The 60,948-nt window shown below is 40.9% G+C and overlaps 1 protein-coding gene across 6 annotated transcripts; it reads right to left on the bottom strand.

The window, feature by feature from the left end:
• Positions 1-721: 721 nt before the first annotated feature.
• Positions 722-54,445, bottom strand: SERAC1 (serine active site containing 1). Of its 6 annotated transcripts, none has more exons than XM_046670412.1 (19): positions 54,335-54,445; positions 46,494-51,692; positions 46,301-46,393; positions 43,612-43,703; positions 42,262-42,298; positions 39,870-40,006; positions 38,575-38,664; positions 37,114-37,245; positions 34,701-34,822; positions 33,148-33,276; positions 20,453-20,566; positions 18,223-18,385; positions 10,586-10,736; positions 9,197-9,341; positions 8,096-8,190; positions 6,699-6,796; positions 5,320-5,502; positions 3,664-3,807; positions 722-2,007 (listed from the first exon to the last, which is right to left on the bottom strand). In XM_046670412.1, the coding sequence occupies exons 2-19, from the start codon at positions 46,511-46,513 to the stop codon at positions 1,871-1,873; spliced, it is 2,082 nt and encodes a 693-aa protein (XP_046526368.1). In that variant the 5' UTR covers positions 46,514-51,692; positions 54,335-54,445; the 3' UTR covers positions 722-1,870. The 6 variants fall into 6 exon arrangements, with proteins under 6 accessions (XP_046526368.1, XP_046526367.1, XP_046526369.1 ...); XM_046670411.1 differs by lacking the exon at positions 54,335-54,445 and adding an exon at positions 53,997-54,324; XM_046670413.1 differs by lacking the exon at positions 54,335-54,445 and adding an exon at positions 53,997-54,324 and having other exon boundaries at positions 37,183-37,245.
• Between the last annotated feature and the right edge of the window lie 6,503 nt (positions 54,446-60,948).

Here is a 60,948-nt window from a genome sequence, read left to right as displayed (position 1 = left end):
CATTTCAGAAAGAGAATAAAAAGAAATGTTAAGTGACTTGCCTGAAAAATTGTAGTAATTTAGTAATACACTGGCTCTCTCCCAGACCTGATTTTCAAAGCACAGCTATGATGGCTACATTGAGATTTTAAGCAATGGAGTTTCATTCCATTTACTCTAAGTTAATGAAGAGTTGTTTCAACCATGGGCATTGCCATGGTTCAGGGAAAACAGACAAACCTACCCCTTCTCCCCATGCCATCCTATTAGCTAGTACTTACTGTTGTGCTAAAAGTCACATTTGCTGAGTCTACAGAATAAAACAAGTGGTTAAGTCAGTTGTTATGTTGTTGCATGATTAAACAATCAGAAGTTGACAATTTACTGATGACCCCAGTTTACCTTCAGATGCTGTCCTCCGGTGTTCGCTTTGGCTATCCCATTCTACAAATGTCCTTTATCTTCAAAATGGTAAACAGAAGCTTAACGTGACCCAGCAATTTCATTCCTAGTACATACCCAAGAGATGGAAAACACATGGCCACACAAAAACTTGTACATGAATGTTCACAGCAGCATTATTCACAATAGCCCAAAAAACGGAAATAACCTAAATGTCCAACAACTGATGAATGCATAAGCAAATGCGGTATATCCATACAATGGGATATTATTTGGCCCTAAAAAGGAACAAAGTACTGATACATGCTACATCATGGATGAGCCTTGAAAACATCATGCAAAGAGAAAGAAGCCAGACACAGAAGGCCACGTATTGTATAATTCCATTTATATGAAATGTCCATAACTGGCAAATCCACAGAGACAGAATAGACTAGTGTATGCCAGGGGCTGAGGGCAAAGGAGGTGAGGAGTGAAGTCTAATGGGTGTGGGGTTATTTTTTGGGATGATGAAATGTTCTGAAATTAGATAGTGGTGATGGTTGCACAACTCTGTAAATATATTAAAAATCAAGGAACTGTAGATGTTAAAGGGTGAATTTTATATAGCTCAATAATGCTGTTATTAAAAAAAGCAAAAGTCATCAATGTTATTTCCTGTTTCTCACATGCTGGAGGTCAGTTAATGCCAATTTCAAATGAGCAGGAAAGAAAGGAATACTTTATTAGTTAAAAAGAATGTGAGAATCTCAATACTAAGTATTCACTAATATATATAATAGCTTAGAACACTTTTATTTCACACTCTGATCAATAATGGATTAGCTACTTTATCTGGGAAAAAATAAACGTACAGGTAGCAACAGTTTGGAAAGAATTACTAGAGAGTTTTTTTAAAAAGAGGAATATTTGTTCTCAGCAATACGAAAATAAAAACTTACAAGGAACTGCTCCATGGATGACAACAGGTCCAACAAAGTTAACACGTTAGACAAAGGCTTACACTGACATGTTTTAAAAAATTTGCAGCACACGGAAACCCAGAACAAAGCAGTCTTTTATGCTCTAGTTCATTCTAGGTACTCTCCAAATGGGGTTTTTATGGCATTGGTGATGGCTCTCCCTTCAGAAGCCATTGGTGCTCCTCCTAGCACGAGCTGGAAACAGCCACAGGTAACAAAAGGCATTCTCCATCCACAGCAGCTTGCTCCTTGTCACCAGGACAACAATGCCAAGCATCAACTGGCACACGTGGAACTGCTTGTAAATCAAAAGAATCCAGTCTAGCCTTCATTCTCTGGTCGCCACTTCCATGTTTGTGCTTTACAGCGCGTGAACTGAGAACAATATTCTGTTGCCTGCGAGATACCCCAGACCACTACAGTGGATGCCATAGTGACTATGTCTGCATGATTGCTTAGAGCTGAAAGAGAAAGACAACACCAAGTTTCTTGCACTGTGTTCACATATGAAAAATGGAAGATAAGAGTCAGTTTTCAAGGTCTTTGGCTAAAGTTTCACGGATGAATTGTAAGGTACGCTGGTACAAAAAAGCATCCTTTTGCTTTGGCTTACAAATGTTCAAATGGTTAACATCCACAGGAATTAGATCTCCAATGCCTAAATCTGGAGAAAACAAAAATGTCAATAAAATCTAAGGAAAAATATAAGCTTCCCCCCATCAATATTGAAAGAGGCCAAATGGGTAACTCTAAATGTGGATTTGGTTCTGATGAGGGAGTCTTAGAGATAAAGGGACCTGAAGTTTGACTGTAGGTAAACTACATGTGACCAATTGAGCAAGAATGGATCCTCAGTAGATATAATTATATTTTTATGCCTTTCATAAATTCTTCGCATGTGTCCTGGTCACTGCCTAATTTGACAGTGAATTCGTAAAGCCTGAGCACTGTCGTCTTCAAAGCCTTTACACACTCGCAGGTGGTTACTCCACGCTGCTTGTAACGACTTCTTTTTCTAGAGTTTGTTACGACACTTCACGATGAAAAGAACAGGAACATCTCACGTGGGAGCCATTCCACACCCAAAGCCCAGGGTCACTCCCCTGGGGGAGGGTGACAGTGCTTGAGAGATTTGGAAGCGTTTCTGATGTTTGAGTCTAACAAAGTCCCCCGAGACAGAAGCGACAAGAGATGCTGGTGAGGCCGGCTCGGGGAGGGAGGCAGTGGCGGTTAGGGAGGAAGGCAAGGCTCCTGGCGGCACGGCAGAAGGGCAGACAGAGTAGGACAAGGCTTCGCCACCACAAGCAGCTCGTCCACAATATGGACTCTGCTTTTGCCTCCAGCTTCCAAAGTCCCTTTTAAACAAATACAAATACAAACCACCTGGCAGCTGTTCTTTGAACTCTTCAGTTCTTCGACTGAACACTGGCTCCTCCCCCTGCGGCACATTCCTTTGAGGGGAAGCCTCTTTGGGCTTCAATACAGAGCGGTAAGCCTTTCTCCTTTTACTTAGATAACACATAACGAAGTTAGGACAAAACTTGTTAGACAGACGGAAGAACCATCCAGCAGGCCCCCCAGATACACACTGCCCCTGGCTGCAAGGAGCTCTCATATGGCCGAGTGCCAACAGGACACACCTAACCCAGCCTCAGAGGGGATCAGAAAAGCAAGCGGAGCAGTCAGGCAGTGAGGGAAAAGCATTTCAGGGAGTGAAATGCATGGGTTATCTACTGTGTGCAGAGTAATAGAGGAGGCTCTAAGGAGAAGTAGGATTTGGGCCCTGCCCTCCAAGAGCCTGGAATACATTACAATACCCTATAGCAGGGATTGGGCATTTTTCTCAACCCCAGGATGATGAAGAAATTTACTTTCCACAAGCCTTTTCCACTGGACTTTGTTGTGTGAATATTCCCCACGTATCTTCCATTTGTTTGCTAAAGTTTCCACGCCTTTAGTTGATTTTTTCAGGATTCTGCCCGAAGCTGTAAATCCATTAAGTGAAACGCCCCTTTCAATCCAGCTGACAGAGGGCTTCGTATTCTTAACGCCAGAGTCACTCCTGATGGCTGACTCACACTTACCCAATAAACCTTTGCCATCTAGTCAGTTAAATGAAGTGGGGGATAATGCCAAGGTTATATGTTGGCAGGGAAATTTTAATCTATGGCTGAAAAGAATAATAGAATTCGAATCTAGATCTTCATAAAACTGTCTGCTAAAAGTGAGAAACTGAATACACAAGTTGATGTTTATGATTAAATGTTCAGTACCACCAACTAGGCCTCTAATGGCCAACCAATTTCGAATGAGTGAGTACCTGCTGATTCCACGGGCACCACGTGGAGTTTGATCATGCTGCCAATGTAGGTGGGCAGTGTTTCTACAAAATTCAGCACCTGGAAGTTCTTGTCTTTAGCAAACTCCAGAAAGTCATCCTGTAGTGTTTTAAGTGCAGGAGAATCTGTAAAATTATAGAGAACAAGATCATGACAAGTTCTGTTTACCTGAATCAGAATAAAATGCATTAAGCTTCCAAATTTAGGGGGGAAAGTAAGGTTCTGATTCCAGATGGTGGCTGAGTTATTTCCTCTCCTTCCTAAGATGCTATTAAGATGAGAGTAAAGGGCTAGAACCAACCAGACTGAGAGGCCAGCGTCCGAGGGACGCGTTTCTCACGTTACTGGCTGACAGGAGGCTGCATCCCAGGGCAGTATGGTGTGTGGGACTCAGGGGTCCCCCAGTGTGCTGGCCGGCACCCCTACCCCAAAGCGCAGCCTCCATCAACAAAGCCTCTCTAACCACAAAGAGCCCGTCCCTTCCGGGCCCCTGGCCTCACATATGAAGGGCAATCACGAAGCACCAGACCTCAGCAGAAAGCCCACAACCTCAGAGAGACAGAGCTGGCGAGCAAACAGAAAACCCGAGGAGAGAAGAAGCTCAATGAAGAAACAGAAAGAACCACCTCGAATTAGTGTCTTTAGACTGATTTCAAAACACAATAGATCAGAGAACAAGAAACAGCTCATGGAAAATATAATTTGACTGCAAAAAAATAAAATTCAACAGAAACTTTAGAAAATAAAGTCAAGAAACTCTCCATAAAGAAGAACAAAGAGAACACAAGCAAAAAGACAACCGGCACGTTCAGGCTTACGCCGGGGCCCACTCCGATTAACAGGTGTTCCTGGGAGAGAGCAGCTGCTTGTTAATCCAAATACAGTGCTTTATAATTCATATGATGAAAATCTTGAAAGCTCGTGTATATTTTAAGAGTTGATTTTCCAAACTCATGGAAAAAAGCAGTTCATTGCTAATTTGGAATAATACTTAAACTAATACTTAAAGCAAAACATTATATAACTTAAAAAGTTTTTAATATTTAAGACAGTATTAAAATTGTCATATTTGAGCAAACAATGGCTTAAGAACAAAAAAGGGGAGAGTGACGTCAGCATCAGGGCAGCATGAAGTGCTCCCTTTGTCTTTCCCCTTCAATCTACAACCAGTAAAACATCCGTAACTCAACAAATGTTCCTCAGCCCAATACGCTAGGATGCTGGAGAGATCATACGTCTGCGCATCTGAAGGTGGGTGGATGGGAAGACACAGGAGGCGGAACGCAGGAACAGTGAGGCCATGTCCATGATCCCGGCCCCCTGGCCACAGCAGCTGAGCCTGGAGCCCCAGGGAACCTGACAGCAGCAGCAGAAACAGTGCATACAACTCTGGCCTCCCAGCAAAAGTCAAATTATAATGTACACATGAGACTTCTCAAAAAAAAAAAAAAGAACAAAAAGGGAGGATAGCAAAGAAAAATTAAGCCCAAACTAAAAATTTTCCATGATGGTCTAAACACAATTCACATACAAATAATAAAATGAGATAACATAGTCAAGTTAGAAAAGTTTTTCTCCTTCTCCTGTATAACTGATGTTAATACAACCCAAATTCCCTTCACGGCAGGAAGTATTACCCTTGCTGAGTTCTTTGACTTCCAGTGAGGGAAAGAGAAGATAGCGAATATTAACAGAGTACTCAGCCAGATGGGACCCATGATGAGGGACGCTATAAAAAACGATTCCTCTAGTATTGTTTATAACAGTATTCATTTCTGGCTTCTTAGAGGCCTCCAACAGCATCTTTTTGACAAGAAGACCTAGCCATAAAGAAGAAAGAAAAACAATGCATAAGTTACTTTCTTTCCCTCCATTATTTTTTTTTAAAAGGCAAAAGAAATACATAAAGAGATGCTTTCTTTAAAAAAAGTTTAAGCAATAATTGTCTGTAGTCCAATAAACAGGGCCTTAAAATACTCACAGGGTAATACTCTTGATCCTGTAGAATATATAGTACAAGCCTACAAACAGGTTAAGATTCTAGAAACCCGTTTGTAAGGCAGATCTTATATCACAGAAGGCACTGTCCCATAGAAGGAATGTTAAGCATTGCTGTGTTGGGTGTCCATCAATGAAATGAACATGCAGCAGCCAGTCTCCCCAGCCTGCTCACAGCAGCCCAATAATGACCACACCACTACGACAGTACTAATATTCAGAAAACACATAGTACCATAAAGCTTATCCACCATGGAAAACAAAGCTGCAATGGGAAAATGCAGCTAGGAAGGCACCTTCTGTCTCCCCAGCCTGGGCTTAGAGCCGACAGTGAAACACAAAGGTCAGGCAGATGGTGACAGTGGATCTTGGAGGACACAAAGGACTCCATCCACCTTTCTCTCGGCAGGAATCCCTGACTCAGAGGCAGCAACTTTGAGCATTTCATCAGATAAACTAGGCCAGGGCCTGCAGGAAGGCCCTCTGCAAGGTGGATGGTGAAAATTTAGAAGTGGACTGGGGAGTGGGCCGGGAGGAGCAGGCCATGTGGCTTAGCAAGCCAGCACTGGGACCCCCAGAGTGGACAGCTGTGATCACACCTCCACGTCAGCAGGCTCAGGGCAAAGGGTGAGCAGGCAGGAGCGGGCTGGGCTGTGGGAGCAATAGTGGACTCTGCGATGGGGGGTCCAGGGACCAGCCAGGATGCTGAGGGATAGTTAAGTCAGGCTTCTATAAGCCACCGACTGCTTCTGATGTTTATTCATTATTGCTACGTGAAAGCATTAAGCTGACAAACGCATATTCCTTTTATATGGTTTGTTACTAGCTGTCCCCTCTAGAAAAACAAATATCATGGAAGGAGAGTAGTGATTTTAGAACTCCTAGCCATAGCCAAAAACATTAATTTAGGGGGGAAAAGGGCCGCTATTAAGTAACACAGACAGCTACAGTAACTTCGGTGAGCCCCGATGGCTGACAACCTCCCAATGCTCGCGTGGCAAAAGTGAAACACACTCACCTCCCATGCTATGTGACACCCAAATCAACGGCCTGTCCCCAACACCAGCAGCTCTGAGCTTCCTAAGAAGTTCGTTGCTCCTGAATGCAATGGACTTTCTGAACAAAATGAAAACAGCAAGCGTGACAGGAGGCGACCAATCCCACCGGTCCCCCCTGCCCCGCCAACATTTTGCTATCCAACTTTTTAAGGCAAGACTTTTGTTTATTGGACCAATGCCACATGCTACAGTTTGGAGTCAGGAATAGCCCTATCCTCTCTGCTCGATTTCTGCAACTGCTCCTTCACCATTTCTCACTTAGTCACACTGGCATAACTGGGACTATCTAAGCCCAGAACGAGCTGTTCATTTACTGAACAAGCACTGTTTGAGCATCTACTATGTGTATGGCAATTTTTACAGGCCACACTGGGGTCTCACACCAACCGCCCCCCACACACACACTTAGGACGCACGTCCTTTCTCATGAGGTGGCCTGACAATAAGATCATGTTGTCTCTTGTGAGTTCGCCTATCTGAAGTCAGCTGTCATTGCTATTTAGTTCTACTTGTATTTATGCTGAAAACATTAAGCTTTCATCATTTTGGTTTCTTATTTAGAAATACTAGAAAACTATCAAAATCAGAGAATTCAAAGTAAGTAATTTTCAAACTAAAAGGGAACTTCAAACCTATCTGGTCCGGTAGTTTCAAACTGTTTATAGTTTCAAACATAGAATCCTTTCTTCGAAATAAAAGTTTGTCAGAGCTTCTCTGGGTGACATGGGGAAGGAGCCCTGGGCCCTGCCCACTGGCCCTCAGCCCCCTTCCTCTGGCAGCTACGTGGGGGCCGTTCAGAGAGAAAACTCATTCAGACCAACTCTCTCTATCTGTAGACCAAGCTTCCCAGATGAGTTAAACGACATCTAATATTGCACAGTGAGTCAAAGGTGGAATTGGCTACAGTCTGGGTCCTGGAGCCCAGAAGTCCCACGTTCCTTCCTCTAGGTACAATTGGCACATGTGACAGAAATGACGTAGGGAGCCCACATTGCTCAGCATCTTTTTCTTTGCTTCATTTAGCCAGTATGCTTGTGAAAAGAAAAGCAAAAAGCCTCATGTTTACGTCCAAGAGTGAAGGGGACTGCTATAGAATCCATAGCCCTCCCTATTAGAATAGTTGTAAGTGAACCACGTTAGCAGCCTGACACCAACACTGTATCTGAGTCTTATCCTATTTCCTTGTTAATTTATCGCTAACTCCTTCTAGAAGGAAGAAAAACATGGTTAGGTTAGTTTGTTCATACGAAAATCCTGTCTGTGGCATCAAAAGATAAAACTCCCCTCCATTGCAGCGGGTCCACTTACGGCCTGGACCCTTGCCCCTCCTCCCAGTCCAAAGCTGCCCGTCTGTTACCTTTCCATCGGGCACCTCGCTCTCCAGTCACTGAGGCTGGTGTCATACTCCACAGATATAATTCGGAGAGCAGGACAGTCTCTCGCTAACCACGTCTGTGTAAAATACCAGGTACAAAGGAACACACATGACTCTCCACTGCCCCAGTTATTTCCTAGTAATTGAAATTCCTAACTAAAGGTCTCTTGCAATATTTACAACTAGCTAAAGATCACTTTGGAATAAAGTTTAAAGGTGTCTAGAAAAATAATTCCAGCATTTTATCTTTTTATATCCTGATCCCAAGATGGTATCAATATTTATAGCATGAGGCTAATGTAGGTTTCAAGAGAATATTCTCGATTTTAAACTGCTATAGCCACAAGCAAGGCCTGATTTGGAGTCTAGATCAAATTGGCTTTTGAAAGCATTTAATAGAAAGTTAAGATCTCAGGACAGAAAGTATAGTCTGATGATTAGAGATTCGCCCTGAGAACTCAGAGATACTAATGGCAGTCACAGCTCTGTCCCTGAGGACCCAGGGTCCATTGTCATCTCCATACTGTAGTGTCACCACAAAGTGCAAACCAATCTTTCTGCTTGACAAGCCTTTGTGAAGGTGAACAAGCAAGAGTGGGCAAAGCCCTGGAAAGTACACAGATATGCCACATCGATTTTCACTGAGCTCTAGACAAATTCCATTCAATGAATTCTTCCAGAATTAAGGCTCTTTGGAAGAAATATCAAGGAAATCCAAAGTGGAATTACTTCTTCAAAATCTTTCTATTTTTATAATTATTAAAATCATAGAACTAGCCAACTGTTATGAATAGATTATTTGCTATATTATATTTCTAATGGGAATGAACTAATACTGGTCCCTGCCCCTGTTTTTTACTTAACGGAATATTCTTTTAGAACCACAGACTGCACCCAAACCAGAAATTACACAACGCGGGGGTCTAGCCCAGCTGTTCATGCAGCACTCTACAAGTGTCCCTAAGGGACAGAAGAAAATCCCAGCAAAAGGAGAATAAGCAAGCCGCAATGAGGCTCCCACGGCCAGAGGCGCCGCAGCGTGTGGTGATACGGGTGGCCTACCCGAGCCAGCCGCTCCCTTACCTTGGGCCAACATGTCGTATGCCTGGCTTCGTCCTCTGAAGCCTCGTCAGTTGGACCCTGCTGCTCAGCGTCCTGCTGGCGCCATGTTTTGAACGCTGCTCCCATCAGGCCATGAATAAAAAGGACATCTGCTTTAATGGGCTGACTGACAGGGGAGAGAGTTTTAAAAGAAGCAGAATAAACGCATTATTGCTTTGGTAAGAATCCACACAGCACTCTCTGTGGATGGTGCTTAGCAGGTTTACATGACACGAGATAAAAATGAAGGCAAGCTTTCTAAGGGCGGGTGTACTGAGGAACCCCATAAGGAGTTTTGCAAAGACACCTACAAGCGTGCCCACTGCTCTCTCTGTAAAAATGGAGACATAATCTAGCCGGGTGGACCGACCAAAATCAACCGTAATGAGTTTAGCGATCAATGAAGTGACAGACGTGAGAGATCACCCTCCAGGAAATTCCATGAGAACATTCCACAAATCCACAGAAGTATTTAAGAAATTAAATAAGAACGTGAGTTTCAAAGTCAGTATGCATGAATGAGATTTTTTAAAATTGATCAAGAAAAATAATGTTTATAAGAAATAAGGCAAATAAGATTTTAAAGTAGCATATTCTTTCTTTGGATCTGACGTATTTTTAAAAATTGTAGATAGTATATTATTTGCAAGCTATTTATAGTACACACACAATTATGTAACACATATAAAATGCATTAGTATATTATTTTATTTACAAGTTGGAATTAACCACACAATCCATTTTCCAAATTAAAAAAAGTGTTTGCTATTTTCTGAGTTATTGTTTTAAAGTGCCTGACAAAAATCCAAGAAATCTGTCATTTTTTCATGTGCTCCTTTCTATATTTATTGTCTCAGCAATGATACAACTGGAAATACTGACCAGAAATAACCTGAAGAAGGGGCACGAGTCAAATAAGTGCGCGATTTATCCCTGGCATAAACTTGCTCCAGCCCCTTCAGCTGTAGGCCCAGGCCAGTTGGGTGCCTGCATATGACAATGTCCTCTCGCCTTCCCATCCGGAACGACCTCTACAATCCCAATCAGCATCAGCTCAGATCCACCTCAAAAGTGTAGTGAAGACGTATGCATTACCAAGTTCACGTGGGACACGGACGGGGTAAAAGCTGAATGCAACCTTGCTGAAGGCGAGCCTTGGTGAAAAATGACCCCGATAATCCAGGTAGTTCCATACTTTCAGGACAGCCTACAATTCTTCTGAGGTTATTAGGGACAAATTGTTTCAGTAACTAGGTATTTGACTTATTTGTAAGGTATTTAACTTATCTAAATTATGCAGAAATCAAGGGAAATGTTAAGCCCTCTAGGCTTTCTGTCCCCACAGGGAACAAAGTGCCGTCCTGTCCTCACCTCGTGCGGTACTGGGGGTGGAGCACGTACACGCCGTCCTGGTATTTCTCTCTCACGGTGTCTCGGTCTAGATTAGCCAGGCTCCTGGCGGCGTGTGAGGCCTCCATGATGTGGGGAGACTTCATGGCTTCGGCCAGCAGGGAGACCCAGCCTGGTGAGAAGAACAGAGCCCTGAATACCGACTCTACCGCGCCTCAGACGGGTGAGCGGTTTCAGATGGAAAACGACGGGAGAAAGACAAACCTCGGCGTCTGTCCACGCGGAAAAGCCCACCCACTCCAAGTCAGCTCCTCCCTAAGGTCCTCTGGGTCCTACGGCACAAGGCCACGAGGTCCCCAGCCAGGTACCCCTTAGGAGTCTCAAAGAAGTAGGAGGGGTTCAAGAGCCATTTTCTTTATTTAGAAAATCTAACAAAAGTTGCCATCACTAGAGGTGAGGTCATAAATGGTAAGAAAATATCATGATATTTTGCTTTTAGCAAGAATTACTAAACTCAGTGAGTTAATACTATTTATTTCATCCTGATTGGCAGTCATATTAGCAGACTTTAATAGACACGAGGAAATTATTTCTTCAAAATGAGCTTGCTGATAGACAAAAGTCTTGTAAAACCTGGGGTTCACAAGGGAAGACTATTTTTTAAAGGGAGACAAAGCAATACTATGTGCAGTACGATTTCATTTATTTTTTGTGTTTTTTGTTGTTTAAAACAATGTATTACTTTATAGGCACACTTGTGTTACTTTATTCCACACACAGATCTGGAAAGAGACACTAAGCTAACAAATAGCCATTACCTCTTAGACAGGGTTGGGGTTGGGGAGTGCTCTGTAAAAAGGTGTTCAATCTTTTTGCTGTATCTATGTTCTCTGAAGTACTTACAATGAGAATCTATTCATGTATTATTTATAAAATTTAAAATAAAACAGAACACGGGCCTTGAAACTGGGCTCAAATTTCTGTCCCCTACTTACTAGCTGTGGAACCTCAGTCAAGTTCCTTGGCTTCTCTGAGCTGGAGGAAGCTTCTAATAAATTAACTTATACAAAAACTGCCTTTTACCAAGCCCAGCAGGCACTCAACAGATAGCAGCTGTCCTACATCCTCCTCCCACTCTTTACAGCAAACGCGTCGAGAATCATTGTGATGACAGGAGGCCCGTATTTAACAATACAAAACAAGTTCCAGGCTCAATAATTCTTTAACAACGTTCAAAGTTGTAAAATCAGAAAATTCCTCTTCAAAATTTGTTAAAGAATGCTTTATAATAACAAAATAAGAATGTTTTAAAAATCTACCCATAGAGATAAACACGTATATTAATGGCATGTACAAAAATATGGCTCTATTTTTAATGTAGTCACAAGAAAGGAAACACAGAGAAACCATGGCACAACCCATTTCTATGGCATTTTTTCAGTTGAAAATGTATTTTCACAACGCATGAGATGCTTCACCTTTTACAAAACATCAAGGGCCCCTTCAAAAACATGTGTCTTTCTGTAATATTTAGTGTTTTAAAATTATATAACATCTAAATACATGTTAACTGTAAAAACAAATAAATAAATTAAATAATGAAGGGCCCACTTTAACACTCCCATCATTTCTCAGTTCCATTTATATCCTCAGAAGTAACCAAAGTTAAAAGTTTGGTGGATACTCTTCCAAACCTTTTAAAAAATTGTCATATGCCTATAATTTATACAGACACCCTGTGGCTCCATAGATTTTTTTTTTTAGCTAAATGGAATCATACTATTCCTACTGGTCTGTGACTTGATTTTTACTTCAGCAATGTGTCTTGGAGTGCTTCCATATACATCAACTTCATTCTTTTTAACTAGAGCATTACACACTTTGAGTATACCATTGTTTTTATTTAACCATTATTCCCATTGGCAGACATTTAGGTTGTTTCCAGTTTTTCCATACTGTAAACAACATGCCAGTACCTACTTCATACACAAACCTTTAAGAACACCCATGAGTATTTAGGTAGAAGAGATTCCCAGAGTATTAATACTAGGTCAAATGGTATATACATTCTTTTAATAGATACTACTGAGTGCCCATGAAAACACTCACTCAGTCTACATTCCCCGCAACAGTGCATGAGAGGGCCAGTTTTCACACACCTGCACCAACAGTAGATATTATCAGTATCATTTTAGCTTTTGTAAATCTGAATAGCAAAAAGTTACAGACATGATGCTATTAAGATTGGTATCTATACCTTATGTATATGTGTGTGTATATATATATATGCAGGTAAGGATAGAGAATGCCTAAGGAAAAAAAGTAAAACAAAATAAGCGAGCAGAATTCAAATTGGAGTATTGAGAATTAATGGGGGTTGAGCAAAAAGAAAGCATAAATAGGGGGCTGGCCCCGTGGCCGAGTGGTTAAGTTCGCGTGCTCCGCTGCTGGCGGCCCAGTGTTTCGTTAGTTTGAATCCTGGGCGCGGACATGGCACTGCTCATCAGACCACGCTGAGGCAGCGTCCCACATGCCACAACTAGAAGAACCCACAACGAAGAATACACAACTATGTACCGGGGGGCATTGGGGAGAAAAAGGAAAAAATAAAATCTTTAAAAAAAAAAAAAAAAAAGAAAGCATAAATAACTCTTTCAACAGTTTAGCTATAAAAGGAGCAGAGAAAGAGAGGGTAGAAATTGGGGGGATGTGGAGTCAGGACTTTAGGTTTTTGTTTTTCCTATCTTCCCCCATTTGTGTTGATCAGAAGGGCCCAGCTGAGGGAGAGCAGCTGACCAGACCACGTAGACAAGAAAACAGTGGCAATTCCTCAGACAGTGAAAACAGACAGGACCCAGGTATAGTTGGAGGTCTCATAGGAGGTGTCCCTTTTCCTGTGATCAAGAGGAGAAAAGAAGAGGACAGGTTTGTTTTCTGGTAGTGAGAAATTAAGGAAAATTCCTTCTAGGGTTTTAGTTGTCTCACTGGAGTAGGAGTCGTCTGCTGAGAGGGAGGGACTATGTGGAAGGTGTGAGGAATGTGGAGAGGGTTTAAAATCGTCACTGCTAAGAATGTGAAGGAATGTTGACGGTGAGAGATCCTTTAACTTGTGGATCTTATAAGCATAGTGACACCCAATCTGCAATGACTCTGTGCTTAGCCACAGAAGAAGCAGAGAGTAGGTTTCCTCTAGTGTTGGGGTCTTGACAAGGGTGTGCTAAAAGGAGAGAGGGGAAGGGAGTTCTAGGGCCCCAGCAAGAACGTTACTGAAATGATGGACCATCGAACATATGCTAAATCAGGAGGGACGTGAAGAATAAAGACGAATGAGGAATTGAGAGAGAATGAAGGGTCAGCAGATAGAAGATTCCAGTAGAGAAGAAAACCAGTCCTTGTGGGAGCAGGCGTAAAAACAAGCTGAACGAGAGGAGGATGTGCTCAGGGAGGTGAATTACTGATTTTTAGGCGAAGTGTTTCGGGCAATGACTAAGCCCAAGGTATGGCATCGGGGTGGAGTATTAGGCAACTCAGGAGCAGAGAGGGAAGTCAACGAAGATGAGAAGGTCAAAGAGGTGAGAGGCCAAGGTGTTCAGTGGGCTATCACCCAGGAGGACTGAAGACTTCGGTAGAGATAGGTTTCAATTACGGGAAGGGTGATTTCTTCTTTTTTAATAAAACATTGACTTGATCAAGTCTCTGTTCTGCTTTGAATCCTTTAGTCTCTATCCCCTTAATGAACTTGAAAATAGGTCAACAGACATCATCCAAAGTGAAGAAAAAAATTTTGAAAAGAAATAAGCAGTCTCAATGACCTGGGGAACAGAATCAAGAGATCTAATATACCTAATTGAAGTCCCAAAAGGAGAGAAGAGAGATAAAGGGACAGAAAACAAATTTGAAGATATTACTGGCTGGAAAGGTTCCAAAAGTGATAAAAAAAAAAAACCCATCAACCTACAGATTCAGCCAGCTCAGTAGACCCTGAGCAGGACAAATACAAAAAAAGACACCCAGGCACCTCACTGCCAAACTGCCGAGCACCAAACATAAAAATCTTAAAAGCAGCCAGAGGAAAAAAGACAAATTACATAAAAGAGAACAAAAGTGGGAAGAAGAGACTTACCAGACCACAGATACTGGGAGAGGGTGGGAGGACACGTGGAAAGTGCTGACAGAAAAAATCACACATTGTCAACAAAGAATTCTTTATCCCTAGAAAATATCTTTCCCTGGATACAAAATGAAAGTGAAGTAAAGGCACTTTCAGAAAATGAGAGGTGAGAGAATTTGTTGCCAGCAGACCCAAAATACAAGAAATACTCAGAAGCTCCTCAGGCTGAAGGGAAAGATATCGGACATGAATTCAGAGATACAGAAATGAAGGAAGAGCACTGGATATTATAAATACGTATATAAATGTAAAAGACTTTCTTTTTTCTTATATTCTTTAAATATCACTTGACTGTTAAAACAAAAATAACAATGCTGTATCACAAAGTCTATTCCATGTAGGAGTATTTCAAAATATATTATGACAATACCACAAAGGATGCAGGGGTGTAAGCTGAGTCATACTGTTGTATGGATCTCACACCATATATGAGGTAGAGCATTCATTCAAGATAGATTGTGATAAGTCAAGGATACAAGCATTAAAAAATAGACAAAAAAAGTCTATAAAAAGCTAAAAGAAGACAAAGAATGGAATGTAAAAAATGCTCAAATCACCCCAAAAAAGGCAGGAGAGGAGAAAAAAGGAGACAAACAATAGGGGACAAACAGAAAGCAAGCAAAGACAACAGCCACAATCCAACAATGTCAATAACCATGTGAGAGGCAACGAGACAAAACACTCCAGTTAATAGAGGTTATCAAATTGGATTTTTTTTTAAAAGATGCAACTATATGGTGTCTGTAAAAGATGTACTTATTTTTAAAGTCACAAAGAATGACAGCAAAAGAAGGGAAAAAGAAAAGATATACAATGCAAACAGCAAGTCAGAAAAAGCCACTGTGGCTATTTCAACACCAGACAAAGCACACTTAAAGAAAAGGAGTATTACCAGTGACCAAGACATTACTTAATAATAAAAAATGAACAAAAGGCCAGCCCCAGGGGCCTAGTGGCTAAGATCAGCACGCTCCACTTTGGTGGCCTGGGTTTGGTTCCCAGGCTCAGACCTACACCACTCGTCTGTCAGTAGCCATGCTGTGGCAGCAACTCACATACAAAAAGAGAAAGATTGGCAGTGGATGTTAGCTCAGGGCAAATCTTCCTCAGCAAAAAAAAAAAGAAGGAAAGAAAGAAAGAAAAGAACAATTCACCAGGAAGAAAAATCTGACAGAACCAAAGGGAAAACAGACAAATCCACAATCACAGTCGAAGAATTTTAACATATCTCAGTAATTCATAGAACGAGGCAAAACTCAGTAAAGACCTAGAGAAGATTTGAGCAATACTATCAATCAATTTGGTTTAATTGTTAGATATAGAATACTTCACCCAACAACTATGGAACACTCATTCTTTCCAAGTGCACATAGAATATTCACCAACATAGACCATAAACTAGAGCATCAAATAAGTCTCATCAAATTTCCAAAGACTAAAAACTTATAGAGTATGTTCTCTGAATGCATGGAGTATTAAATTAGAATCAGACATATGACATCTAGAAAACCCCTAATATTTGTAAATTACGCAGCACGCTTTTAAGTAATCCATGAGACAAAGAAGAAGTCACAAAGGAAATTAGAAAATATTTCGAACTGAATAATGATGAAAATAGAATATATCCAAAATTTGAGGGATGCATCTAAAGTTGTGTAGCAGAAATTTACAGCTTTAGATACCTATATTAGAAAACCATTGTTGTGATTTTAAAACATGTCTTCGAATTCTTTGACACTATTCTCATGCAGAAGTCCTCTTGAATAAATTACTTCCATTGCGTGATTATAAAAACCAAAGGAGCTTAAACTAGGCTCTCTTTGCCCTTGGAACCCAGCCATCAGGCTTTAAGGAAGCCCAAGCAGCACAGAGAGGGGCATAGAAAGGAGGCAGTGCCCTCAGTCCCTCCACCCCTGGCACCCTACTCCCCACCCCACTGAGCTCCCAGCTGATAGCCAGCGCCAATTTACAAGCCATGTGAGCAAGCAAACTTGAAAATTTATCCTCTACCCAACAGCTGAGCTGCCCCAGCTGCTGCTGGATAGAACAGACATAAGCCTTCCCTAGTGAATCTAGCCCAATTTCAGATTCATGAGCAAAACAGATGACTGCTGTCTTAACTGATGAGTTTCAGGGAGCTTTAATACACAGCAATAGATAACTGAAACGAAGAAAGCGTAAAATCAGCAATCTAAGTTTCCACCTTAAGAAGCTATAAAAAGAGGAAGAAATAAAACCCACAGTAAGTAGGAGGAAGGAAATAATAAAGAGTAGAATAGTTTTTATATTTTCAAATAATTATTTAAAACAATAGAAGAATATGTAACATAGGTTATATTTAGCCTGCAAATCCTAACATATTTACGACCTGGTCCTTTACGGAAAAAGTCTGCTGATCCCCGAACTAAACTTCATTAAAATTAAAAACTTCTGCCACTCAAAAGACACTCAAGTGTAAAGTCATAGCTTCTAATACATGTATATGTATGAACATATTCATGTATATGTGCACATATGTATGTACATTTACTTGAATGTATGTGTATATATATTTGTATATATTACTATCTTTTTTCATCAAAAGAGCCAAGAAGCAAAGACACCCCAGAAGCAATAAGCACGCCTAGCACCCAGCTCTTAGTCTCTAATAATCATTCCCCACTAAAAAGAAATAGGGTTCCTTAGAGAAATGAGCCTGGAACATCTTGTTATACCAGAATGCAAGGAATGCCCGCCAAAATGACGTGAGCAAATCACAAGGACATAGGAGCCAGTCTGTCACACTCCCACTAGCCAAAGCTGGGACAATATGGCATCAAATTATTAAATACACTAACAAATTATAAACCATTAAAAACAGGAATCCATGTGCCCATGCTGATAGGAAAAGAGAGAGAGGGAGAGAGAAAGGGAGAGAAGAAGGGAGGACGGAAGAAGAGAGCAGGAAGGAAGGAGGGCAGGAGAGAGAAGGGTGGGCTTTGCTTACAGTAAAATGTCAAATGCTGAAATGCAAGCAGGGAGGGCATGCTGCAGATGGCAAACCATCATCTTGCAACCATCACTGTAAAGACTGAATCAGGCAGGAACTTTCAGCAGATGAGGAGCAGGATACGTGCATGGTCTTAATCATCTCCCTACAGATGGCTTATCAGTTGCAAGGAGGAAAATCACTAATTATACAATGGTCCTCTTTTCAGCATCACCATGCCTCTTAGTTAACAAAATCATATTGAAGGTGATATAAACAATTAGAAGGTCGTCACGGCACAAACTGCGTTCCTGTGACTGTCCACACACTGATTACCTTAGGTGTGAACTACCCATATGCCTTAAGCAGTTCCTTGTCCCTATTAAAATGACATGCTCTAAGGACCCATAACTAACGCCAAGCAAAGTTTAAGTCTGCTGAACGATGAACGTATCATGACGGGTGGAGGTGAGAGAACAAAGGACTGGATCCCAAATCCTCAGTATAGAAAGCTGTTACCTGAGCGAACGATAGGAGAATGAAGATGCTCATTCAAGGCCATATTTCCAATGATGCGCATTATGTTTCTCTGTATTTTAGGGCAGTCCTTGTGAAGTCGGTACAGCCTCTGAAGTAGCTGCAAGCCTCCGTTTGCTTCAATTTGATCACAGTGTGTAGGCATCTAACAATAAATTAATGACAGCTCACTTTATACTACATAAATTTACTAACCAGGTGACAGCATGCTGATGGGGCAGCCCGGTGGCTCCTGCTCAAGGACAGAGACCACACAGGACTCCCTCTTCAGCTCAATTAATATACAAATCTCTATCGACATGGGAATGCTTCAAAATCACTGAGAAAATTAAGGCATAGCTCACTAAGACTTCTGCAATCTTTATTTTTTTTAAAGTTGTTCTGCCTAGCTCTTGGTTGGATGGAACCTGACAATGTCATTATCACAGAACTGTTTCAACTTATAGTGATACTTTGATTGGCTTGAAACTGCCTTAACATGGTTCTCTAGCTTTGAGAAACCTGCCACCTGATAACAGGAAATAATCGTCTGTGCAAACAGCACCTTCTGCTTCTGCATACAAGACGCCCAGAGGGAGATAAGCCACATCTGCGGCCCCACACACTAACCCACACAGCCCACAGCCATGGGGCTGGCCTGAAACTCAGGAGTTGGAACATTTTTTAAAGAGAAAGATCATGTAAAAATAAAAAAGTAAGAAAAAGGGATGTGAATTTTTAATGGAGAAAAGAGATCAAAGAAAGTCAAAGGAAATATGTATATTAAGGTAAGGTGACAGAACTGACCAAGTCATCAGTCTCCCAAGGTCACAGGCAGGCCTCGCCTCTTCCCATCATTAGCTTTCCTCACTGACATGACACCACGTCATGTATATGCAACACGTTTTATTCTGTAAATTTCCATTAAATTTTGTCACATCAACTGCATTTAAAAGTAGGCCTTTTAGACAGATACCAAGTGAGATATGTAATAACTTGAGAGGTTTCTGGAAAGGTAACTGTTACATTCATGCACTGTACTTCCTACTGAAGATGCATCTCCTGCTTCAGTCACCAGTCCCAAGTCATGAGCACTCCAGCTGGTTTCCCCTCATCCCCTTTGCAGTAGGACACTCCTGCCTCTGCTCCACGCTCGAGTCCTAATCCCACCAGTGGGAGCCACAGACGATGAGAAAGCACCACGCTTCTGCGCTATGCCTGATGGTTCCCAAATCTAAACATAGAGAGTTTAGAATCCCCAGGATGGGGTTTCTCATGACGAGGGCTGAGGCACGTGCACCTCCCTCACCAGGGATGCCTGTTACAAATGCAAATTCGACTCCACCCACATCTACTAAATTAAAACTGCTGGAGGAGAGAGGAGATGGGCATTTTTAACCCGCTTCCTGGGTGATTTCTAGGTACTAATGTTTGAGCACCGCAAAGTCTGTGCTTCTTTCTTTTTAAAATCAAACTATAATCATGACAGAAAACTTGCCATAATGCCAAAAAGTTTAAAAACCATTGATATAGGCTACAATTAAAATTCAAGAGTATGGTCATCCAAATATTTTTTTTTTTTCTATCTTGCCACATCTTTGTGGGCTTTTTGTTTGTTTGTTTGTTTTTGAGGAAGATGAGCCCTGAGCTAACATCTGCTGCCAATCCTCCTCTTTTCTGCTGAGGAAGACTGGCCCTGAGCTAACATCCGTGCCCCTCTTCCTCCACTTTATATGCGGGATGCCTACCACAGCGTGGCTTGCCAAGTGGTGCCATGTCCACACCCGGGATCTGAACCGGGGAACCCTGGGTTGCTGAAGCGGAGTGTGCGAACTTAACCACTGCGCCACCAGGCCAGCCCATCTTTGGCAGATGTTTTAATGGAACTTAGCTACCTGATAATATTACTTGTACAAGGGATCTGAGAAAGGCAATGAAAGACAGCAAAACTCAAAGGTAAATGCCATATTAATACAACGGGTAGTTTTCTTTACATGAAAATAAAATTAAATCTATTTTTAGAAATATTTAGCAAAAATGAAATTCATGTATTGGTGCTAAATCATGATTATCAATTCTAACAAGGAAATGGGGAAAAAAGCAGAAATTTAAAAATAAGCAAAAAGGTTTTCTTTTACAAAAAGTGAGGATTATATCCCTTGAATGAACCAATATGTGTAATTTTTTCAATGTGATCATAAAAAGCAAACCACATTTTGAAAATGTAAGTTACCTCAGAATGTTTTATTAAAGCTTCTAAACAGAACATTTCCACTGTAGCTGAAGGAACTTCTCCAAAGCTTTCAGCGTAAGGAAGTCCATTTCCTCCAAAACACCACAGGCCACCCTGAAAGTAAGATAATTAAATTTTTACTGAAAACAGTGACTAATATTTTTTTTGACAAAAAGAAAATCTCTGTACTATATATAGTATTAGAAAGAACTAATATGTAGGACTCAAAATATTTTGGAAACTTAAAGGGAACTTTATTTATGCCAACCGTTGCTTACTAGAATAGAAAACATATGGAATCATTCCTAGAGGAGAGCAATCTCGGGGTCTTTCTCCATCCTTTCCTCTGTGTCCTCTTCTCTGAAAGTACAAAGACTAACACACAATTCTTTGTCAAGCAGGAAAAGCCCAGGGTTGATGACAACGTTCTGGTGTCAGATTATGCTGGTAGAGTCTACTTAAAGTCTATTAATCACAATAATGAGAAAGAGAAGAGGCATTATGGAAAAATTTAAAATAAAGGCCATGATGATGACCACAGAGCTTTTAATTCTTCATAAATTCAAATTCAAGTTCATATGGAAGAAAAAAAGAAGGGTTAGGAAAATTATGAAACAGAAGAGTAGTGGGGACTAGTCCTAACGGATAGCAAAACATCCTATAAGAATAAACTGGGAAAAGAAAATGCCAACTCTTACCACAGATAAAGGGCTAATGTCGCTAATATACAATAATCTCCTACAAAGCACTGGTAAAATACCAACAATGCTATGGAAAGATGAGGAACAGTCATAAACAGAAAGTTCTCGGGAAAAGAAATATCATGCCTCTTCGGTATATGAAGTGATGCCCCACAGTGCTCACAATGAGAAGCATGCATGGAGAAACTACACTGAGAAAGGACTTTTTTTTGAAGAAGAAGAAGATCAGCCCTGAGCTAACATCAGCCACCAATCCTCCTCTTTTTGCTGAGGAAGACTGGCCCTGAGCTAACATCTGTGCCCATCTTCCTTTACTTCATATGTGGGACGCCGCCACAGAATGGCTTGCCAAGCAGTGCATAGGTCCACGCCTGGGATCCAAACCTGTGAACCCTGGGCCGCCCAAGTGGACTGTGTAAACTTAACTGCTATGCCACTGGGCTGGCCCAGAGCAAGGACATTTTTTATCTGTCAGATGGGTGGGGAAACAGGCATTCTTACCACCCTGCTGCTGGTAGTATCAATGGGGCTGTTTCTATGGAGGACAACTTAGCGACAGCTGTCAAAAGTACAAGTGCTCAGGCCCTTCAACAATTGATCCTAAAGAGACACCCACACACGGCAAAGTGATACCGGTACAAGTCGGCCCACTGCAGCACTGTTTGTAAGAACAAAAGACCGAAACTACCTGATGGCCATCATAGGCGGTTGGTTAAATCAATGATGGTACCATACATCACATACAATGGAATGCTATGTGAGTATAAAACACGTTGAGTCTCTTCATATATTGATACGTACCAATCTCCAAAATAAACCCTTAAGGGAGAAAAAGAAAGGGCAGAAGAGGGTGTATCATATGTTATTACCGTTTGTGTAGAAAGGTATGCACAACTACGTGTGCCTGTTGGGGTAGGGGAGATGGAAGGAGGACTTATTACTGCCTCTCCTTTTGAAGAGCTTCGTACTGAACTGGGGGTCATAACCGTGTGCATACAGATAACTCATTTGCTGGCAAAAGAAGACAACTATGGGGCTGGCCCCGTGGCCGAGGGGTTAAGTTCGCGTGCTCCGCTTCAGCGGCCCAGGTTTTCGCCACTTTGAATCCTGCACGCGGACATGGCACCGCTCATCAAGCCATGCTGAGGCGGCATCCCACATGCCACAACTAGAAGGACCCACAACTAAAAGTACACAACTATGTACCAGAGGGCTTTGGGGAGAAAAAGGAAAAATAAAATCTTTAAAAAAAGAAAAAAGGACAACTATGTACAAGGTAATGTCTTTCAAAAACATATATATAAAGCCCTGTGTTTCTTAGAGGAAATATAAACCATAAGTTTCTGCATTTTTAGTTAATTTATAGAGTTCACGGTTCAGTAAACCTAGTAAATATTCAAAGTGTTTGGCCACTCTATAATTCTTACTCATGCCTTCCTCTCAGATATAATATTCTGTTTTCCAAGTTTAAACTTGCTTGGATCTCAAAGATTCACGCTATTTATAAGGAGGATTGGGAAGGGACTAACTCACTGGAAGTCAGGGATAAGGGTAAACAGTGGACTGGTGGGCTCCGGGGGATGGGAAATTTTTCTTAAAGATCTCCCACCACAACCTGCCTCCCCCAAGTCCCTTTCCCCACCTGATACCCTCAAAGCATCTGACCTCCTTCTAACCTAAATGCTCCAAGGAAGAAGGAAGAGAAAAATGATCTAGGATTTTCATTCTTCTTGATCATTCCTGAAGTGGATATAAGTGTGCAGTTCCAATTCCATCCTTGTTGGTGAAGCTTATAAGTTATTTATAAACTGGCAGATGGTGTGGCAGTAAGAAGCACGAACAAAAGGAATGAATAAAAAGTTATAAACTCATGGTGTGGTCGTATGGATTATATTCTATTTCCTAACATGAAAATAAATATATATAGGGTACTGTCACTTTATCACTGGATTAGGTTAAATAAATTCACAAAGATTTAAGAAATGCCACATATCAAATTCCATAAGTGCAATTAAAAAACAATTTCTTAAGTATCAAAGAAATGTATAGGAAAAGGTGGAGAGAGTCACAATGTTAAGGCTTAAAAATTAAAAGGCAACAATAACAATAAAGCATAAGAGGAGATGCTAACTAACCAAGTAAGTTACTAAAGAATTTACATCCACATTATATAGTGTTAATTACAGGTATGTAACAAAGCATTTTTATGAATAATTTACTATGATTCTCAAATTTAGACACAACATTACTATGAGTTAACATGGTATTTTTCAAATGCATTTCAACAAGTTTATAACAGCCGAATGATTTAATACAAAATGGATATTTTCTTACCATCTAATCTACATTCCAATTAAACACAACCCTTGGAGGTTCCTCTATTTTTGTCTTTGTCATGCAAAATACTTTGACTCATAATAGAAATATGCCTGTTGTTATCTAAGTATAGAGCAGTCTGTGCACAGCCCAGCTCTTTGAGCAATGTCATGATTCACCCATTCATTATTCAATAAATATTTATTGGGAGTATATTGCATATGAGGTACTGTGTTTGGGCCTGGGGAAATTATAGACTACTGGAAGAGAATAAGAGAATTAAATAAATAAGCAAGAAAATAAATATATAAAATAATTACAGAATGGGATAAATACTATGAAGGGCAATAAATGCAATAAACAGGTGAGATAAGGAGGAAGGTCTCTCTGAGGAGCTGACAAGCTGAGATCTGAAGGACAAGAAGGAGGCAGCCATGTGACAGGCTGGTGGCAGAGCATTCCAGGCAGAGGCAACACAAGCAGATACACACTTAGCAAATTCAAGGAACGGAGAGGAAAAGCCAGTGTGGCTGGAGCATAAGGGAGGGGAGAAAGAAAGGGGACAGTTACAAAGGCAGTGAAGAAACAGATTCAGCAAGCTGAAGCCAAAGCTGGCTATGAGACGTGACATCTGAAAATAATTACCTGTTCTCCTGGAAAACATTTTGAACTGAGCTGGGTTTGCTTTGTCCCTGTTACTTACATGTGACAAGCAGATTTACCCATAACCAAAGTCGGGAGGAGGGAAAGTGCAAGGAGTTTGCAGATGACAATGATGGGTTCATTCCAACAGAATGTACCTCCTGGGGAACTTGCACGACCTAAGGCTGTCCATCCATCTGAAAGCAAGCTGCACAGTCTCCTGTTTTGTGTAACCATCTCTGTAGCTTTCCAAATCCTCAGGCATTATAGAAACCTCCCATCTTTAAACCGTGTCTGTCGGCATCTTTCTCTCAATCACAACACATTGCTATACTTAGGGAGATGAATGCAGAAGTGTCAGGATGCAAGGACTTCAGACTCTAATAGCTGAGATGATTTCAGAGAGACTTCGGGAATTTACAGGGGAAGATGATAATACTGGAATTGCAAGATTTTAGTTGGATTGTCCTTAAGCCAAGGTCACAAAAGCTTTATGATGGAAAATCATTTCAATGCACCATATCCACTGTTCTCTTGACTGCAGGTGGTTTGCCATATTAGATCAAAGAGACATCACGATCCAGAATGTCCAACCTTCTGCATCTCTGGTTGCTTCCTTAGGCTCTAGATCACAGGCACCTGAGGTCCCCTAAGAGGGGCTGAAACTGGAGACAAGCTGATTGACTGCAAGTGTCCAGATGGTAACAAAAACAAAACAAGACTGAAAACTGGATTGTGACATCAAAGAAGGAACGATATATATATTTTTTTTTTTGTGAGGAAGCTTAGCCCTGAGTTAACATCTGCTGCCAATCCTCCTCTTTTGGCTGAGGAAGGCTGGCCCTGAGCTAACATCCGTGCCCATCTTCCTTTACTTTATATGTGGGACACCTACCACAGCATGGCTTGCCAAGCGGTGCCATGTCCGCACCCGGGATCTGAACCTGCGAACCCCGGGCCACCAAAGCGGAACGTGCGAACTTAACTGCTGTGCCACTAGGTCAGCCCCAGAAGGAGCGATCTTGACGGTAACATCTGGGCTAGTAGGAGGCCCGAGGACCACCTCACCCTGTCCCCCAGCCGCCTACAGAATCGTAGTCAGCAAATCCCAGGCAGATGCTGGAAAGCTGCCAGGGAGGAGGTGACAGTAAAACTGAGAAGCGCTTTCGCTCTCCCCGCCCCAGTTCTCCCGAGGAACAGAGCAGAGGGACAACCGGCAGGAAGGCAGGTCATCGCCGGGGCGGGGGAGCAGGGGGCAGGTGGTTTGACACTGCCTCTAACTGTGGGTCCCTTTGTTATACTATGCAGAAGAGCTAATCTCTGGTGTTTCTTTGTAAAAAGTTACAAGTTTACAGCTCTGAAACTTGTGCAAACTAACTGGGCTTCAAGACAATGTTCATTCTAAAGCACGAGTTTTTAACCCTGGGTCATCCTTAAGGGTCTGGGGTAGATAGAATTCAGGTAGGGTGGAGGGGCAAAAATTACACCTTTATCTTCCTAACCTCTAACTGAAACTTTGCATCGTATTCAATCACAAACGTGGACGATAAACCAGAGTGACAGTTGTGGTCTGTGTGACAGTCAGCAAGAGAAAGTGCAGATATCTTCATATCACATCTTACTTGTTGCAGCCATCTGGAAATAATGTTACGCTCACTGTTCCTTTGGACGCCAACTGCACATTCTCAGACTGGCAACCCAGAATCAACATTGCATGCAGTGAACTATTTGAGATCCATTCATGGAGATACTAGTCCTCAGTTTAACGTTCTTATTCAGTTAAGCAACAACAGCATTCACACTGATACATCTTTTTTTTTTTTTTTTGGAGGAAGATTAGCCCTCAGCTAACTACTGCCAGTCCTCCACTTTTTGTTGAGGAAGCCTGGCTCTGAGCTAACATCCGTGCCCATCTTCCTCTAGTTTATACGTGGGACGCCTACCACAGCATGGCTGCCAAGCATTGCCATGTCCGCACCCGGGATCCGAACCAGCGAACCCCGGGCCGCCGAGAAGCGGAACATGCGAACTTAACCGCTGCGCCACCGGGCCGGCCCCCACACTGATACATCTTTAAAAAATAAAATTTACACACTGAATTAAACCACAAGAAACAGCTGTTTTCCCCAACTATATCCACCGAAAGGGTTTAAACAGTACCAATGAGCTTCCTTAGCCCCAGAACTCGGTTTCTAAAAACCATCAGCCCTAGAACAAACCAGAACTTCTTCAAGAATCATCTGATTCTATGGCCGGAGCAGAGAAAGTTTAAGATGAGCTGGAACATTTTCTAATGCCAGAAAACACAGCAGTGCTCAAAAAATAAAGGAGACATTTCCAAAAGACGTGGGAGCCATAGCCAAATCTGGGGCAACCTGAGCACCAATATGAATAATAACAGTAATGGTTTATAATCTAGTGAATAAAATAACAATCCATGAGCCCATGGACCCATGGACCAGGAAAAAAGGAAGTGGGGCGGGGAGGAGAAGGAGGAGGGAAAGCTTTTCCTTACAGTAGATTACTGACAAGTAAAGAGAGAATGATGGAGATGGGGATGGGGCGTGGGAATCACCATTCTGCAACATTCCAATAATAACTGCTTTTCAGGCAAGATTCATTCAAAAGACACTAAAATCATTGGCTGAAAGTTTGAAGAGAAACTGGGTAGTCTAATAGTCTCAAAATTATCTCCTCTCCCCACAGATCCTGTATTCATTACAAACAAACATGTTAACATTAAAGCAGAGAACCTGGAAAGGTAACATCAACAATAAAGGGACCAACTGGCAACATGTGCTTCTGGATGTGATGCCCTGGGAAGGGCACAAAATCACGGACACTGTGTCCCTGTGATAAAAGCACAACCTGAATCCAATCACGATGAACTGAGGGCATTCTCCAAACCGCTACTTTGTGCTCTTCAAAAACATGAACGATACGAAGACAGAGAAAAGCTGAAGCGTTTTCCCAGATAAAAGGAGACAAAACAGACATGACCATCAAATGCAATGCTTCATCCTAGACTAGATCCTGGATCAGATTTACAAAAGAAAAAACCTGTCATGAAAGAATTACTGAGACAGCTGGCAAAGTTCAACTATGCAGTCTACACTGGATAACAGTATTATCCACTGTTGACTTTCTGAGCTTGTAGCTACACTGTGGTGATGTCAGGGAACGTCCTCGTTGTTAGGAAATACACGCTTAAGCGTTCAGAGGTGATGGGCATCGTTTCTGCAGCTAAGTCTCAAATGCTTCAGGGAGGAAAACAGTAAACGTGTGTGAACAGACATATATATCTATAGAGAGGGAAAGTAAATGGGGGGTGATAAAACAAATGGGATAAAATGTTCATAACTGGTGAATCTTAGTGACGTGCAGTTTTTACAACTCTTTGAGTCTGAAATTATTTCAAAGTAAAAGTTAAAATATTTTTAAATAAACTTCAACTTTCCTGTTTTAAATGTATTTTCTTAATGCATTAATAATAAGCACATTTATTAATTATATCACAAATTTGTTTTTTATTTTGGTCACAATATTTCAATATAATTAGTTTCCTTTGTAATCCTATGTACTGTATCTGATAAATCTAGAAATGAGTTCATAGACTTTACCCAATCACCAAAAGGATCCATGGTGTACAAAGACGAAGAATCCTTGCTCTAAAACCAAAAACAACTGTGGAGGCTTTCTGCTGAGGCTTCGAGTGACCTCTCCACATGAGCAGTTTTGCAGAGAAGCAGCATACTGCCCCTTGAAGGGTGCTTGGGGACTGTCACAGGGCAAGTGTGTCATAAACTGGTCAGATAGATCACTAAAAACCAGATGGACACCTCTCCTATCCCTTTGCCCCCAACTTCTTGGCATGGAAAAAATGCACGAAGCCTGACTAAACTGGGGTGAGGATGGGGAGAAACAAGAATAAGTGAATGGAGTTGCTTACTGGTCTGATGAGATGGAACCTCAGAAGTGAAACTAAATATTTTTTAAAATATTAAATTAAAGATGTGCTGCTTCTTATTTTAAAAAAAACATGTTCAGAGGACAGGGACCCAAATCAAAGCGAAAGCAGCATCTTCCAAGTGGAAAACCAGAAGTACTTCATTAAACACAAAGCACTCAGTGGGTTTTTTTTTTAAAAGTACCAAAAACAATTTCTTTCTGAAATTTCTACTTAAAGGATAGATCTATGTGTGCATGTGATTTGCCCAAATAGAATGGAATTTTTTTTTTTGAGGAAGATTACATCTGCCACCAATTTTTTTGCTGAGGAAGACTGGCCCTGAGCTAACATCCACGCCCATCTTCCACTACTTTATATTTGGGATGCCTGCCACAGCATGGCTTGATAAGTGGTGTGTAGGTCCACACCTGGGATCCGATCCAGTGAATCCCAGGCCGCCAAAGTGGAACATGTGCATTTAACTGTATGCCACCAGGCTGGCCCCAGATGGAAATGTTTTAAGAATCAGTTTCATTATTTCCACTGTGATCTATGATTCCTAAATATACTGAATTGTAAGAGTGTCAAGATAATGCAATTGAAAGGTCCTATGAATTACTTTCTCAGGCATCACTTTGTCTAGGGGAAGATCTCGTTTAGAACGGGCCAGTGAGACAGGTGGGGGAGGGGCAGTGGGGAAGGTGGCAGGAAACCCACATCCTCTCCAAGGTGGTAAATGTTAACACACACATATGATATGTTAATTATGCACACACAGGGTCAGCTGAAACTACGAAACTCTTTAAACTGCTGGCTGAGGCCATGACTCCTGGGTAGACAAAGAAGTAGCAGAGTGTTGTAAACCACTTTCTCTCTCTTCACTTAGCAAAAGGTAATTAAATGCTATAGAAGTGACAGAACACCCTAGAAGGTAGAGGGATGTTGACTAAATAGGAATGAGCAGAAGGAAATCTTTCAGGCTGAAAAAGAACATCAGGCCAGGCAGCTGGAGCTGTGGCGCGAGAACAAGGGAGAAGTGAGTGGCAGCAGTGGGAGATGGAAGCGGGTGGGACACCCTGGCAGAGAGCAGCGAGGCATCCCGTGCCCACCCTGACTGTGCCCACTGACCCTGTCCATCCATGGCCTGGTCCTGGCCAAGCTGAAACTATCAGAAGTTAGACAAGACCTGCTGAAATTGAGGCTGTGTTCCCTGGCTCCCAGATGACAAAGGGAGCCTGAGAACAGAGAAGGGAAGGCAATGGAAAATGGAAGAAATCACTCACAATGATAGGCCCACGGTCTCGTAGATATGACACCAGAAGCACAGCGACAAAAAGAACAAAACGCATAAATTGGACTACATCAAAATTAAAAATGTTGGTGTGCAAAAGACACTATCAAGAAAGTGAAAAAACCCACAAAATGGGAGAAATATTTGCAAACAATATATCCGATAGGGGATTTATATCTAAAATATATGAAGAATTCTCACAACAATAAAAAGACACGTAACCCAATTAAAAAATGGACAAAGGATTTGAATAGACATTTCTCCAAAGAAGATACATAAATGGTCAATAAGCACATGAAAAGATGCTCCATATCATTAATCATTAAGCAAATGCAAACCAAAACCAGAATGAAGATTCCACAACACGTCCCAGCAATTCCACTCCTGGGTACATACCCAAGAGAATTAAAAACATACGCCCACAGAAAAACTTGTACACAAATGTTCACAGCAGCATGATTCATAATAGGCAAAAAGTGGAAAGCACCTAAATATCCATCAACTGGTGGACGTATGAACAAAATGGTATACCCACACAATGGAATATTACTGGCCATAAAAATGAATGAAGTACTGATACACGTTACAACGTGGCTGAACCTTGAAAACATTATACTAAGTTAAAGAAGTCAGAAACAAAAGGCAACATACTAGATGACACTATTTCCATGATACCATTGATATCCATACCACTGGATGATACATCTGGAAATGTCCAGAACATGCAAATCCATAGAGAGAGGGAGTAGATTAGTGGTTGCCAGGGGCTGGGGAGTAGGAGGGGGGTTGGGGGAATGAAGAGTGACTGCTAATGGGTTCAGGCTTCTTTTGGGGATGATGAAATCGTCCTGGAATTAGCCAGTGGTGATGGTTGTACAACTCTACGAGTATACTAAAACCCAATGAATTATATATTTTTAAACTGGAAATATCATCATGAATTTAAGGCCTATTAAGAAACAGGTAATTGTTCTGCTCTGTCACTTAGGTAGCTAGGACCCTTGGGTCCACCTCCTCTACCTCCATGTAGAACAATTCAGTATGTACCCTAGTGCCTGTGTTTTGGACTCTAATACTATTCTCCACTAAGAAGAACCAGATCTCCTTGAAGGAGCAGCCGATTCATGCTGTACGGCAGGAAGAATCAAGAAGAGCCAGGGACATCTTATTGTCAGGAAACAAAGGTGCTTTCACAGCCAACTTGAGGATGGCATTAAAAAGAATAATGGGGTCAGCCTAAAGAAAGGGCTCTAGTGGCCAGGCAGCCGCACCCTGAACACCAAAAAGGAAACAATAATTACAATTCACTGGAGCAATTCCAAGACACAGCCCAAAGGGAAAATTATAAAGTATACTAGAGAAGTCATATCTACTGATGTGTCACTAATTTCTCATGAAAAGGGAAATGAGAAAAAGACAAATCATTCAATTGGTAAAGAATATAGAATACTATGATTGATTTTACTGATAAAATACTTTCTTCCCATTGAGTAGATTATATAGTTATTGTGGTAATAGTGGTGGTAACATGTTTTCATTTCTCCTGGAGATATGAGACATTTTATGGAGACAAACTTGCTGAGATGATAGCACAAGAATACTGGAATTCAGTAATCGCCCTTGGGTGGGCCTAGAGTTGGAGTCTCTTTAGGATGCTACGTCTAGGACACTGTCCTTTGATCCCCCAGAAGAAGCCCTCTGCTATGTATTAGAGCAGTTTTCTACCAGTTATTTGCACCTAGTGAACCGGCCCACAGCTAAACAGTAGGGTTTGGGTATGCAGGAAGACAGAATGTAAAAATCCCTCTCGAAAAGACTTTTCAAGTCCAAAGGCAGTCTTCCTCCAAAGGACAGGAGCACGGCTGTGGAGCACTCTGAGAGCTGTGAGGAGGCTGCACCTCAGCCAGAGCATGCCGCGCCCTGCTGACCAATGCTACGGTCTCCTTCAGTTTTTGTACCATTTGCCACAAACTTTACATCTATAACTGTGCCTACTGGTGCCCTCCTGCCAATCTCATCACCATTCCTGGGGGCAGCCACACTGGTAAACAAGGGCCAGTCCATGCTTTGATCACAAAAAGTAAAGGGCTCGGACTTAACATGTAATGGGAAGCCATTTGGAGAGCTTTAAGCAGGAGCGTGACAGAATCTAATTCATGCTTTTAAAAAAACCACTCTGGGGGACGGTCCGGTGGTGCAGCGGTTAAGTTCGCAAGTTCCACTTAGGTGGCCCGAGGTTCGGATCCCGGGTGTGGACAAGGCACCACTTGCCAAAGCCATGCTGTGCCACGCTACTATAAAGTAGAGGAAGATGGGTACGGATGTTAGCTCAGGGCTAATCTTCCTAAAAAAAAAAAAGAAAAAAAAAAGAAGAAAAAAGAAAAAACCACTCTGACTGGTGTGAGGACACGCGACTGGAAAGACAAGTGAGGAGCGTCCAGCTGAGAAGTGATGGAGATGTGATGAGGAAGACTTCTGGATCCAGCAAGGTGGTGAGCTAGGCTTCTAGTGAACCCCTCCCATGAGAAACATGTAGAAAGGTTTGATAAAATACAATAAAAGCTATTTTAAAACATAGCCAAGCTCTAAAGAAAAGAAGAAGAAATAAAGGGGAGGCCTGGGGTGCTGGAACTGAAAACAGACTGTCCAGCAGAAGTGGTAAGCACACGGGGGATGGTGTAAAATGCCTGCAGCCCCCGTGGGATGGGCTGTTGACACTCTCGTTCAGGGCAGCAGATGTGGTTCTGGGTCTCACACTCCATGAGGGTTACCTCCTCTCTACAAGACGCTCTAGAAGAACTCTGCCCACCAGCCCGTGAAAGCAACAGGAAAGCCTGTTTCTGCTTGGGGCTTTGGGTGAGAAAGCACAATCCTAAGACCATGCCATGTACAGATGTATCTGAATTTACACTCCCTATGTGCTACAGAAATACCAAACTAAGGAGTTAATATAAAAAACTAGTCCAGTAACAGTGAAACTCCTGGAGTATCCAACAAAACTGCTCTGTGGGTACAGATGTATGATCCAGGATGCTGGGAACTCCCATAGCAAACAATCAGTCCAGCTAAAGGGGCGCTCACAGGAGAAATGCATAACCCATGCTAATCCACAATCTAACATAAGGGCGAGTCAATGCCATCATAAACAGGAATTGACACCCCAGGAAACTGAAATAATAGAAGACTGCAGGAGACTTTACAATTATTTTTTAAATGGAAGAATAGAAGCCAAGATGCAAGAAGATCACTATGAAAAAGAGGCGGTGGTGGCCAGGAGGAGACGGCTACAGTGAAGATGGTGAGACAAGTGGATTCAAGGACAGCTCACAGGAAGTGGTGACTATTTGGACATGGAAGAAAGGAACAAAGAATTCTTAGCCTTTAGCTTAAGCAGCTAGGTGGACACTCTGCCACTCACTGAGATGAAAAGACTAAAGGAGGAAGAGCTTCGCGGAGGGAGGGTGGGTTCCACGTTAGGTTGGGGGCACCCATTATACCTCCAAATAGAGACATCACACAGGAGGTCGACTATTCAAATGTAGAGCTGAGGTTAGAACACGGGGCTAGAGATATCAGTTCAGGCATCGGCAGCATACAGGTGCTATCTAAAACCTTGTACTACACCACCTATTCATTCTTCAAGATGCAACTTCACAGTGACCTCCCGGGAAGCCTCACGTGACTCTTAAGCAGAGGGAAGGGCTCCTGGAGGAATGACTAGTCAACATCCCCTGGCACAATACCCTGGGAAGACTGGGCGCTCAAACATATTTACTGAATGAATAGAGGAGCTAACCTTCTGAGCGGCTAGGCTTTGACTGCTTTCGCTCAGAGCCAGAGATGTAAAATACTGGATACACTCATCTAGCTCCGTTTGAGGTAAAGAAGCCAGCAACTGTCTGAGCTCTTCTTCAATGGAATAATCCTGAAACAAAAGGAAAAGAAAACCAGCAGATAAATTAGTGCTTTTAGTCTTGAAAACAGTGACTCACCCAGGGAAAGAGAGAATCATTTAATTTTGAATTCTGTACTTTCATGTCTGCTACCTTGATCTGAAAGACCAACTGCAAACTACAGTGTAGATTTGCACCTTACGGGCTACTCCACATCCTGACTCAAAATGGATTATCACCCTCTTTCTAACTAAAGCTGGCTTTGAAAATCCAGAACTCATTAATATCTGATTTTCTCTAACAACTTACATCTAGTATATTCATTTTTCTATTTTTCAAAAACTGCAAGTTTTCAGGTTTTTTTTTTTTTTAAAGATTGGCACCTGAGCTAACAACTGTTGCCAATCTTCTTTTTTCTCCTGCTTTTTCTCCCCAAATACCCCCAGTACATAGTTGTATATTTTAGCTGTGGGTCCTTCTAGTTGTGGCATGTGGGACGCTGCCTCAACATGGCCTGATGAGTAGTGCCATGTCCGCGCCCAGGAGCCGAACCAGCGAAACCCTGGGCCGCCAAAGCAGAGCACAAGAACTTAACCACTTGGCCACGGGGCTGGCCCCCCCTTTTTTTTCCGAAAGATTTTATTTTTTCTTTTTCTCCCCAAAGCCCCCTGGTACACAGTTGTGTATTTTTTTTAGTCGTGGGTCCTTCTAGTTGTGGCATGTGGGACACCGCCTCAACGTGGCCTCATGAGCAGTGCCATGTCCACGTGCAGGATCCAAACCAGTGAAACCCTGGGCCTCGGAAGCAGAGTGCGTGAACTTAACCACTCGGCCACGGGGCAGCCCCAAGTTTTCAGATTTTCATTTTCTAGGAAAAGCGCTCAAGAAATATGCTCTAATATCTACATGAGTGGTTAATAACTAATATATATGTATAGTAATACATTAATATCTATACATAGTAGTTCTCCAGGGGCTGTTTTATACCCTAGCAAACATTCAGCAATATCTGGAGACATTTTTGGTTGTTACAGCTCCGGAGGTGCTCCTGGCATCTAACAAGCAGAGGCCAGGGATGCTGCTAAACACCCTGAAAGGTACAGATCAGCCTCCAGCAACACAATTATTTGGCCCAACAGGTCAATAGTGTTGAGGTTGCGAAAAACTGATCTGTAGCAACCTCAGGACAATGGGTCAGTTCATGGCTGCTGATACACTGTGAAGTTACCCTCTGGTGTACCGAGACTCCAACCCCAAAGGAGAAAATAACATAAGAGAGAGCAACATCTCCTGGGGAATCAAGAAACCTTTGTACAGAAACTATAATTTCAGGTTTATATCCTAGTTTACCTGCTTGTGAAAAATAGCCAACAAACTGCTTTTTGAATGTTTACTTTGCACCCAAAGTAAAGATGACATGTTAAGCTATTTTTCACTCACCGGTTTATTTACTTACTTCTGTTAAAGATGGCAAACGAGGTGGTGGGAGAAAAAAGCGAAGATCACTCTCTTTGCTTCGTGCCAAACCAATAAGAGTCCTCGGATCACAGGCTTGAGCGATTATCCTGTACTGGTAATCTATTGTAAGAGTACATCATTAGCACCCAAAGTAGCTTACAGTTGTTTCAAGGATTAAGTGAACAATTTAATTTAATGGTAAACTACAAGTTTGTAATTCAAAATTTCCCAAGGTTTTTTCACAACTACAACTGCATTTACAATACCAATAAGCTAAATAGCCAATATTTCCATGACTGATCTCACAATTCTCCTTAACATATTTTTAGGTCTACCAGTCTAACTAACCTTTTTAAAAAAAATGAACCTCAAATGTGAAAATGGATAGCTCAGAATCAATTTAACATCTTCTCCCTTTCCTTTTTTTTAAAAATAATTCTAGTGTTCAAAAGCTGTTTTGATCACTCCTCAAAAACCCGAGGCTGCGTTTTGATCTCTTGTCACTGGTAACAGTCCAGTGCTTGGCACTCATTCCACGATGTCCATGAACAACCTGAGGTTCCAGGTGGTGGCACTTGGTTTTGGCCTTCATGGTGTGACCATTCCATTCTTTATGTATTGCCACAGAATGAATGTTTGTGTCCCCCAAATTCACATGCTGAAACCTGATCCCCAATGTCATGGTATTCGGAGGTGGGACCTTTGGGAGGTGACTAGGTCATGATGGTGCAGCGCTCACAACTGGGAACAGGGCCCTTATAAAAAAAAGACCTCAGAGAGATCCCTTGTCCCTTCTGCCATGTGAGGACGCAGTGAAAAGACAGCCATCTATGAACCAGAAAGCAGGTCCTCACCAGACACCAAGTCTGCCAGCACCCCGATCCTGTATTTCCCAGCCTCCAGCACCAGGAGAAATAAACTTCTCTTGTTTATAAGCCACCCAGTCTATGGTATATTGTTACAGCAGCCCAAATGGACTAAGACATGAATCAAAACAAAACTGCAACCACTGAGGCAGACGTTATTTGTAATAATGGCAGCTCATAACCTGGGTGAGGTCTTCAGAATCAAGTGGGAAACTCTTCCAAAAGCTACATGCCAGGGCTCCAACTCTGATTTTTCTCATATAGTAAGTCTGAAAAGGAGTCCTCGAAGGCACATTTTGAAAAAGATTTTTATTCTAAGTCTCCACTAACATTAAGTAAGCTTGTATTTACATTATAAATTATTACAATTACAGCTACCAATCAATCAACTAATTAACTTGTATGGAGGCAGCGATCTTATTCTGCGACTTGACTTTTCTTTGAAAACATTATTCTTTTTAATTTGTTTACCCATTTTTTTTTTTAAAGATTTTATTTTTTTTTCCTTTTTCTTCCCAAAGCCCCCCGGTACATAGTTGTATATTCTTCATTGTGGGTCCTTCTAGTTGTGGCATGTGGGACGCTGCCTCAGCGTGGTCTGATGGGCAGTGCCATGTCTGTGTCCAGGATTCGAACCAGTGAAACACTGGGCCGCCTGCAGTGGAGCGCGTGAACTTAACCACTCAGCCACGGGGCCAGCCCCGAATTTGTTTACCCACTTTTATAAGATGATTCTATGAACAAAATGTACTTTGGTTCCTGCACTATAATAAGAGCAGATCTGAGGTCTCACTCGTGCACTTTCACTGCAGAACTTGAGATTAAATACAATTACATATTTTAAATATTTTAAATCTTCCTTAGAAAATAATATACACAAATCAGGTACAGGTGATTGATTATTAGTATTAGCACCAAGTCGATTGTCAAAGTGAAAGCAAATACAACCATATAGTGCAGCAAGCAATTAAAATGTATTTCACTAAAGAGGAACCAAAAGAAAATGCAAATACAACATTAGGCTATAACTATCAGAATCAAGAGTTTCTTTCAAGAGTTTCTCTGATCAAGTAAAACTTTGTTCTGGTAGAAAGTCAGACAAATATATCTACTTCAGTTTTTTGTTTGTTTGTTTTTGGTGAGGAAGATTGGCCCTGAGCTAACATCTATACTGATATTCCTCTATTTTGTAAGTGGGATGCGGCCACAGCATGGCTTGATGAGTGCTGTGTAGGTCTATGTCCAGGATCTGAACCCGAGAACCCTGGGCTGCCAAATTGGAGCATGTGAACTTAACCACTGCACCACCAGGCCAGCCCCTCTACCTCTGTTTTGACGCTGTTCTTAACAAATACATCTGGCTAACAGGCAGTAGGTTTTCCACTTTATCACTGAAGTTTCTTTTTAAAAATTTTGAGAATATTTTTTATATATTTTAAGATTGCCTAAATTATTTTCCTTCCTTAATATCTCATTCCCTTCTCTTCTATATGAGAAATCAGGAGCTGGCTGATGGTGTGCCATGTGTTCAGATGGTCTCATTACCATGCCAGTGGTGGGTCTCTGACATTTCCTGCACAGCCTGCAATCGTGCTGTCCTGTCATCCAACTTACTCTTCCTCAGGAGCAGCCACACAGCACATTCATGATCTTCTACGTCAACTGTACTAAAAGGGTCTTCGGAAAAAGGGAAAAATAACAAGACAAAGTGAACATTGTGAACAGCGAGAAGAACAGTTTTATCCTCACATTTATTTAAGATGGTCCTTATAAATAAATATATAAAATCTATACTAGGAGAGTTAAATTCATTTCCAGTATTGATCACGACTCACAGGCTTGTTCTCTGATGTGTCGTATTATTGTGTTACATTTATTACGTATACTATGTATGTGCTTTTGTTTTATATACTATGTTGCTTTCACAATGCAGTCTTTTTTTTTTTGGCTCTTTCTCCCTAAAAAGTTTTTTATTATGAAAAATATCTTACATGTGGAAGAATTAAAAGAATAATACATTAACATCCATACGCTTACCAAAACTAGATTTAATAAATGTTATCATTTTGCCATATTTGCTTATTTTACATGCATGAGTGTAGTTTTTTTCTAAACCATGTGAAAGGAAGCTGTAGACATGATGACATTTTACCCTTTCACAGCTCAACCTGCATCTCCAAGAGTAAGTTTGCATTCTCTTATATAATGATGACACCACTATAACTGCCAAGAACACTAACAAAAATCTTCCAAAATCATGTAAAATCCACTCTAACATCATATTCAAATTTCTCCAATTGTCCCAGAAATCTTTGGAGCTGTTTTTTAAAACCAAGATTTGATTAAGTCTCTGCAGTCTTTTAATTCTAGAAGATTTTCCCATCTTTTCTTTTTCATGATGCCAACTTTGTAAAGAGGTCAGGTCAGCTGTTTTATAGCTGGCTCCACATTGTAGATTTGCCTGATTGCAATCTGCGTTTTTGATGCAATTCTCACTACGAGAAAGCATGGGAGGTATTTTCTAACAAACTCTAAATTCTGAAACACTCGAGGGTATATTTAGTCTCAATATTTATTTAAAACTATCTAACAACAATACATCCACAAAGATGGGAGGAAGAAAACTGTTTAAGGCATCAAGTCCTTAAAATTAAATATAGCCCAAGAGAATAACGTTATTCAATTTTCCATAGCTATAATAAATGTTAGTATAAGAAACGGAGAAAAAAAATCTCAGGTTGATCATCAAATGACTTTCAGATTACTGAGAAGGATTCCAAGTTAAATACAGTCATGTGTCGCTTAACGATGGGGATATGTTCTGATTAATGTGTCATTAGGCGTCATTGTGTGGTCATCATAGAGTGTACTTACACAAACCTAGATGATGTAGCACATTACACACCTAAGCTATATGGTGCTAGTCTTATGGGACCACCATCACGTATGCAGTCTGCCACTGACTGAAACGTTGTCATGCGGTGCATGACTGTATTTGATACTTACCAGCAAATGGACCCCTTAATATCTTTGCCGATGTTGCCAATACTTTTCTTACTGCTTTGTGAAGCTCTTTTCTTGCCTGGTAGGTGATTCCTAAAATGATAACAAATTTAAACAAAATCACGTGTGTACTCTAAACACTACGCTCCAATACTTCAAAGAGAAATATAAACTAAACTCCAAATTTGTTCCAAAAGAAAATATAAAATAGCATATTTTTCCTTTTTTTTGGTCATTATCAAAGCAACTAAAACCACTATGGGAACACAGAGCTCTAGATCCCAAAATAAGATTGCTCTCCAAGTCAGGGAAAAAGTAAAAACAAACCAAAAATACTATCTAACTAAAGATAACAAAAATCCTTATGAACAACACAGGATTAGCTACATTCAGGAAAATGTTCCTTAAAAATAGCCCCTCTCAAACCGAAATTTGGAGATACCTTACTAACGAGATTGAGCGTCACTATATAGGTAAATTATAAGCTATAAAAATTCTGCGTCATTGAAATTGTTAACACACCATAACAGCACGTTGAACTACAGGAAGGCCAAATAATGACGACACAAACAGGACAGAGTGGCGCCACTGCAGCTCGGAGAACCTGCCGCACTCAGGGAACGTGATGTGCTGCCAGGCGTGGCGGTTCCGGCTGACAACGCAGGGACAGACAGCTGGACGCCAAGTGTGGAGACTCACCGGGCTACCCACATCTCGATGAAAGGATACTGCTCTGCTCTAAAATTTCACGTTCACCAAGCGATCGCCTGATTACTAATTAGGTTTCCACGTGAGCTAAACATGGAGAAGGGGAATGTTCCGACTAGTAGAGAGAGGTTTTCTAGCCTTTATGACAGATGTTTTCCCTCTGTAAATAAGTAGGTTGATATTCATATTTATGAATCCATCTCCTGAGTTTAGTGTGCATGAATAAATAAATCCCTTAAAGCAGAAATATCTCTGAGCTACGGGACAGAATCATGTTTCTGTGGTTGCCAAACCGAGGGCCAGCCTGTGAACTGACGGCCCTGTAAACTGTGGAACTCCAAGTTTAGACTGAAACAACCAGCTCGTCTTCACTTCACCTAGCTATAGGAGAATTTCAAACTTGGGTTAGCATGGAAGTCCAAAACGTGGTCTTGAATTAACTCTTCAGGAACTCGGTTCTCACAGGGTTTGGTGATTCTTAGAGTAAGCTCTACCCATCTTATTACTATTGTATTTTAAATATTCATTCTTAAATTCAGTAACTGGCTTCCATTTTTTACAAAGATGGGATTACTTTACCATAAACTTACCATGATTTTCTCTTTTATCTAAAGAAACTGTGTGCACATATATATATGACTTCATTTTTTCTCTTTCTACCACTTGAGTATCTAATGTCAAAGACTTCTTCAGCGCCAGGACTTCATATGTAAGAAATAAAGAACCTCTTAAAAAGAAACAAAAAATTCATCATAAATACATGATCCAAATGTAACACAAGAGCCACTCTTTTCTGGGTTTTTTGGCTGAGGAAGACTGGCCCTGAGCTAACATCTGTTGCCCATCTTCCTCCTTTTGCTTGAGGAAGATTTGCCCAGAGCTAACATCTGTGCCCATCTTCCTCTATTTTGTATGTGGGTTGCCACCACAGTGTGACTGCCATGGTGTAGGTCTGTGTCCGGGAACCAAACCCGGGCCAGCGAAGCAGAGCACGCCACTTAACCACTGGGCCATGGGGCCAGCCCAAGAGCCACTCCTTTTTATTAAGCTTTTTGTAGTGAACTTTTTCTTTCTTTTTTATTGAGAAACATAATATATATACAGTAATGTGCATATAACATATTTATAGATACTTACAAAATATTTGTATAAATGTATACACACACATTTCAGTTTAACAAATAATAATAAATAGCTCCATTACCATATCCAGGCAGAAACAGAACATTAAAAGTACCCCAGAAGCCCACAACGTGTCCCTCCCTTATGCTGACCTGCCCTCTTATCTCTATAGCTAATTATCAGTATGACTTTTATTATAGTAACACCTTTGCTTTTGTATATAGTATACCACTATGTGCACATCCTTCAACAACACAGCTTAGTTTCGTCTGTGTGTGAACGGCATGGGAACGGAATCGCACTGCACATCTTCCTTTGTTCAGCCTTCCGTTTGTGAGAATCATCCACGTGGCTGCACGTATCTGGAGCTCAGGCACTTATGTTTTCATGTGGTCTGTGATTCATCCATTGTATGGGTATACCACAACTTATTCACCCATTCTACCACAGATGGGCATTGAGGGGATTCCTAGTTTGAGTCTATTACAAACAACACTGTTACACATCTTACACGTCTCCTCTGTACTCGTGTATATGTTCCTCTAGGGTACGTATCTAGAAGCAGAATTACAGACTTTCTGGCAATATGTATATGTTGTTCAACTTTACTACATAATGCCTTTTCAAACTGTTTTCAAAAACATTAGCTAATTTGTACTCCCATCACCGGCATATGCAAGTTTCTCCTCTCCCAAGAGTTACAACTAAAGTCAAGTTTTGAATGTGAAATACTATGTTGTTTACTGTGTACCCTAAAATGAAGGTTTTTTCCCCTAATCAGACTGATGTACACACACCCTAAATCCAGACACAAAGGCTGCAGTCTGTCTGGATTCAGAGCTGAGTAACCTCAGTTACAGTAAGTCTCTCCTGAGCTTCCCACCCTAAAGCAAAAGCAGGCAAGACAGGAAGGCCAGACACTGGCCAGCACAGAGGAACAGAGCAGACGTGTTCACTATTTTGATCATGCTTGCCATGAAAGACAGCACTCTACAAAAAATTGTGATTAATTTTCACTATACTTCTGAATATAATTGTGATATAAACAAAGAAACTGCATTACAGAAAAGAGCATACATGTCTCTTTTGCCTGGAATGAGCCAGAGGGAAAAATCATCTAAATACGTTTTGCTCTACTTTACAGTGTCAGAGAGAAATGTACGTATTTGGATAAAATGCCAAATCTCTCTCTTTTACCATTTTAGCATCTAAGCCTTGATTTTATATTTACACTAGTGAAAAAGAGCATTATTAACAAAAACACTAGAGTAGTATTTGACATACATTTAAGATATATAACCCTCCCTCAAAAAAAGGAAAGAAAAGAGAATGAAAAATAATTTTGGAAAGGAGAGTCACTCCCTTCATTAAGCATTAACCTCTGAAACAGAATGAGATGGGTGATGTCAATCTATTGGTTTTCTCCCTCAGGCTCAATTTCTTTTCATAAGAGCTTGATGGTGATTTAAAGGATTTTCAAAAATAATTTGACTCTAGTAGATTTTTACCTTCTTCATCCACTTTAGAACGTAACACAAGAAGAGACGAGACTGCGTGCGAGCTAAGTGGAGAGTGCAGGCTCTGTAGGGGTCTCAAGTGCTCTCCTCAGAGCAAGACAGCCAGGTGGGTGGATCCCCATCATACACTTGGACCCAAGAGAAAACACTCCTCAGAAAGTAAAGTAGCTGAATCCAGACAACACTGAAGTGGCAGAACCAGTGATTAACCAGTGATGAATCCACCTGTCTATTCCAAAATCTATACCTTTTTCACTACCCCCATGCTACCTGTAAATCACTTCCATTGAGATTTCAATAGTAGTATAATGAAGCCAATTAATATTTCATAGTTGACACTTACCCTAAAATCAGTGATCCAGTAAACTTTATTATTTTTCCTTCAAAAAGAAAGGAAAAAAGTCAATGTGATGAATTTCCTTTTTTAAATGTGACAGGAAGTAGGCAACAGTGTAAGTCCCTACCTATAATAAATATAATTGGATAAGAAGTTACTGATATTTTTCCATTAACATAATCAGTTGCTATCAACACATGGCTTCCTATCTCCAGATGCAAACAAACGAACCAAGAAGCACTGGGTACGAAAGGAGAAATCTGTACTCTGTATTCTCCCCGTTTCAGACTCACTCTCCCCTCCCTCCACCTCTAATTCTGCCAGCGCCCACCACATCATAGAGACCTGGTTCCTGCTGCACCACTGACGTTGCCAGGCCAACACTGCTTCGACAAATGCCACGTCCGGGGAGCTAACTTCCCTCTGACTCCTGTCAGTTCACAACCAGTTAAATAAAGGAACAGGGAGAACTCTCCCTATCACTACTAGGACTATACTGAGCGATTATGTTTGTCAAGCGGGGACACAAAATGACTCTTCTCAAAGTAACAGTGTTATAATTGGTGATTAAGTGCCATATGTACATAGCTCCATTTAAAATACAGGTTACATTCTACAAGTTTATTCATAATTTTTTTGTTTGGAACTTGGAAAACATTTTTTTAACATTAAAAAAGAACTCCTAGTGGCAGGTATAGCTAGTGGCCTATCCAATACACGTAAGCCCCTTAATTCTTACTAATATAACTTGATTACTAAAAATATTCAACCTGATCTAAAAATATTCAAATTCCCAGACTGCTCTGCAGCTATGGCTGGCTGTGCAACACAGTTCAAACCAATCAGATAGTGATGGAAGCACAGGGAGGGATCCTTCCCCAGAAGAAAAGACAAAGCCTCACACAATGGCTTTTGGCCTTTGTGCTTTCTTTTTTTTTGTTCTGCTTTATCTCCCTAAATCCCCCCTGGTACATAGTTGTATATCTTAGTTCCAGGTCCTTCCAGTTGTGGCATGTGGGACGCCACCTCAACGTGGCCTGACGAGTGGTGCCATGTCCACGCCCAGGATCCCAACCAGCAAAACCCTGGGCCGCCACAGCAGAGCATGTAAACTTAACCACTCGGCCACAGGGCTGGCCCCCTTTCTGCTTTCTTGATGTCCAGGGATTCAGCAACCATCTTGTGACCATGAGGACAATAAGGATATTTGGGGTGGACCATTAGCATAGACAGAAAAGACATAAAACAAATCATGGATTTATCATTGGGTTAAATAAGTCTTGTGGACCACTCCGGAAACTTAACCACAATCCTATCACTGTTTCTATAGAAAACAGTTGTGTAAACTGTACTCACGGACATCTCTCCAGTATGTGTTGCTTTTTGGTGAAGGAGTTGAAGTTCCTATTCTTCTGCAACAGATGACACAATAAGCAGCCAGGGACATTCTGTGTAATTAGAACAATTACAACAAATTTAATTGAGCATCTAATTAAACATATTTCTTTTAACTAGAAGAACATGTCACAATCACAGTGGACTGTCCACAGAGTTAGAATTTTCAAGACCAGGAAAACTTTTCAATTGAAAAAAATTTCTCTGGGCCAGCCCCGGTGGCCTAGTGGTTAAGTTCGGTATGCTCCGCTTCAGCGGCCTGGATTTGGTTCCCAGGCACAGACCTACACCACTCATCTATCAGTGGCCCTAGTGTGATGGTGGCTCACATACAAAATAGAGGAAGATTGGCACCAGATGCTAGCTCAGGGCAAACCTTCCTGAGCAAAAAAAAAAAAATTTCTCTGTTAAAAACTTAAAACAGACCTATTAGAATATTTTGCTAGTCCTTTGCTATTCTTCAAAGAGTGTCCAACTGTGACCAATAACTAGTAGGAAACAGGAAAACACAGATCATTAATCAGAATATCAATATAGGAATTTAAAACTTTTAAATGTCTTTTTAAAGACATGCATTTAGATAGATAGATAGATATTTCCATTTCTCTGTGGTGACTGGAAGCCCTACAGAAATGAAAAGCAGCTCTGAATGGAAGATATACACAGAACCATGGAAGTATTTAGTTTTTCTCCAGCTCCTTCATGATGGTACCCAACATTGTTTAAAATCTTTGAAATTTAATTGTTAATTGTTAGCATCCTGTCAAAAAAGGAGAAATATAGCTCAACTATCTCATCAACTGAGTAAAGATGATCGAAATATGATCACGATGCAATGGTTTCTAGAATGCAGTATTGTAGATCATATCAGACTGTCTTTGGATGAGCTATTTTTTTCTTTTTCCTTTCCTGTAAGGGAAAAGAAGGAAGATGCTTTGAGAGACTCATGTGAGAAATGGTCCTTTGGTTCACATATAAAAAATTTCTGGCAGCTTTATAGGGATTGGGGGAAATTACTTGGTATACAAGTAAAAAAAACATCTGTTAGCAATAACACAAAATAAAAAGCTTTCCAATTTTTTCTCGTGATTCTAGTACACCCACTGATGACTAAGCAAACCAGTTTAGGCAACAGGTAAACTTGTAAAGGCCACTGTTTCATGATGTCTCACTTATTTAATGGGTTGCTGCTACTTCTCTAAGGACATAAGGATAACGGTAAAAATTATCTAACGGCTGCAATGAAGCAGGTGCTCATAAAACCGGGGTGGAATGCAATGTAAACTCCAGAGTCCAAACAGGTCTTTATCTGCATTGTTCTCTCCTGCTTCCGAGGAAAAGGCCTCACCCCTTTGTCACAGGAAATGTGCCACCTACGCTCTAGACCTCCTCTCTTCTGCTTTCAAAGGGACCTTCAGTCATTATCTGCCTTCGTCTTCTTAATCTTCACACTCTCTCTCTCTTTCAATTCTTTCTGCTCCTCTCCCCTAAATACTGGATGTCCAATGTTCTCCCATCAAAACAAAACAAAAAACAAAGGATGGGAAAAAAACACCACCCTTCCTCCATCAAGTACCATCCAGCTACAAGCTCTTCTCTCCCCAGTCCGCCTTCTGCCAACACTGAAACAGCAATCCTTAAGGTCACCAGTGAGGGACATCTTTGTTGCGAAATCCACTTTCCAGTCATCATCTGACTTGCTCTGTCGGAAGCATTTGACTAGTCTCTCCTTCTCTAGTTGCTATATACCCCGTCTTCTAGTTTTATTCTCACATTTCTGGCTGCGCTATCCCATTACTCATTCAACAAGCATTTATTGAGCACCTATCACCCATTGGGGATGGAAATTTGAGATGTGAATAAGGCAGGATAGCTCCCTGCCCTACAGAACTTAGAATTGGCTCTGCTGCCTCCACTCAGCCCTTAGATATTAGTGTTCCAGTGGGTTCCATCTGTGGTCTTTTTTTCTCATGCTATATTCTCTGGCTGAGTAATTTCAGTGTTTTCCTCACAAAGCTCTACCTATAGCTTATGATTCCCAAACCTCTGTAACTAACTCAGGTCTCTCTAAACTTCCGACACATATATTCAGTTGCCTAATGCACATTTCGACTTTGAAGCACCACAAACACCTAAAACCTAGAAGGGCTAAAATCAAATCATCATATTCTTAAAACCAAATATCTGAAGATCATTTATTATTAGACCATAGTTTCCCCATTGATTACAAATGATTCCTCCATACACCAAGGTCTAATCTAGCTAGGGTCCATTTCTGGACAATTTTGTTCCACTGATCTGCTTGACTAACCCTGCATCAATGCTATAACATCTTTCTTAATTCCTATACCTTTAAAATAAGCCTTGATGGCTTCTACAGTGAGCATCTCTACACTCATTCTTTTCAGAACTGTCTTGCCTATTGGGATTTTGATTGGAAATGAATTAAATTTACAGATTAATTTGGGGAGAACTGATACCATATGGAGTCCCTCCACTCATGAAAAGTATATTTGCAACTCTTCTTTTAGATCTTTTACACTTTTCTTCACCAAGGTCACGCAAGTTTTTTCTTTGTTTCTTCCTTTAATGGAAAATTTCAAATGTATACAAAGGTAGAGAGAGTAAAGAAACGGGGTTCATCACTCACCTTGAAAAGCTATCAACACTGGCCAATCTTGTGTCATCTATTCCTGCTTTATCCAAAAGAACTTCTGCATGATAGACATGTCCTACATCTGTACTACCAGTGTGAAAATATGCTAGTGTGACTGAAGAACTGAAATTTTAATCTTTTAAAATTTTAACTAATTTTAATTTACATTACATTTTAATTTACATACATAAGGCTAGTGGCTATCATACTGAACAGTGCGCTCTACGCTATATCCCACATCACTTTCCACCACCAAGACACTCCATTATTTTGAAGCAAATCCAAAATGTAGTATCATTTCGCTTATAAATTCTTTAGTATGCATATCCTAAAAAAAGAAAAATTAACCATCATTATGTCCAAAAATATAAATAATTCCTTGGTATCATCCAATATCCAATCAGTGTTTCAACTATTTCATAATCTTTTATTTTGTTTTGCACTATTGGTTTGTTAGAATTAGGATCTAAACAAGATCCACACATGGCATTCAGTTGCTAAGGTGCCTCTTTTTTAGAGTCAGTTATTTCTGTAATTACTGGTTTATTCAGATTTTCTTCCTTCTTGAATTAGTCTTGATAATATCTATTTTTCAAGAAAATAGGCATTTAAGTTTTCAAAATCATTAGCAAAAAGTTGTTCATGCTATTCCCATTTTTTATCCCTAAAATTGCCTACCTTCTTCTGTTCCTAGCACTATTTGTGGTTCTTCTTTTTTACTTTTGAGGAGTCTTCTAGAAGTTTATTAATAGAAAAAACTGCTTATTTTTCATTTGGTTTTGCTGACCATCTCTATTGTATTGTGTTTTCTTTTCTATTTCTGCTCTTCATTATTTTCTTCTTCCTTTCTTCGATTCACCCTGTTCTTTTCCTAACTTGTTCAATAATGCTTACCTAATATATAATGAGCATTTCTTGCTCTTTCATAAACGCATTTAAGACTGCAAACTTACCTCTAAATTTTGCTTTGCCTCAATTTCACAAGTCCTGATATTTCCACTACAATTTCCTCTAATCTGGGAATTGTTTAGGATTGTTTTTTGTTTCCAAACATGAAACTTCTAAAGATTACCTTTTTATTGTGCTACATGACGTGGATTCTTTAGAATTGTGGAGATTTGCTTTGTCACCTGGGTGCAGTCAATATTTACAAATGTATCACATAAACTTATTCTGTGTTATGGGCAAAATTTAGAATACCTATTATATCAAGTTTATTAACCGTGTAGTTAAAAGTTTCTACAGCCCTACTAATTTTTGTCTGCATGATCTATCAGTAACTCAGACAGGTTTTTAAAGTCTATGCATGAGAGATTTTAATCTCTAGTTTTCTTGTGATTACTCTGGTTTTCACATCAAAGTAATGCCAGTCTTATAAAATAAGTTGGTAAGTGTTCCATCTTCTTCTATATTCTGGAAGAGATTATATAGAACTGGCATTTCTTCTCCATTAAAAAGTTTTAAGGTGTTAGGTCTAAAGTGATGTCCTCTTTTTCATTCCTGATTTTGGCAATTTGTGTCTTCTCTTTTTCTTAGCCAGTCTGGCTACAGGCTTATCAATTTCATTGATATTTTCAAAGAACTAGCTCTTAGCTTTACTGAATTACTCTTGTTTTCCTATTACCGATTTTATCGACTTGTGTTCTTTTACTAGACTTTATTGCTTTGATTTCAACTAACTCCCCTTTCTTAAGTTTCTTAAAATTGAAGCTAAGATCATTGATCTAAGATTTCTTCTTTTCTAACACAAGTATTTAATGCTAAAAATTTCCCTCTAAGCACTGATTTGGCTGCATCCCTCAAATTTTGATATGCTGAGTGTTTTTCCTTTCATTCAGTTAAAAATATTTTCTAATTTTCTAATACCACTGCAACTTCCTCTTTGATTCATGGGATACTTTCGTTGTTGATAGTCCCGTCGAGTTAATTCTGACTCCTAGTGCTCTCCTGTGTACAGGAGAGCAGGGCCCTGCCTGGTCCTTTTTTTGCACCATCCTCTCATCTTCCAGCGTAATATCAGACAATGCTCCGCTGCTATTCATGGGGTTTTCATGGTCAATTTTTTTGGAAGTGGGTGGCAAGCTCCTTTTTCCTAATGGGATATTTAGAAGTGTGTTGTTTAATTTCCAAATATTTATGAATTTCCAGATATCTCTGTTATTGATTTTTAGCTTAAACCTATTGCGGTTGGAGAACAAGCTTTGCATATTTTCCTTTTTTTTAAATCTTGGTTTGTTTTATGATGTGGAATATGATCCATCTTGGTGAATGTTCCATATGCGCTTGAAAAAAATGTATATTCTGTTGCTGTTGGGTAGAGAGTCCTAAAATGTCTATTAATTGGTTCACAGTGTTTTTCAGGTCTTCTCTTCCTTACTGATTTTAATACGACTCATTCTGTTGATTACTAACAAAGGAGTGACTGTTGAAGGCAGGGGCTAGTCAGATCATGGAAGTCCTTTTTAACTAAGTCAAAGAGTCTGAGGCTTACCCTGAGTTATGGGAAGCTGTTAGGAGATTAACCTTAACAAATGGAGTAACATGATAAAAAATTTTGTTTTGGAAAACTTGACAAGATTGAAAATAGGTTGGAGAAGAGGCAAAGCAGAGATGGGAAAAACTAATTGGGAGGGTTTTAACGATAATCAGGGAGAAACGTGTATTTGAATTAAGGAAGTGGCTCTGAGAATGATCAAGAAGAAACAGACTTAAGGAGATATTGAGAGAATAAAATCTAATAAACAATTGATAAGAGATAGAGGGAACCGATAAGACTTAAGAAGATAGTAAGAGAACAGAATCTAATAAACAATTGGATAAGAGAGGGTAATGGATAAAAGGGAGGAGACAATTATGATTCTCAGTTTGTGGTTTGGATTACTAAGTATATAAGGACAACATTTACCAAAATAGGGAAATACAGGAAGAGAAATGGATTTGAGGAAGAAGATGAATTCCCAGTTTCAACACGCTGAGACTAAGCTTCTTGTAAAATACTCACGTAAGACGTCCATTAAGCTACGTGGGCTCAGCAAAGAGGTCTAAGCTATAGATACACATTTTTGAGTCATTACCACATTATTAACTGAAACTATAGTTTTGGGGGAACTTATTGCAAATGGTGTATAAAACAGTGTTTCTCAAAATGTCATCCTAGGATTAGCTGCAGATTATTCAAATGCAGATTCCTCGCCACTATTTTAGACAGACTTTTTCTGCTCTAAGTCTGACAAGGCTGAATCCAAGGTGTTAGGGGGGGCTGCATCCCTTACTGAAAGCTCTGGGGGGATTCCACCTCCAGGCTCATTCAGGTTGTTGGCAGAATTCAGTTCCATGTAAGTGAAGGGCTACGGTCCTCGTTTCCTTGCTCGTTGTTGTCCGGGTGCCACCCTTAGCTCTCAGAGGCTTCTCTCTGGTCTTTACAGGGAGCCCCCCTACATCTCAGAACCAGCAAAAGCTTATCCTTCTCACATTGCCAAATCTCTGACTCTTCTGCTTTCCTCTTCCACTTTTAAGTATCTGTGTGATTACACTAGGCTCTCCCGGATCATCTAAAATAATCTCCCCACCTTAAGATGTGTAACCTTAATTCCATCTGCAAAGTCCCTTCTGCCATGTCATGTAACACATTCACAGGATCCAGGGATTGGGCCATGGACATCTTTAGGGGGCCGTTTTTCTGCCTACCACAGGCCACTGTGAGCATTCCGATGCAAGTCTTTTTGCAGACATATGTTTTCATTTCTCTTGGGTAAATACCCACGAGTGGAATTGCTGGGTCACAGAGCAGATTTATGTTTAACTTTATAAGATACTGCCAAATATTTTTCCAATATGATTGTACCATTTCACCCTGCAACCAGTAATGCTGGAGTACAAAGTTCCAGTTGTTCCACATCCTCCCAATACTTGATGCTGTCAGCCTGTTTGATTTCAGCCTAAATGGGGGTACATGGTAGTATCTCATTGTGGTTTTATTTTGCTATTCCCAGAAAACCAATGTTGAGCACTTTTTAATATTCATGTTAGCCATTTACATTTATTTTTCTGTGGAGTCCCTTCTTTTGCCTATTTTTTAAATTGGATTGTTTGTGTTTTTTAAATGCGTTACCAGTTCTTTATACATTGGAAATAAATCCTTTATCAAATATAGGTACATACATATACTGCAAATATCTTCTCCTAGTCTGGGACTTGCCTATTCAATTTCTTAAAGGCATCTTGTGATGAACAGAAGTTTTAATTTTCATAACATCTTTAATCAAAATTTTTCTTTTATGGTTATTGCATTCTATGTCCTGCCTTAGAAACTGCTGCCTATGTCAAAGTGACAGATACTCTCCTATGAGAAAAGGGTTGTCTAAAACACATTTTGCTTTAGATTTTACATTTATGTCTATGATCCATCTCAAATTAATTTTTGTGTATTGCGTAAGACAGGAGTCGAGGTTCATTTTCTTTTCCTACATGGATATCTGATAGTTCCAGCATCATTTGTTGAAAAGATTTTCCATTCCTCATTGAACTGACTTTGTGCCTTGGTCAAAAATCAATTGACTATGGAAGTATGGGCCTCTTTCTGGACTGTATTCCATTCCATTGATCTATTTGTCTATCCCAATATAACTACCACGCTGTATTGATATTGTGGTTTTATAATTAATCTTGCAGCTAGCTAGTGTGAGTTCCCTGGATTTGTTCTTCCTTTTCAAGATTAACTATTCTAGGTCTTTGGCACTTCCACATAATTTTAAAGTCAGCTTGTCAATTTCTATTTTTATAAAGTCTTTAGATTAAGATTGTGACTGCATTAAGTATGAAACACTAATTTTATGCAGAGAACAGAAGAGAAATTCTGAGAAGCAGACTGAGGACACAGAAAGTAGAAAAGGAGAGACTGTGAGTACCAAATAAAACAAATATTCAATAATTCCACTAAATTTAATAAGGCTCTGGAGGTACTAGAGGCTTCATAATGGTAGTTTCGTTGCCCTGGTTGGAGAAGAAACTAGACTGAAACTAAACATCCATTCTTCTCTTCATTCTTATTAATAAAACCCCTGAATTGCAACTGGGCACAAAGATAACTGAATAAAGACGACATCATCTGTTTTTCTTTCTAGTTTAGTGCGGTCACTAAGTACTGGTTAATGGGTTGTAAGTGGACGTGTCACGTGCAACTTCTGAGAAGTGTCCTTAAAGAGAACAGTATGTGCCTTTCACCAATCTTTCCTCTTTCTTCTTCCGTCTTCCCATGAGCAGGTGGCAGTTGGAATTAAAGGGTCCATCTCAACCATGAGGCAGCATGCTAATGATGGCAGAAGAGCAAGACAGAGCCTGAGTCCCCGATGATCACGGAGCTGCTGCCATACCAGCTGTGGCCTGCCTACGCATGGAATGATATGCCATTATTATCTTATATTTTCTGTGTAACACAGCTGAATCTAATTCTAACATATTTAAGATATTTAAATATCTATAGATCTAAGATCTATAGATCTAAGGTCTAAATATCTAAGATATTTAAATATCTATATGCCAGTGATCCCAAAGTTGTACCTCCAGCCACAACCTTTCCAAACTCATCTATCCAACAGCTTGTAGAACATTTCCACTTGGATATCAAACAGGCCTTTCCAACTTAACTATCCAAACCAGAATTCTTTATTTTCTTCTCCCCAAACTCTTCCTCCACTCATCTGCCCCATCACCACCAAACAAATGGTAAATCGTTTTTGATGATAAAACTAAACAATCTACCTCATAGCACAAGCAAAAAACTTAAGATGTTGCCCTTGATTCCTTGTTTTCACCTCACCTCATATCCAAACCATTTACAATTCCTGTTCTCTGCCATCAAAACATATCCCAAATCCATGCACTTGTCTCCATCTTCACTGTTACCACTCTAGTTCAAGTCACCACCGTCATCTCCCATTTGGAGTAATGCAACAGCATCCTCAGTGGTGCTTTCTGTAACTTAAGAAATCCCTCCCAGAGAGAGGAAAAAGTTCTGGAGATAAACTGACGGCTGCCCAGCAATATGAACCCCACTGAATTGTACATCTAAAAGTGGTTAAAATGTGGTAAATTTTATGTTATATGTATTTAACCCTAATAAAACAAACAAATCTTTCCTGGAGACAACATAGCCTCCTATGGTTTTTTCTAAATGTTTTACAGATGTACCTTTCACACTTAGGTCTTTAATCCATTTGGAATTACTGTTGTGAATGGTGTGAAGTAGGGGTCTAATCTTGTCTTTATTCTATATGGATATCACGTACCTCAGTATCATTTATTGAACACTCTATGCTTTTCCTCCTGCTTTATAATACCACTTAGTAATATACTAAGCTCATAGGTAGGTGGGTGTGGTTCTAGGCTTTCTATTCTGTTCTGAGTCTACTTTTCTATCCCTGAACCAATACTAGTAATTAAAACAACAGTCTTAATTATTACGGCTTTATATTAAGTTTTGCTATCTGAGAAAAAGAGACTTTCATTTTCTTCGAAATTGACTTAGCTATTCTTGGTCCTTTACCTTTCCATATATATTTTAGGTTCAGCGTTTCAAATTCCATGAAAAACCATATAGCAATTTCAATTGGAATTGCACTGAATGTGTAGAATTGGGGAAAACTGACATCTCTATGAGATTGAGTCTGCCCACCCATAAACACAGTATAGCTCTCCATTTCTTGAGTTTTCTTTCTTGTGTTTCAATAGAGCATAATAATTTTTTCCATAAAAGATTATACAGCTTTAATTTGATCTATTTCTAGATACTTTTAGTTTTGAATGCTGTTATGAACAGTATCTTTATTATTAAAATTCCTAGTTCGTTATTGCTGGTGTATAGAAGGCAATTTTTTTTTAATTTAGAAATCCGCCTGAACTGAAGGCCGTTTCTGACACCCCCAGAACCAAAGCAGCCCTTCGTCTCTTTATCACATCACCATCTGATACCTTCTTGCTAATTCATTTTAGCGCCTCTCTCCTCCACTAGAATTAGCTGCTTGTTCACCATTGTATCTCCAGTGTCTAGCATAGTATCCGGCACATATTAGGTGCAGAAAAATGTTTGTAGAATAAATGGACGGCGGTTTTAAATCTGGACGATTCGGAAAAACACAGGAAGAAAAGCAGGTTTTGAAATGAGGGTGAAATGAGAACTGGTTCAGTTTGAGAGGTGGTGTGGAGAGTACTCACAGGTCATTAACATGCAGGCACCAGGCCAGCACCTGGAGCCCGAGAGTGGGAGGTTCCACGTAAGGGAACTGCAGAGACGCTCAAGGAGAAGAATACATTCAAGAAGAAGAAAAAGAAAAGATACTTGGGAGGAACTAGACTTGAGGCAGATTAAAGGGAGCGAGAGAGCGTGCTCAACAATATGGAAACCAACGGGAGGAAAAAGACTGAGAGATAAACAGGGAAATAAATAGAAGAGCTAGGTTCGTAGATCACGTGAACACACGAAGTAAAAATCAGCAGAAGCTCAACTGGGGAAGCACAATTTAACGTACAGAAAGCAAGAACGTCCTATCTCCACTGGTAAAAAGAATCGGAGAAACAGAGAGCTCTAGGAGACTACAGGTCAGAATTTGGGAAAGGGATTAATTTTAGAACCCCCTGGGGTCTTTCGCGTTAAAATGACCGGGCTCAGAGACCTAATCAGCATCCCACCTACCCGACCTCCCGGGGCAGAGCTAGAAGCCACGGTCTGAAAGCTTCCGATTTGAATGGGGAGAGTCCTTCCTCCTCCTGGTCATCATCTTTCCGTGACTACCCCGCCCGCACTCATGGGACCGGCAGGTGCTCTCTGCGCCTCGCAGAGGACCCAGAGAAGGGCGGCGACCGGGGAAGAAGAGCCGGGCCGCCGAGGCTGAGCGAGCGGCCCTCACACCCGGCGGCGGGTCAGCGGGCCAGTCGGGGGCCGCGCGACCTCGCGGGGGGGTCCCGGCCGCGGCCCGTCGCCGCCCTCCCCACGCCCCTCGCCGGCGCCCTCGCCCGCCCTCCTCTTCCTACCTGCCGGCACGCGGACTCGGCCCGCCCCCCGCCGCTCACCGCGGACCCGTTCGGCCGGGAGCCCACCCCGCGCCCTCCAGCCGGTGACTGGCGGCACGTGACCCCGCCCCCGTCCCGCCCCGCCCCCTCGGCCCAGCCCACGCCCCGCCTCCCGCCGGCGCGCTCCACCCACAAGAGCGGCGCTGACGCGATGACGTAGCCGGCGCAGGCGCACTTAGTCGGCGACGCCGAGGAGCTGCTGGGTGTGTGGGCGCAGGTACGTGGCGTCGGTTCTTGGAGAGGGGAGAGTCGGGTATGTGGAAGGCGGAGGGGTCCCGAAGAAAGGCGCCGCGGGGAGTGACTCAGAAGCCTGTCCTTCAGGTGCCAGGGTGTGGGGCGGTGTCCCGCATGGTCGCCCGGCGGTCATTGAACCGTGCGCTTCCCTGGGGGAGGCGTTGCCCCGCGCCCGGGTCTGGAAGTTTAAGGGTCACCTTGGCGAGCGCTGGAGGGGTTCCCTTCCTACAGAAGCCACATCCTCTGGGGACGTGATTGCTTGCTAAAGGAACGCAATATCGGGAAGTCGACTTGCCTTGTGCCCTTTCGGGGTTTTTTGACCGGGAGCTGCCGCTTAATCTCTTGGTTCAATCTCATCTGAAAAACAAGATGGTCCGACTCGCTATATAATTTTTAAGGCCCTTTTCACAGCTACCATTCTGTAATTCCTGCCTCCCAGGATCTTATCTTTTATTATATTTTTGGGTGGGGAAAGAAATATTTTGACTGATGCACGTGTTTTAAACCTGGGTTGGGCACACCGTTGTGGAGTTAGGCCTTCGTTGGGACTGACAGTGGGTAGTATTTGTTTGCAAGTAAGATTTATGTTTTATTAGTATTCTAAGTAGACTCATTTTAACTTTGTTAAAAGATCAGAATATCTATGTTTTCTTTCATAAACTTAAATCTTTACTCCTGACATTTAATGTTTCACCTCGTTTGAGACGTAAATCACCAAAGTATATTTAAGTTGATGTTTTCGAATTTTATGTCACCTTATTCCTTTTGTTAGCATTTTTAAGGTCGTCTCCACCTTCTGACTCGGAAAAGATGGTCAACGTCTTGAAAGGAGTGCTTATAGAATGGTTAGTAGTTTTGATACTTAATGAGTTCTAAATCTACATGTTGAATCTTGAGTTACATGCATACCTTTTTAAAACCCGTTTTTTTGTTTTGCTTTAAGATCTAAATGAATCAAGTCTTTGAATTTTCTCAACTTCGTTTTTCTTAATAACAAGTGGGACAGATTCTGTTGCTATGTTTCTTCCTGGTGCCAGATTTCAATTTCTCTGTTGAATTGATGCAATTGGCATTATTTCCAACAAGTTTTAGTCCGAGGCAGCATGTTTTTTAATTAACCCTCTTTAGAGGATCAGTGCTTGTATTCTCAAACCATCAGAGATTGACTAGAATTTTATGATGTGCCTTAGTCTTCGTTACAAACTATGGTCTTTAAAAAAAAAGAGAAAGGAAAACAAGAGAGCCAGTTGAAGATGTCTTAAACTAGACACACATTCCAGAGGCAAAACTAGAAAATTTAATGGGCAGAGCTGAGTTCTTCAGGGTTTAGTTATCACCAGTCTGAAAACCTGTACTGCTGGACCAGTCTTGCTCAGTCTCCACTTATTTATTTGCTCCACCAAACAATTCTGTCTCATCTGGGAATCCTACCCTGTGGACACTCCCATTGTCTGAAAATACTACTGTCTACATTTCTGTGCCCCTAATAGGAGCCATTATATGGATGATGGTACTGTTTACTGAGATAGCAAGGCTGAGGGAGGAACAAGACCAAACCCTAAGATACTTCTGGCGTTTAGAGCAGCACTGCCCAATAGAAATATAATATAAGCCACATATATAGTTAAATGTTCTGGTAGCCACATCATAAAGTAAAATGAAACAGGTGAAATGAATATATTTTATTTAACTCACATCCAAAACGTTTCAACATGTTCTAAGTCTTCAAAGTCCCCACTAACACTTCAGACTTGATACCATCTTTTTTCATACTAAAGCTTCAAAATCCAATGTGTTTTACAGCACATCTCACACGGTAGCCACATTTCAAGTACTCCGTAGTGACATGTGACTGGTGGGCTATCTTATGAGTAGTGCAACTTTAGAGTTTGGGTAGAGGAGACACCAAAAAAGGCAATTAAGAAGAAAACAGCCGGTTAAGTGGGATGGAAGCTAAGGGAGAGAATGTTTCATGAAGGTGAGTGTCAGGTGGTGATGAGAGATGGAATAAGATGAAGACACACTGGAGGTCATGGATTTTTATGAGAGCTATTTTAATGGAGAGGTAGGTAGATGCCAGACTGGACCGCTTTGAAAGGGAGGTGAGGAAGTAGGACAATCTGGAGAAGTTGTGTTGTGGTAATGAGCAAAGGAGTAGAAAAATGAGTTGGTAGCAGAAGAAGGATATGGTCAGGGACTCTGGTTCTTATTATTTTTGTTGTTTTAATGTGAGAGACTAGAATGTATGTTGAGGAAGAATAAACTGGTAGAGAGGGGACAGGTATTCACTTAAGAAAGCAAACGGGTCTACATCCCGGAAGTTCTACACACTCTGTTCTCTTGTCTTTTGGAGAAGAATTCTAGGCTAATTTCTGTATTGTATTGTTCTTGTTAACTTTGTCATAATTAATGGAAACATTTTTCTGGTTGGTCGTAACACAGAGGATACATACCCACAGTGTGAGCTATCAATTTTTTTCCCTTTGTTTCTTCTGATTCTCCTAAGTGTAATCTTCACCCTGGATTTGATGAATATTCACCTCTCCTGTAGAGTTTTTGTATTTTTTAAGAGTTTTTGTTGATGTTTTAATTTTCATTCATCTAGAACGAATGAGCTTTTTTGTTGGTCAAATAGCTGAATAATTGTCCAACACCATTTATTCCCTGGTGATGCGTGATGACTGGAATCACATAGTTGCACTCCCCTTGCTACTCTCCCTTGTCCCATCCCACATCCATTTTTCCCTTTGTTGTCGTTGTGTATTCGAGAATAACCTTGGAATAATTTAGCCTATTTCTAAAATAATCTATTTGGAATGATGGTTGAGATTGTATTGAACCTATATTTTAATTTGAGAAAAGTGATGGCTGGGCTGCATTTTAAGGAGCAAAACTCTGGGAAGCTCATTAAAATCTTGCTGGTAAGCCTTCAGTTTAGCCATGAAGACAGAGTACAGGATTCTAAGAGGAACTCAGGTGTGTTTTCTTTCCTGATTGGGCGACCTCTCTGCTAGCTTGCTGGCTTGTTATCAAGGCTCTGAATCTGCCTGGGCTCGAACGGCGCCCCATCACCTTGGTCTTCCATGTTATCCCCAGACCAGCAGCAACAGCATCATCTGGCGCTTGCTAGAAATGAAAAAGTTTATTTCTCAAATCTAAACCAGAATTGTGGGTACAAAGGGTCTTGTCACAGTGCAGTTTTAAGCTTGAGAAGCACTTAATAAGCTTAAGTTTGCTAGTCAGTTCCTCTATGGAGAATTGTTTTGCACCGGGACCGCTTACATTTTATTTTGCAGATGGATACTATTCTTGCAAAACTAATTTTTCTATTCATGGTGAATTATAAAGTGTAGCCTGCACAATTTTTCCAAAGGGTATCCTTCTTCCCAAAGATACAAATTTTCCAAAAAGGCTTCAAGCCTAAGAAATAACAGGATGGTGGGGCCGCCCCATGGCCAAGTGGTTAAGTTCGCATGTTCCACTTCAGCTGCCCAGGGTTTCGCCACTTCGGATCCTGGGCACGGACATGGCACTGCTCATCAGGCCATTCTGAGGCAGCGTCCCACATAGCAGAGCCAGAAGGACCTACAACTAGAATATACAACTCTGTACTGGGGAGCTTTGGGGAGAAGAAGAAGAAAGAAAGGAAAAAAAAAAAAAAGACCGGCAACTGATGTTAGCTCAGGTGCCAATCTTTAAAAAAAAAAAAGGAAAGAACAGGATGATAGTTGGGAAAGTCCTGCAGTTTCCCTCATATCTATATTTGATGTGAAAGAGAAGATTAATAATACAGTATTATCTCATAATATCTATAGATTATATGAAGCATTTGGGTGTATCAGAGTACAGAATTTGATAAGTCTGGAGTTTATAGGTGAACCACTTAAGGGTCTCCTGAAACTTCTTCCCTTGTCCCAATGATTCTCTCTCCAAATTCCAGTCATGTTATCATACAAGGTCGTCTATAAAAGCCTAGGTGGTGCTGTTCCGCATCTTCAGTCCGGGCAGCCAGCAAAGTACTTCTTAGACCTGTATGACCTGGTTCAAGAAGGGAGTCTAAATGTGACACCTGTCTTAGAATGGCTTAGCTTACTGCCTTATTTAAAATCCACGTCCATCAGTTCCTTTTAACTGGTTTTGAGTCCACAATAAAGAAGTAAAGAAACCAGAGTATAATGGTGGCCATGTAGGCCCAACTATCGGTGAATTGGAAAATCAAGATACTTGGATATAGTAAGATTCTCTCCTCCCAAGGCTTATCATGTAGCAAAATCTAAAGCTAAATTAAAGTTTTTTGTTTATGAATTTGTATTTTTATGTCAAACTGAGATTGGTGACAACTTCCTCTGTGTTGAGATCTACCACTGTCAGCTGCCAGCCTCACACCAAGCATTTTCCCAAATCGAGCCAACCACAGCAGTTACTGAAGCAAGCAGCGTATGCCCAATGAACGTCTGAGTCCAATTCCAGGTGCTCGAGCAGAGCCCTGGTGTGACAGTTATCACAGTTGGTTTGGCAAGTGCTTCAGCAAGAAGATTTGTTGTATAGGTGCAAATTCCAGCCAGTTTACAGCACAATAACAAAGAATCTGGAGACATAGGTATTATTAGACCAGCCTTATCCCTGTGGGTTTGGTTTCTAAACCTGTGTTGTATGTGAAAAGCAACTAAGAACTAAGGCAAAACCAGTGTAACCTTTGTTTTGTATTTTCACTGTGTTTGTATGTCCTTTGTGAGCCTTTGCCGCTTAGCGGGGCCACATTCACTGAAGTTTCCCGGGCACCCAGAACAGTGCCTGAAATATGTAGAGTCATGTGCCGCATAACAACATTTTGGTCAACAACAGACCCCATACATGACGGTGGTCCCATAAGATTAGTACCCTATAGCCTAGGTGTGTAGTAGGCTGAACTATCTAGGTTTGTGTAAGTACACTCTGCAATGTTTACACAATGATGAAATCTCATAACGCGTTTCTCAGAACATGTCCCCATCATTAAGCATTGTATGACTGTACTCTCTTGAGAGTCTTGTGTCTTTGTAACAGTAAAACCTATTATGTGTCTTATTGGGAAATCAAGACATGTCATTCTGGTTAACTTAATGTCCTCTGTGGTGGCCCTTACTTTCTCTTAAGACCCTACTCATGCAGCACATATTGATGGAGCTCCTCCAGTATGCCAGACCCTAAAGTAGGTACCTGTATCTCAGGCTGGACGGAGCCGAAATTCAGAGAACAGTTTGGAAAACGCTTGTCAGAGGGAAGTAAACTTAAATGAACAAAGCCGTTTCACATTCAATAACAATTTTCTAAAACATTCTATTCTCAAGACGCACAGAATTTATGGAGAAATACTTTGAAAATTTTTAAGTAATTATATCTATTGGCTGAGTATCATCAAGAAGGATAGTTTACCATTGACTAAGCCAAGAGTATCGTTCTAACTGGATGGACAGTGCTGACCACTTTGTCCAACTGGCCAGTTAATTTTGTGGTCTCTTACAGCAAACTGCATCATCCTGATAGACCCTTCATGGTGGAATACCTTTTAGAATCATTTTTTATACTCATTTAGAATCGTATTTTATGGAATCATATTTTATAAGGTTCTTTAGAGGGGGTTTGATTGATGGTACCAGCCCTTCACATTTCCGGGGCGAAGATCTTTTTTCCTGCTCACCAGCCCTGACCCCAGGACTTTGACCAGGTATGGATATGGTCACTTGGTTTGGGTTTTTTTTTCTGCCAGTAGGTTCTCCCAGAAACGTGTAGAAGTAGAATAGCCCTGTATTCATTCAGGCAAGGTGTTCCAGGCCCTCCGCATTTCATAACGAAATGTCCCTTAAACTTTGAGTGTCTTTTTCAATCGTTACAGATTATATTTCAGGTACTTGCTTGAGAATTCAGTGTCAAATTGACTGCTTTCCATTTCCTTTCAATAAGTTTAATTGAGGCAGTCGACATTAGAAGTAGTTATTTCAGTGTCTCCCTGACCGGTCGTTTCTCAGTCCTCATCTCGTCTGTCGGTTAGCACTGTTTGTCCAGGTCTCGGGAATGCCATTGGTGTTTGAGATGATTTGGAGTAGAGCGCAGATTTGGGTGGAAAGGGCATGGGTAGAACACAAAAATACTTTTTATATGACCAGTTTAATTTATCTGAGAAAAAATCAAGCGAGCACCTCAAGATGACTGGGGATTTTGTACCAGGTGAAGTTAAGCATAAGTGTTAGTTGATTTAAAGGCAATGTAAAGAAAACTATTAAGTAATGTGAAACGCAGGTGTTGGGAGAGCTGGCTAAAATAGCAAGGATAGTTTGCCAGTGGAAAAATTTGAAAGCACA

Source organism: Equus quagga, chromosome 8, assembly GCF_021613505.1.
Source record: "Equus quagga isolate Etosha38 chromosome 8, UCLA_HA_Equagga_1.0, whole genome shotgun sequence".
Classification (NCBI taxonomy): domain Eukaryota; kingdom Metazoa; phylum Chordata; class Mammalia; order Perissodactyla; family Equidae; genus Equus; species Equus quagga.
The sequence above is the reverse complement of the archived record's forward strand: the minus strand, read 5'-3'. Positions and strand labels throughout refer to the sequence as shown.

Bases quoted from the DNA above. Each gene is read 5' to 3' on its own strand.
- SERAC1 (XM_046670412.1), bottom strand. From the start codon at position 46,513: ATGATAGCCACTAGCCTTAT. The intron at 46,394-46,493 runs GTATGTAAATTA...TCACACTGGTAG, and splicing joins ATGATAGCCACTAGCCTTAT to TACAGATGTAGGACATGTCT. The intron at 3,808-5,319 runs GTAATACTTCCT...ATAATTTTACAG, and splicing joins AGTCAAAGAACTCAGCAAGG to ATTCTCCTGCACTTAAAACA.